Consider the following 72089-nt stretch of genomic DNA (forward strand, 5'->3'; position numbering starts at 1 on the left):
AAATTTACCTTCCCCTTTAACATAATTTTGTTTTAAGAAAATGCAGTTTCTTTTGAGGGACAATCAATTCACTTAATTAACTACTACCTGGTGCTAAGGCTCATTTAGAGACTCACCCACCACCAGCAGTATAATTCAAATAAAAATTCATTACTGTTTAACTAAGGTGGAATCTCCGGGTTATGACTTGGATACTCCTCTGCATGCGGATTGTGGCTAGTTTTCTCTTCCACAATAAGCCTGGAAGAGGAAGAATTACTTGAATATTTTGGCGGTTTTAAGACTGCATGAGGCAGACAATACCTTTCAAGAGGGCTCTGACAGTAAAAATTCCTGTATTTACGAAGTCGAATTCCTTTTTCCCTAACGCAACCGAAGACGACACAGAAACACCATTTCCCAGAAATAACACTGTTTCTTCTTAAAGTATACATGTAAAAAAAGCCAAAAGAAGATTTTGACATGGATTTTAAAACCTTACTTTCTGACAACTTTTCACAGAATATAAACATCCAAATAACATTTGGATCTTTTAAATAAACATTATTGTCACAATCTTAGGAAAACAGGGTGGGATTTTCTTTTTTTTCTGTTACACTTTCTAATCTATTTATAAATTTAAACTACTCTGTATCCAACCAGTACGTTGGCACTACTTAGTGCTTTCAGAAGTTGCACAGCTGTGCAGAAGCTGTCAAATATTTTGATTTTACAGAGGAGAGGTCAGAAATCATCATAAAGCTGATGCAGACAGTAGAGACTGAGCCATCTCATAACACTTGTTGAGGGAAGAAGCTCCTGAAAAGCCCCACGTCCCATCCCCACGGAGCTTCACCAGCTGGTTCCCTGGCTCCACCAGCCCAGCTCCACCGGGGCAAATAACAAGTAGGTGACTTTTCCAGCTTCTCTCTTAGAAAATATCATGGTAGAACTGGCCAAAGACTGATGATTTCACTGTTGCAAAGACTTTTGAAACTTAGGTTTTGTGGCTTCACAGAATAAAGCCTAAACTGTCAGGAAGGTCTCACATATTGCTGAAAAAATACATTTGTGGAGTGAAAAGTCTCTCATTTTAACTGTTGCAGCTCTCCCTCTCTCTCACTGATGTGTACTGTTTTCCTGCCTTTGCTCTTTTTCATTCCCCACTTCCCACGAGTGAACGCTTCCTCCAAATGGCCCAAGGCGACCAAGGAGCTCCGCACCTCAGACATCTTCCCAGAGCATTGCCACAATCAGTATGTTCGTAAAATTCTTTTTGCTCCCAAAAAAAGACCTTGGTCTGGGTCATTTTGAAGTAGGATGGAATGGGAAAAAAGGCATTATTCCAATAAAACCTGCCATGCGGAATTCAAGCTTACAATGACTGAATCCAAAATGTTTGAGTAACATCTCCCCAGACCCCTTCAGAATAGAGACTGCACTATAAATATACACTTAGTGTATAAATAGGTATATTTTATCAGGAATATTTAAAGTATAGATTGAACCAATCTTAAGAAACTTAAAGAAGAGAAGCTCTTCCTTCCTACTCAGTTTTCTTTACAGAATGTAACTTTTTCTGTAAATTTATCCATGGGTTTGATTCTGTTGCCAAGTTTGCCAAAGATCTTACCATTACCTACGTCCCTAACCAGCCTTGAGTCTTAAATACAAATATCTCTCCACTATGACATATACATGCCAGAAATAGAGATGAAGTTGGAGCCCAGTTTTCACCTTCATTTAGAGCAGTAGCTTTGCTTCACGGGGAGCTGCAGGCTACATCCCTCTACAGCTAACAGTGCTCTGTCTTCTCACATCTCTTCCCGTGTGTCTGTAATGCGCAGGGCTGTGTGTTACACAGAACAAAAAGAAATTTGAAAAAGAAAAAAATTCAAGAAAAAAAATAAATTCAGAGAACCACTCATCTGACAGCAGCAGCGTGAAACACAGACCCTGCACCCAAAGTTTTCACAGGGCAGCGTAACATCAGGGCACAGACAGTGGCTTAGGCATGACACGAAGCGTGTCCAGCAGGTCAAGGGAGGTGATGCTACCCCTCTGCTCCACTCTCGTGAGACCCTTCCTGGAGTACTGTGCCCAGCTCTGGAGTCCTCAGCACAGCAAGGACACGGAGCTGTTGGAGTGGGGCCAGAGGAGGCCCCGGAGATGCTGGGAGGGCTGGAGCCCCTCTGCTGTGGGGACAGGCTGAGAGAGCTGGGGGGGTTCAGCCTGGAGAAGAGAAGGCTCCGGGGAGACCTTCCAGCCCCTTCCAGTCCCTCAAGGGGCTCCAGGAAAGCTGGGGAGGGACTCTGGAGCAGGGAGGGGAGCCGTGGGACGAGGGGAAGGGTTTTACACTGACAGAGGGGAGATTGAGATGAGATCTGAGGAAGAGATTTTTCACTCTGAAGGTGGTGAGCCCCTGGCCCAGGGTGCCCAGAGAAGCTGTGGCTGCCCCATCCCTGGAGGGGTTCAAGGCCAGGTTGGACGGGGCTTGGAGCAACCTGGGCTGGTGGGAGGTGTCCCTGCCCAGGGCAGGGGGTGGCACTGGGTGGGCTTTAAGGTCCCTTCCCACCCAAACCATTCTATGATTCTATGACTTTGGCATCTGGTTCATCCCAATGGACTGAGATAATCCAGGTTCTGAGCTAGAAGTGCCAATCACCTGGATTAATTTTATACTCCTAAAATTTTGCATATGACACTGCCTCAGCCCACGTGCAAACATTGTCTCAGACAAAAAGATTTTCATTGGTGAACACACGCGGCTAAGAGCCCTCAGTTGTTTGTTAACTGGTTACTTCTTCTCCTCGCTCTTTTTGCCTTAACTGTACAGCAGTAGCCCAACAACAAATGTTTTAAAATCTAGCCCTGAAAAGATCTGATTTTGCACTCCCATTCTTGGCTGCGTCAGCCGACGCAGAAATAGTAATGGTCTTCCACACAGCTTCAGGATGGAAAGCACAATTATTGACCAAAACACTCTTCTCTTCTTGCTATCTAGTTGAAAGTCTTCTTTTTCAACAGATGCACCAAAACATACTCTACGTTGTTACAACTTCATTATTTTACAATGAATCTCATCATTAAAAGTGCCAGATATAGACTATGATGCCTCACACAATAAAATAAGGCAAGAGGAAAGCTTGTAGAACTTGTGAAAAAAATTAGGTGGTGATGGAAGAGCCAACACATTAAAGATTAAATATTAATTGGTGCTGCTCAGAAGATGCACAACATGACATAAAGGGCTCTATAGCAGGGAACACAAATATATCAAATGATTGTTTTTTAAGAAAAAGTATAATAACAATTACAATTAAGTTAATAATATAACTCTGTGTTTTACAACTGTATTCTTGGCTCCTAAAGTCAGAGTTCTTTGTGGTTACGTTCCTTAGAACAATGTGATTTGTGATCCACCATTAGGCTCTGGTTTTAGGTTAAAGGTGCAACAAAACTCCCAAGGGATCTTGGACCTAGAAACAAGAATCCTGCACACCGAAGACGTCATTCTCAACACAGTGAAGTAGAATAAAATAAAAAAAGGTAATTCATAAAGATGCTGGTTTGAATATGCCGCCTGGCAGGTTTTATCTCGCTACTGAAGTGGGACTAGCTCATCATCAAGTAACTATAGAAACACCAAAAGATTGTGCGTTGCCGCTGGCAACATTACTAAAGCAATATTTTGCAAATGCAGGTGGTCATTCTTGGGAACCAAAACAGTAAGAGGGAAGAGCAAAAGAAATGATCACAATCTGATAAAGAAAATATTTCTACGCTAAGCAAAATAACAGAAGGACGTTTTCTATGTTGCGAAGTACTTAGGCTGTGAAACTGTTAATGTATTACCTGAAAGTATGACTGTTAAAAAGTAATGAATTAGCAAGACTCAGCCCTGGGTGTAGTCCTGACTATAAGAGCATTGGTGAATGTTGTGCGAAATAAATAAAACAGGCATCAAAAAATACATCAGTGGGACGATCCACTGGCTGAAATAAAAGGTAGAGAATAAAGGAGAAAGTGACAGGTCAGCAATAAGATATCTGAAAAAGAAAATAATTGAAACTTCCTACTGTCATATCACAGAAGTTGAGTAGAGCTGAAGCTGTTGAGATGATCAGCAAAACTGAAGAAAAACGGAGCATCAGCAGTATTTGGAAACGATCTTTGGATACTTTTCAGCCCATTTGATAAAGACAACTAAGAATGCGGCAACTAATTTTTTTAAGGTAATAAAGTAGAAGTAGAACTTCTATAGTGCTTCAGGAAGTGAACGGGAAAGAGGGAATGCTCATTAGAATGAACGCAGGAAAGGAGACAATGGAAGCTAAAAGCTTAAAACCCAGAAATTATTTGGGTATGATCTGAAAGAACTTTCTGAGACTCATCAGTGAGAATAATGAAATTATGAGAATAACGGTTAAGGGTTGTCAGAGAATGGGAAACGGTGAAGAATTATTTTGTAGCGACAAAGATGCATTGAAGAAAGTGAAAAAACTTTCACGTATGTTGGGTAGATGATACAAAGCTATATATTAGTTGTCATGAGTAAATTTGAAGAGTGCCTGAAATTATAAAGATTTACAGAATGTTTGTGGTATTTATATGTAATTGCTAACATATACCTTTGCTTTGAGTACAATGGTAAAATGACAGATAAAGGAAGATAAAAGCATAGAATTTCCTAAGCTGATTCCTTCTCATTCTGGTTCTTTGTTGCCTCTCTTTTTCAGGTGTATACAATGTTGAGGCACTCAAAGGAAAGCTGCCTAACAACTGTTAATGGGAAGCTTATATCACGCTTTTTGTGTAGACAGACAGAAATCATGATGTTACAATGAAATTTATATTAATTCAATGGTCAATTTTTTTATCCATTTTTGAAAGAGAAAGGAGTAACCTTCAGGTTGAACCATGTACGTATCTTACGATGCTCAAAGGAACTGTACTGTTACAGCAGCAGAAGCACAAAAAGGGGTACTAGAACATCGATTTGGGAACTGAAAGCCTTTAAGAGTTCTTGAGAGAAGGAAAAGGTTCATAATGAGGGAGGCAAAGACTCCAGAAAGAACGCTTTAGGGGTTATAGAGTCTGTTGAAAGCAAAGTTGAACTAGCAAAATGTGTTTCAGTCAATTGATGTATGTTTGAACCATGTATGTTTGAACCCCGGTTCCCACCATCCCATCCAATTCTGGTGTTTACAGTAAGATATACAGACAGCGGGTTAGAAACAGGCGTTGTATAAAGAAGTGGCTGATAACTATCAAGTATATTGTGGAACAAAAGTATATGAGATAAGAGATCTTGGATCCGGTTCCAAAACTAAATGAGGAACATAGTCCTACTGAGAACAAGTCATTAGACAGATAGCAAGAAGATATACATGGACTTAAACTGATGGAAAAAGAACTACATGGGGTTTTGGAAAAAATCTCGAAGAGATTGTGCCTAATTAGAAGTGGGCTGTCAGAGGAGGACTGAGAAGAGAAACTGAGAGTTTTATGGCTGTGCAGAAAAAGGATACTCTCCCAGAACGTGTTATAACAAAGACAGATGGTGGCAAAGTTGTCAGTCCAGAGTGCAGGATATGTGGCCAAGCCCCAGGGACTATTAGTTTTATTGTAATTGGATTTACTGAATTGGCCGGAAGTGAGTATAAATTAGTGCATGTCAAAACCGGCTGTAGCGTGTCCTGGTTGCTCTGCAAGAAGTGTAGAGTGTAAGAGAACCCAAAAAAACCCTGTAATGAATGATAACGTAAAAATACTGGAGGGTCTTTCGTTGTCACTGAAAAACACGCTAACATGCGCAGTAATGCGATTAGGAAAGAGAAAGGAAACTGCTGTCCCAGCCACTTCATAAGAATGCAGAAAATGTCGTCAGAAATAAATATGACACTATGACTAGTTTAGTTGACCCTGTAGAGCTTCTGGGGAATTGAAAGTTAACCAAAGTCCAGTTATTTTTAAAGCTTTGAGAGCTAATTAAGCAATATTACAAGATGACAATTACTCTGCACTGAATTCTTCAGGAAGGAAAATCAATGGACACCAAGAATATGCTGAAAAAAAATATAACTCTCCCATGCCACATCAGACACGTCGTTGATGTTAGGGCCACAATAAGCAGTGTATTCTCTTTCCCAAACCCCTCCATTTACACAGAAATCCTAGTTTGGGAACGACCTTAAAAGTTTAAACATGTTTTTCCTAGAAATTTTTAATTGCTATTGACCAGGGGACTGTTCTGTCATGGGAGAGGGATCAGTGGCCACCAACTCCACTGGCTGTAGCCAGAACGAAGCCAAAGTAACAGCTCTTATTAGAAAAATCTTTGATGCTATTTTTAATTTGAACAATACTTTATCTCCTCGTGTCCACTGGCACATTACTGATTTTTCATGGACAGTGTACAAAAGGTGTGTCCTGATTTTCATATAGAAAAACCTTCAACTGTTGCACTTTGTTCAGGATTACCTAAAATATTTTTTTCTTACCAACTGATGTCTAGCATCTGACTGCCGCTTGTTCTCATGCCTGGACACCGTCCAACAATACTTCGTATCCTGCAGGTCCTAAACATCTCCACTATCATTTTCAGCCGACGGGGGTTTCTGTGAGCCGCCTGACACACACTTCCGAATTCCTGGGGTTGCCGCTGGGAGCTGCTGCCTTTAGCGATTGCTAAAGGTAAAGAAAAGCTGGTATTAGGACAGTTTTTCCATTTCTCAAATTACTTGGGAGATAAATCCAAATCCATTTTAATGTATATGTGTCCTATAGAAGAGGGAATGAACCCCAGAATTTTCTCTGCGGATGTGATACTATCAATGACCATATGATATACTTCATGTGGTTAAATTATATGAATTTCTCAGAGGACTATACAAGTTTTGAAATTTTAGCAATGAGTATCACAGAGAAGGGAAAACATGTTCCCAAATTAAAAGCAAACAAACAAACAAAAAATATGGCTATCATTTTTAGAGAGTAATACACAAAAATATCACCCTGGGTTTTACAAACTTCCAGAATTTAACAGAATCCACCACATAACACAGCTGCTGACGAAGAAATACGCTACACAGCCTAAACTGTCATTTTATTAAGATAAAACTCATCTAACCCAAGAATTGGGACTTTCAGAAACACTCCAACAGTGGCATTGACAAGTGGGTTCCTATGACCCTAGAGAAACAGATGTTTAAGTCCAATTGGACAAAACACCCAGAACAATCCTAAAGCCAAGCTGTCAAAGAACGCGTTCTAACAAATTAAGCTTTCTTGCCCAACCTAACCATTCTCGAGTTTTTGAAAATAACTAAGAAACACTCCCATCTCTTTCAGAGCACCTGATCATTCAGGGAGTCAGGATCCAGTCTCTTCTTCTCCCTTCCAAAGGCTTGGTTGTCCCTAAACATGTCATCCCACAGCAGCCGCGGTACAGGCCTGTTGAGTCTTTTCTGTTGAAGCTGTTCCTCTTTGTGTAGGGCAGTCATTGGAGAAAGGACTTGGGATATTTAGGAATACTTAGAAATATTTAGGAATTTAAGATAACCAGTTCAGAACCTTGACTAACAACTAATTAGTCTGCGTTTCAGCATTAGCTCATTTCTTTAGCCAATGAATTGTAGAAGTCTCCCATTGCCCAGCAAAAACATATGCACTTTATACAATATAAAGCAACGACACTAAAAAAGGTTGAAAGAGAGTTATATGGCAGGATACCCACTGTACTTGTAGGGTGTTTTCGAAGGTGGCACATCAAAGCTAAAGCCTTTGTTTCAAAGCAGGGGTTTGGGTCTGGCTCTCCTGTGGCCCAGACAACTCATCTAATTGTGGCCTTTGGAGAGAAGCGTATCCGTCCTCACCCACTCCTTCCTTTTCCCTCACAGCATTTTCCAGCTCTTTCTCTGTTTCTCAGTCATTGCCTTCTAAGGCATGAAATCACAAGTACACGCACAGCACACTCCGATCACACCTCCTGGCTCACGTGGTCCAAGCTAGATAAAATGAGAAAATGCCTTATTTTTACATCCCTCACAGACTAAGGATACAGCAAAACCCAGGTAATTAGAGATTTAGGCAGCTCTATACATGTCCTGGCAGGAAAACCAGTGCTGAGGGACGTTAGGCATCACAAAGGAAACGCAGCAGCTGAAAGGGGATTTTTTGAACGCCAGTAACGCTTAATTTGGACTTTGTAGCCTAATTGCCACTTTAAGAATCTAAGTCTCTGTAGTGAACCTTCCCCAAATATCCTGTTGTACACAATAAAGTCAACAGCCCTGTGGTAAGCCCCATTTTACTTTCATAGGACTATCTTGAATGCTTTAATATATGGGGCTTTAATGGGTTTTCCTGCTGGTCTAACAAGTCGGAGCTGGTATCGCAGCAGTAATAGTTGGGTACAGCAGATACCACAGTTGGCTCCACTGGCTTTTTCTGACACCTGATCTCTCGTCTACCAGCCTTTAACAACATTATGGTTTATGCTATTATTACCCCATGTTACTTATCACGTTCAGCAGCGAGCTTATTATTTAATCAGGAAGTCAGCACTTTTCTAAGCACCAGTGGTACAATTTATTTCTCATGCGAAATCCGCAACCCGTAACTATACCCGTGCCATGTAGAAGAGCAATCCGCAACCCCTAACTATACCCGTGCCATGTAGAAGAGCAATCCGCAACCCCTAACTATACCCGTGCCATGTAGAAGGGCAGTGCTCAAAAATCGAGACGAGGAGAGACAGGAATAAGCTCTGTGTTGTTAATAATGCTCTACACACTTAATATTCAACCGCATACTTTAAAAAAAAAAAAAAAAAAAGGAGCACTTTCAGTTTCCTGTACAGAAGAGCATCTCCAAGGCTTAAATCCCTTATATGAAACTAATTTCAGAAGCAGATGGTTGTATGCAACTTTGATGGCCCTTCAGTTTCTTCATTGCAAATAAAATACTTGCTAGGTTTGGTAAAACAAAAGTAGAGCACAGCTGTCTTATTTGTGTATATTTTGACTAAGCACACATAATCAGTCTATAAATGATGCGACATAGTTAAAATAAAAAAAAACCCCACATTATTTACGCAGTGTTTGTCATTCAAAGTCATTACTGAACATATGCACCCAAATGAGTAGGCACCAGGTACCTGTCCTCTAGGGGCAATTCATCAAGGCAAAATAAAAGTAAACTCCAGTATACTTATTCCTAATAAAAGGACCAATCCTTCTGACATGAAGAAGCCTAAAGCATGGTGGTATAATCAAAATTATAATTAACCGTCACGAGCCTCGAGCAAATGTAAAGCACTATCTGTTTTATGAAACTTTGATCAGACTGTGATTAAATTATTTTGAGAGATATGCAGTATGTGTCAGATCTCAATTATCCAGAGCTATCTCACCTGCAGGGAACTCTGTTTGTTCATTTCACACAACAATTTTTGTACGGAGTGGCTTTACAAAGAGCATTTTTGGTAGGTTTCTTTTACAAAGATTCATTTTTCCCAAGCGGCAAGCGGTCTGATGATCTCATCGTAACTTGTTTATTGTTCCTGGAGATATATGAAAGACAAAACCACTACAACAAATGCTGTCGACTGGTTTTCTGAATTGGGAGAGATAAAAGCGCCTTTTTGAGAGGAAAACAAATGGGGTTTCAACCTGCAAGTCCTGATGGCCTGCCCCGTCCTTGTTACTGAAAGCAGCGAGCGACAGCTGTACCTCGCAGGGACCGAGGGGCTGAAAAGGGAGCCGTGGGGCAGAAAGGTCAGGAGCTACCACCTCAGATTAGTTAATGCCCACCCTGCTCAATGATGGAACGCTGATCTCTTACTCTGTCTGTCGCTGCTGCTTAGACCTGGGACAGTCACAGCGTGTACAGAATGAATAAACGCGTCACCCACCACCTCCGACTCATTTCACCACCCCCCTCCTTCTTCATGACTCGATGTTTCCCGTGGCCATACGCCCGCCTTTCTGACAGCAACAACTTCCCTCTTCCCCCTTTCCCTGCTTCTGGTCTGTGAGCGTGGCAGCTTTGCTCTACTGCTCCATCCGAATTCTTGTGATTTTGTTGAATGGATTTCACACAGTACAGGATTTCACACAAATAGCAGGCCAGGTGGAAAATGGATGGAGAGCAGCTCTGAGGGGAAGGAGTTGGGGGTGTTGGTGGATGAGAAGCTCAACGTGCCCCAGCAATGTGCACTCACAGCCCAGAAACCCCCCACAGCCTGGGCTGCATCCCCAGCAGCGTGGGCAGCAGGGCGAGGGGGGGATTCTGCCCCTCTGCTCCGCTCTGTGAGACCCCCCTGCAGTGCTGCCTCCAGCCCTGGGGCACCAACAGCAGAAGGACACGGAGCTGTTGGAGCGGGGCCAGAGGAGGCCCCGGAGATGCTGGGAGGGCTGGAGCCCCTCTGCTGGGAGGACAGGCTGAGAGAGCTGGGGGCGTTCAGCCTGGAGAAGAGAAGGCTCCGGGGAGACCTTCCAGCCCCTTCCAGTCCCTAAAGGGGCTCCAGGAAAGCTGGGGAGGGACTCTGGAGCAGGGAGGGGAGCCGTGGGACAAGGGGGAAGGGTTTTACACTGACAGAGGGGAGACTGAGATGAGATCTGAGGCAGAAATTCTTGGCTGTGAGGGCGGTGAGCCCCTGGCCCAGGGTGCCCAGAGAAGCTGTGGCTGCCCCATCCCTGGAGGGGTTCAAGGCCAGGTTGGACGGGGCTTGGAGCAATCTGGGCTGGTGGGAGGTGTCCCTGCCCAGGGCAGGGGGTGGCACCGGGTGGGCTTTAAGGTCCCTTCCAACACAAACCAGTCTGTGATTCTGTGATATGATTCCATGGTTTTTGCAAAAATTACTTTCAATGAAAAACACAGAGGAAGATGAACTCATGGGAGAGGTCGCAGATGACCTTGTTGTATCACCAAGGTTCTTCCTGAGGAACTTGTATTTGTTTTCATTTGAAATCATATTTTTTTTAAGTAAAAATATTAATTTTCATGAATATATCATCAACTTTTTAGCTTTAAAAAATAAAATCTTTTTCAAGTACGAATTATGAATGGACTGAATGATGGCACCTCAGAAGTTAGGCTCACGCAGAACAGACATAAAGAAAAAACTGCTACTCCTGTAACGTCCCACCCGTCAGAAAAGAACGTTTACACTTCAGATGAAGAGCACCTACAACATAACACCCTACCACAGGTCAGTATTTCTGCCTTGTTCTATCTGGTAATAAGATTGTAGTGAGGAAAAAAATAATAAGAGAGATGATCTTTCCTCATGGGGAGAAGCAGAGTCAGAGTATCTGAGGGAAGATAACACCACGTATGAGACCTTATTGTGTAGTAGTCACAGTACGTTGAAGTGAATTACGTATCAACCTATCCCAAGAGAACTGACCATTCCTCTTTGAAAAAAAATCCTGTTGCCTATTCAAATATACTAAATACTTAGTTTTTTTGAAACAGAGCCCACAAGGGGAAGCCCAGCTGATGGAGTGCCCACAATTTTTAGATGCTTAGTTGTATTCACAGCACAAAAACAAAGTTTTCTTCTTTGCTCAGAAATTATTTCTCCAGGTCTTTTAGCTTCTAAAGTGAAGTTTACTTTATCTTTTCAGCATATGGCAGACACATTTTTACACGTTTGAGTTTTTACATGGTTGCTTTTTCCATCAGTTCCACTGCTATATGCCATTATAAATACAAGAAATAGCTGCTGAGAAAAAAAACACAACACGCCACACGATAAATAGCATTTGCAACCATCTGTACTACCTTCCTGTTTCTCTTGCATCTTCCCCAAACCCCAGCCCCCTGTCTACTTATTTTTCCTGGTGGATTTTCTCTGCCTACACTTGTTAGCGTTTAAGAGTTTAGTTGATTTAATTTTACTACCATAGCTCTGCCGCTAAAACTGTCCTCATATTGATATAGTTATATTCAAAAAGAAGTGGTTTTGCTGGTATTTCTTATTTCAATGAGCAATATATGCTAAAGTGTCAAGAGCTGGTATATCTACAGCTCTGCTTGGGCTTTGTTGGCCTGACTATGTCATAAAACAGCTGGGAAATAACCAAAGTAGCTGAGACAGCATAAACTACTAGGGTAGACCCAGTATGTCTTCTTTTCTCTTTATCTAGTTATTGGTAACTAATCCTAATCTCCTTCTCCATTATCTTTTCTGAGTTTTCATCTTTTATGAGCAAGTGCGTTCATTGCCAGCTGGGAAAACAACGTAGGAGCCTTTGTTGCTCATTTTTCATAACATCGGTTAGGTTCTCCAGACTTCCAACACAATTTATTTTTGGGAGGCTGGAGATTGCAAGACCGGATTCACATGGGAAAAGGAGAAAGGGGAGATGAGCAGCCTCACAAAGCCATCCACATCATGAGGCCAGGGATGGTGCCAGGATCATAGAATCATAAAATCATCTAGGCTGCAAGAGACCTTTAAGATCATCGAGTCCAACCATCAACCTAACACTGACAAAAACCATCACTACCCCATGTCCGTCACCACCACGTGTACCCGTCTTTTAAATACCTCCAGGGATGGCAATTCCACTGCTTCCCTGGGCAGCCTCTTCCAATGCTTGCCAACCCTTTCAGTGAAGAAATTCTTCCTACTATCCATCCTAAACCTCCCCTGGCGCAACTTGAGGCCATTTCCTCTTGTCCCATCACCTGTTCCTTGGGAGAAGAGACTGGTCCCCACGTCTCTACAACCTCCTCTCAAACACAGTCACTAAGCGGATGCCAGAAGCCAGAGCCTGCCCACATCATTATCCACTTATGTGCACACCCACACTTTGATAATTTTCTTTCTGTTCTTATTGCCTTAACAACAGTAGGTCTTAGAGGCTTTGATGCCACATGTCCTTTCAAAGGCAGTTTCTTTGCTTTCAAAGTGCAGGAATCATTAATTAAGCATAGTGCCCTCTTAGACACCTTTGTCATTAATTATGAATGTGAACACTCAAATATTCTATCCTCATAATAATGCCAAGATTAGATTAATATCAACTCTTAACTCTAGGATGCCCTCCAAAGTTCAGAAACAAAAGAGAAAGTAAGAAACAAGAAGCTTTAATGAAAAGGAGTATCCTCTCTGAGAGCTGGCCTGAGGTGGACGACGACAGGATTGTCACAGCCGCTTCGGAATCAAAAATTGCTCTGGCACTGACCGAGCTGCACCAGTTCATATGGGAGGAGCACTGAGCTAAAACTCTGCCTCTCATCTTCTTCTTTCCAGCCATTGCCCACCTAAACGCAAGAATATCATCTGAATAATTATTAATATAGGATGACAATACTCATTAAATATATATTTGGTGACTTGCTGGCTTTAGTTTTTCTCCCTGTGTTTTCTTTTGCCTACAAAGGATCTGGTCAGAGATCTACAGGACTACACCCAAAAATATGCAACCTTGTTCTTTTGATATATTGTTGTATAAGCAATAGGCTTATCCCTATCATAGAATCATAGAATGGTTTGGGTGTGAAGGGACCTTAAAGATCATCTCGTTCCAACCCCCCTGCCCTGGGCAGGGACACCTCCCACCAGCCCAGGTTGCTCAAAGCCCCATCCAACCTGGCCTTGAACCCCTCCAGGGATGGGGCAATGGACAATGGACAGACTTCCTATGGAACACTCTGGACTTTGATGAAAAGTTATGCAGTTTTCCAAAGTCATTTACAAGTAAAATAAATGAGTATTGAGAATTACAGGAACAGGTTCTATTTCTCAGTCGTAAGCTCTGTCTTGTCCTGGTAGGCCTCACCGTCTTGCCTTGGCCTTACGATCTGCACCAGGTCTGCACTGACAGAGGAGGAGAAACAGCAAGACAGAGAGGGAGAGAAAATCCCAGTGCATGTTTGATGTGCTAACTCTGATCTTTGTAACATTGGCTACATTAATGGCACCAGACGAGTAGTCCTATTAGCTTCAGTTAGAAATCCTAAAATGGTGGTTTTCAGGGTCAACTGACTCACCTTGGACATATTAATAAACTATTTTAATAAATATGAATTATGTATATAAGTCCCGGATAAAATATATATTAAGATGCTACATGCAATAACCTTATCTCAGCTTTATAGTGACATGAGGTAATAACCATATGGTTATGAAAAATACATTTTAAAGTTTGAAACCCCAGATTAGATTTAGCTGGTTTTTAATGGCGTATTTTTTATTATATAGATAAATTTTTCCTCACTAGGTACCACTGCTGGATCAAATTAAGACTGTGAGGTGGCTTTAATCTCACACTTCTGATTTTAAAATGATTAGAATTCTTGTAAGGGTAAATTAACTTTAATTTGGAAGCCTTGAATCCTTACTATGCAATTAATTGCAAAATTTCTGTAAAGTTTTACTTCTTTAAATTATTAATACATATCCTTGCCTTAGTACTCTATTTTTCCTTCCGTAAGGAATTAAAAAGAAATCGAGAATGAATGCTATTATATGCTATCCTTAGCTAAGTGAAAATGCAAATTATTAAAAATAAGTATTTTTTTTATTATTGGTCTGGCCAGTTGTGAACAAGAGGCTGTTCACCTTAGTTCTGCTGTCACGATAGCCCTCTTTAACAATTTGCTGAATACCCGTTGCCTGTACAATTACCGCAAACATAACAATAATTAATAAGTTAATCTGGTTACCATGTGGGCAGAATTTAGATGAGATTTCAACCCATTTTAACTCTATAGATACATACAAAGATTCTCTATTGCTTTGCTATTATCCATAGCGACAAAGAAAGGATGAATACAGATGCTAAATTTCCTAAAGAACCCAGTGTGCAATTAACATAAGTTAATTAATGACTTCAGCTCTTTGCCCAAAGAATAAATTTTGTAATTTTTGTGAAGAATGTGTATTATTGCTCAAATAAAGCAAAGATGTTCAATACCTGATTTAAATGCAAAATCGAATTCTTTAACTCAGGAGTCACGGTAAGACTCTCCATAATAGCAAGGAAGAAATTAAATTGATATATCAGTAGTTAGCATATTGCCATGTAGAAATAAATCACTGTTTATACTATATTGCACTTTACAGTATTAGAAGAGTTGAGAGGAAGTTGATTAATGGAATAAGGCAGCAAGCGCATTGCTCGTGACATTGGTGAAGCACGTCTCACAATTTTTGCTCCATGTCTGTGATTTTTCATAACCCGTGCTTGATGATTCTTGGTTGGTATAAAAGGTTTACAGAACGTCCCAGTCCCTGTCAACCATTGCTAAGTCAACCTTCTCTCACTTTCTGCAAGGTTCTGACACCAAATAATTTGGTGATTATTCTTGTGATCACACTAAGCAATCACAGAATCATAGAGCTGTCGAGGTTGGAAGGGACCTTTCAGATCATCAAGTCTAACAATTACTGTAACACTGACAAAATCATCACTAACCCATGTGCCTCAGCACCACGTCTACCCATCTTTTAAATACCTCCAGGGATGGTGCCTCAACGACTTCCCTGTGCCTGTGCCAACGCTTGACAACCCTTTCGGTGTATCCATCCTAAACCTCCCCTGGCACAACCTGAGGCCATTTCCTCTTGTCCCATCGCCTGTTCCTTGGGAGAAGAGACCGGCCGCCCCGGCTACCCCCTCCTTCCAGGGAGCTGTAGAGAGCGAAAAGGTCTCCTCTCAGCCTCCACTTCTCCAGGCTGAACACCCCCAGCTCCCTCAGCCGCTCCTCACCAGACTTGTGCTCCAGACTCCTCACCAGCTTTAATGTCATCATTATCACCAGAGCACACAGCACATATAGTAAAGCATAAGCCACAAACAAAAAGGCAAAACTACATTTTTGGATGAAAGGAGAGAGAAATCGTGTCACTTTGTTTCTGTACAAAAGACAGCTGTAGTGCAGCCGCTAAGAAAAAATGCATGTCATCCAGTTGCTACCAAGCTTTGACAATGGTTACAAGAACACCTAGACTGAAACCAAATCTGACACAAACCTGAATCCAAATTCCCGACAAAGTGCTGTCTGCGTTATAAGACCATATGGAAATCTCAACCAAGAATTCAGTTCCCCAAAGAGCTTAGAGCCACGAGACTGACCAAGGAGAAGCGGGAGACAGGGAACTGAGGTGCTAAGTGATGGAGTGAGTTGGTCACATTTACGTGGAAAAATTCTGCCAAATACGTCACTGAACAGAGATCTACATCTTGTCCCAAATATCAACAGTCCTATCTTCTACTACTCATTTTCTCTTCAGGCAAAATGGTTTTAAAGACCAAAGAGAGAGGAAAACCCACTTTTCATAAGTTTTTGTAAACTCAAGCTCAGTTGCTAGTCTAGTTCCCATAATCTACTTCCCACTGCCTTTCTGGATAAGAAACATTTTGTAATCTTCTTGCACCTTTCCAGGCTGGTCCAGACTCATAATCAATTTTTAGATATTTATAAATAATTAGTAAGGCGTATTTAGTAAAATTATAGCATAGAAATACTATATTTATGCATGCCTCTAAGAAAACAGATTAAAAATTTGTCTGTTGCAAAGGTCAAGAAACATTTGAAGTTGTAACTAGTCCAGGCTGAGATTTCCAAATTCCAGAATTATCGTTGTGAAATTTATGACAGCCAACAAATCAATACTTTCTCATTATTATCATAATAGCATTTATGACTAAGTTCCCAAAATACAACTATTTCACCTGTGTTTCCTGTAGCAATGATATAAAATAACTTCACATGAAGGACAGAACATCTTTTGTAAAAGAATTACCAAGATTTGGGTGGTTAGAACTGATAGGAGAGCAATAGATTTGAGTTCCGTTCATAGGGTATTTCAACACAGCTTGTACTCTAGAGATAGCTGGCACCTCGACTGAGCTATTGTCTCGAAGTAGAGCATAAATCTAAGCATAAACGCTTTTTTAAACTCCACAAGTATTTATTATACATACTTAACTTAAAACTGATAAGGTTATAAGCCCTTTTAACAGTTGTAGCCTGTGATTTCACATAACTATTTATGCACCACATCGTGTGAACTGCCAATATTATACGCATTTTAAAGACATTAATGGGAAACATTCTAATAATGCATGTATTTATACACATCATATTGAACTGCTAGCCTAGTATGCAGCTTTAAAAATCGTTTCCTAGGGTGTTGTTTTCAATAGTAGACGTATTATCTTCTCTCGTATATCTTCTCGTATATCTTCTCGTATATCTTCTCTCCCTTAAATTTCATGAAAGATTGCCTGGCAATAGTGCCTAATTGAATAATTGACAGGTCTTTAATTTCCCGTGTTTAATTCTTCGAGAGAATGCATTGAAGTGACAAGATTTTATGCAGTGTATGATGTTGTTGTGTTCAGCCGATTTGTTTCTTCCTCAAAATGCAGCATGAAGTTTACAGGCCTACCAAAAATTCACAACTGTGTTGACAGACAAAGCTGTCTCTCCCCTTACTTTTTGAGATTCCATCCTTGCGGATTCCTACCACTCAGTTTAAGTTATTTGCGAGGAGTTTGTGACTTTATGTGTAAGTTATGAGTTTTCATTCACATTCAAATTGCTCCTCTACACCCTACTTATGGTGAGTCCTCAAGGCACTGTATGTAAGGGTAGCAAGATAAATTTCACGTGCCCAGTTGATGCAACATATCTCACACCAGACTTACTGTCTTCAAATCTGCCAGTGCTGGTAGATGTACATCCTTTCGAGGAAGAAGAGACGTGGACCTGCGCTCTCCCACTTCTGACTTAATGCCATAATCACTGAAGTTGCGTAAGAGAAGGGAATCACCTCCGTTTTAAAAGCAAGCACTGGCATTAGTGCAGTCTGTAGAGACCATGTGTCTAAATCAAGTATGCCTTCAGAAAACCTGCTAGCATTTCAGGTCCAAGGGATGATACAACACACTTTTGCATCTTTCCAGATGCAGGGAACTGACTGCCAGAAGGCAAGGTACCTAATGAGCTCAGTTCACAACATGGGAAAACAAGAATGGCTGAACCGGTGTTGACCAAGGGCCTAGTTAGTACCCTTGTCTCCTTCTGTGGCTCTAAGCTGTTGCTCGCAGAGTAAAAAAGGGAAGCACACGTGAGTCTTTCGTCGCCACCACTTCCCAGAGTCCAAATATGTTTAGCTTGAGTGATTTTCTGAGCTTGTTGTGCTTTGCCTGTTCAGCAACCCTTAATGTACTTCTCTTCCAAGTCCTTTTTCATGCTTCTTTTGATACTGCCTGCATGCACAATCTCTTGCAGCAAGAAGTCCTACAGGTCTCCTGCCCACTGAGTGAAAAATACCTACTTTATATATATTTAAACTGTCCTTCAGAGGCCCCTTATTCTCGCGTTGGAAGGGAGAATGGATCATAGAATCACAGAATGGATGGGGTTGGAAGGGACCTTCAAAGGACGTTGTCCTGGTTTGGGCTGAACTTTCTGTTCAGTGAGAGACCCATGCTCACACCTGTGTCTGTGGCAACCAGGGCCAGCTGAGGTGGTTGTTTACCCTGTGGAGGGGTCACACCTGTGGGGAGGACCCAAACTGACCAAACGGGCGTTCCACCCCATCTGCCATGCTCGGTATAAAAGCTGAGGGACCAAAGGGGCCAGGCTGGCTCTTTGTCTTTGGCTCCTTTACAATGGCCTGCTTCTTCAATGGCTGATGTCTTTGGAGGAACCCATCAGCTCATCTGCCTTTTGATCCTGGTCAGTGCATTCCAGTTCCCATTTGCCACTGAGTCCACTCTGGAACTTCCCCAGTGCCTGCCAGTGACATCCCCCTGGGAGCCTGATGCAGTTTTGTGTATGTTTGTATATACTGTATCTATTTCATTATTTCCTTTTTATCTTATTATTAATATTTTGATTAAAGTAGTTGAATTTTTTTCTAAACTTGTAAATCTCTCTACCTCTCTTCTTCCTCTCCTTTGAGTGAGAGGTGGGGGAGAGCATCTGTCATCTTGTCATTGGCCAACCCAGCCCAAACCATGACAGCCACCTAGTTCAACCCCCCTGCCATGGGCAGGGACATCCTCAACTAGATGAGGTTGCTCAAAGCCCCATCCAACCTGACCTTGACTATTTCCAGGGATGGGGCATCTACCACCTCTCTGGGCAACTTCATTGTTCCTTCACTGTAAAAAATTTCTTCTTTATATCTGGTCTGAATTCACTCTCTTTTAGTTTAAAACCATTACCCCTTGTCCTAACATGGAATGAATCATCCATGTTCACTTTTTCCTTGTCACTCAAAATTTGATATATTTCTAACATGTCCCCTCTAAACTACCATTTTTTTCCCTAAATGAAGGGTCCTAGCCTACTTAGTTGTTCTCCAAAGGGAAGACATTCTATACTTTTTGTTACTCTTGTCCTGTCCTTGTTTTCCTGACTTTCAAATTGCAAAATAATCTATCTCAGAAGAGGGGACCATTATGGACTGCAGTATTCACAGTGTGGTCAGCAGGATAATAAGGTTCTTTGATTGATTTTCTATTTCTTTTTCAGTAATTAATAGTAGTTGGTATGGGGTTTTGACTGCTATTGAGCACAGAGCTGATACTGTCCTGAGACAATCTAGTATTGTTGCCACAAGATCTCAATCTGGAGTGGTAATAGTCACCTCAGAGTTCATTAAATCTTATGAGGAGCGATTGAAGGAGCTGGGACTGTTTAGTTTGAGGAAGAGGAGGCTGAGGGGAGACCTCATCGCTCTCTACAACTACTTGAAAGGCCATTGTAGAGAGGTTGGTGCTGGTCTCTTCTCACAGGTCATTAGCAATAGAACAAGAGGGAATGGGTTCAAGCTGCAGCAGGGTAGGTTTAGGCTGGACATTAGGAAAAAATTCTTCCCAGAAAGAGTGGTCAGACACTGGAATAAGCTGCCCAGGGAGGTGGTGGAGTCCCCGTCCCTGGATGTGTTTACGACTCGTTTAGATGTGGTGTTAAGGGATATGGTGTAAGGGAGAACTTTGTAGAGTGGAGTTGATGGTTGGACTCAATGATCCCAAGGGTCTTTTCCAACCTAAATGATTTTATGATTATTTCATATGTGAAATTAAGATGTTTTCTCCCATGTGCATCACTTGATATTTACCTGCAATGGATTTTATATACCATTTTGTTAGTCAGTCATTCAGCTTCATCATGTTCTTCTGTAATTACTCAGTGTTCTCTCACCGTCACTGCTGTGAATAACTTTGTATCATCAGCAAATATTCCCATCTCATGGCTCATCGTCTTTCCCTAGGTCATTTATGGCTGTTTTGAACAGCACAGGTTCCAGTATACACCCCTTGCAACACTGCACTGTGATCTCCCTCCTTGCAAGAAAGGTGTATTCCTGTCATTTAGTCACTTTAAAAAATAATTACTAGTCAATTTAAATAATGATTAACCTGGGGGGGAATCTTCCAAAATGACTGCCTAAGTTCCTTAAAAGTTTTTGGTGAGGGATGTTCCTAGAAGTACAGAAGAAATCCCGTACGCTTTATCAACAAGATCACTTTTAAACACATTTGACCTCTTCAAAATCTGCAAGAAGCAAATTTTCCCTTTACAGAAGTCACATCGACTCCCTTCAAGCAGGTCTTATTTATTTATATAATTTTTATATATACATATCCACTAAATTTGTTCTTTTTTTTTAATGGATTCTACTGATTTTCTTGGAGTTATTCAGGGACCTTTCAGTGTTGAGTGTGCATGTCAACTCAGTCTTACTTTACACATTAAAGACATTTTGTTCACCCGTATCTCTGCAGTTGATGAAACCTAAAATGCGTGGATCAGTCTAATTTAATGTGTCAGATGATTCCTTTTACATACTTAAAATCCTCTTCTGAAAACCACCGACTAAAGTAGCACTAAGTAATTCACATTGCATTTATCTACCCGTAATTATCAGTATTAGTCACATAACCATAACAGTGCCAATTTTGCAAAATTAAGTTTTAAAAATGCGCAGTTGTAGCTGAGCAATTTGGGTCCAGAAGATAGAAGGGCTCTGAAACACAAGCACGGAAAGGTTATCAGCATGCTCAATTCACAAGAAAAATCCACCTCCAAAATTGAAGAATAAGCAGCCCTTGGTTCGTACTCATTGCTCCTCTCTAATCCACATCTAGCTCATACATATTCTGGCCAGCAACAACATATGCAGTCTACCCCTTTATCCTGGCAGACATCAAACACAGCATTTAAAGTAAGTGTTTAGCCTACAAGCAATTATTTTTAGGCAGCTCCTTAAAAGCTCCTAAATTTCACAGAACGCCATTGATAAGCTTCCCATATGTTTAGCGATGCTTTTGCCATGGCTTCTGATACCACTGTGTAGGGATATTAAGACATTGGGAAACAACAGTTGGCGGGGGGGTGATTTTTCTGATAGGATATCTAATTAATTAATATTCCCCTTCACGAGAGGAAACTACTTGTACTGCAGAGGCAGGCTGAGTGGGATTCCGCACAGGTTGGATGGTTCACCTGACTCATGGCCCATGTCTGTTCTGGTCCCGGGGTCAAAGACTGACAAACCGTGCGCTGAAGAGTGCTGCAAATATCTCTGATAGCTGAAATTAAGCTCCAGCTACAATGCTCATTGTACGTCGTTGTGACTAAAAATAGACTGTGGGTAAGACCGTTTTTTACGAGGACAAGCAATCTCAGACAAGCCTGACCTTATACCTCTGTGGTAGTGTTAATAACGGACAACGTGTATGACTTAAGTAAATCATGTACATATATAAAAATAATTACTGCTCAAACTCAGATTATTAAAGCTAGGATAAAAGAAAATACTAAAAATGAAGGTTGCAGCTTTGATGTTTTACACAGGAAAGGTGCCAGTCAAGGGTGTGTAATGTCATAAAATATCCTCATCATAGCTGAATCAAGATATATTGTAAACCTGAGTGAGCCGAAGTCTTGTGAGAATTCTAATCATGATTTATGGATGAAATTGGCCCGGATGCATTAGGATGAATGTACAATTTTTCATGCTTTATCCTGTGAAGCTCAACTTCAAAATATTTTTAAGTTAACCCATCTCTAACTGGGAAACAAAAAAGTGATCTCCTTTCTTGAGACAAATGGGAAGCACTCCCAAACAAGACAGAAGTAGTTTGAATCCATCTTCCAGAATTGTCTATATTGCATGTTCCATTAAAATAAATACTCATGTTATAAAGGTTTGTACCTTCCATAGGTTGTTTTTACTGTATTTCAAAATATTGTTGTCAGGATGACGGAATGACTATCTTTCACCTTCTCTTTACCTTTGTTAAAAACTCCATGATGAAGCTTTGGAAAAAACACGCAGGATTTGGCATCGGGGATCTGCCTGAGGAGTAATGGCAAGATACCCTTGTAACCGCACAGACAGGCTCAGCGAGTCCTGTAACGTTCGCTTAGCATGAAAAGAATTCCTTCCTCGACTACTGGGTAATTGCATCGCTGATGACTCCCACTTACGAAAGGCACTTAAATGCATCCGCAGTGCTGGTGTTGACATCCGCCAAGGTCATTTGGATGCAGTCTGCTATAATTACTCATTTTCACGAAAGATGCATAGACTCAAACGAAGCGTCTGCCTTACTTTCCTGAGAGATAGCAATAATGGAAACCTAACGGCATTTTGAAATGCTTACATTGTCATGATGGAAGTTGTTCTGGGATTAATATGGGCATCGAGGGAAAGGGACAGGATGCTCCACCTGAATTTCAACCACGCTATGACTCCCTGGACTTCTGTGCATATAGGCTGAGCTGTGCATGCTATTTAACTGTCTCCTAAATGCGCAAATGATGCATTTCCCAGATAACCACATCCATCTTAAAAATGGAGGCTCGGAATGGATCTCTAGACATCTTAGGAAGATCAAATGATTGAAGAGGTGAATAAAGACACGAAGAAAAAGATAATTAATCTTAAAGTTCAGTATGTACTGCTTGAACAGTGAGCTCCAAAATGCTTCTGAGACAAATGAGCAAGGATACAACTGACTTCTTCGGAATTTGCTAAAGCAGATCTGGAACTTGACCAAACAGATGCTGAAGCCTTGCTTAAAATATTTGAGAACCACCGACTACTGACCAGATTGATCTTTTCCACCTGTCAGCTACTCATCTACTTCTATTAGACCTCGATGATTTACTTGAGGATGCATGAAAAAAGAAAAAGGCAAAAATATCACTATTCCTAAACGAACCATCCTGAGAGTGAGACTACCTTTCGAAAATTCTATGGCCATTTATTGTATCAGAAACTAAAATTGTTTTTAGATATCAACTCAAAGAAGACGGAAAGTGAGGGAAGAGAAGAGGAAGGGCAGGTAAATATCTCTGGAAGAGAAGCCATAGCCTGCCAAACAGAATTTTGATGATGTAGAGAATTGTGTCCAACCACTTCAACGGAGAGTAAAGCTGAAGAATTTAATGTTCTTAGAAAACTGTGCATTTTTTCCTCTGAGTCACAGAAACCAGCTCAGCTTTACAGTTTCTTACCTGTATCATACAGAATTTTGGGCAATGCTGAAGTGCTAGAGTGGAAAAATAGAGTAATCACAATATGGGAGGTGGTTGTCACCAAGAACATGGCCGTTGTCATGAAGCTGCTAGTCAGCAGCAGTTATCCTGCCTAGTCAAAGGATACAGGCAGATACAATCATTTAAAAAAAGTATTGTTATAATCTGCTACTTTGAGTGGTACAAACAGCTGAAATTTCAGAGACTAATATTCAGGGTACATTTTCATCTGGTTTGTATTGTAAAAGGCGAACACACCGTAGGGATAAAAGTATAAGAAAGTAAAAGAAGATCATTATTCGCCTTTCGGTTCGTGCTGTACGGATGTCTGTTAACAGACTGGTGACCACTCTGTCTTTCCCAGGACAAAGCCATGGCCAGAAGACGCCCGCTTTGGCCCCTTCATTCAGCATGAGCCCGAGGGCAACCCTCTCCAAATGGCAGCACTGAATCTGAAGCCAAAGATCCGTGAAAATATGCCAGTTTTTTTGCTTACCTGTGGCTAAGAACATATCTTTCTTCTTACACAGAAAAAAGCATAAGACAAGAGCATAAACTAAATTACATTCCATTGCTCCGCGCGGAGGCACGTTTTATAAGAGTAACGGCGGATGACACCATTGGCTGTGATAGCCAATCTGAAGTGTTGTTTTTCTCGCGTCAGTAGAACCATGAAAGAAAAATAATGTTACGCTTTTATAACTTGTGCAGTTTGTGTGTGTATAAATTGTCCTGTTTTACAATATGTGGGCACCCACAAACACACACAACCTGAATGTCAACTTCACAGTGTTATCCAACGCTTCAAAATACTTATTGCCTCTGAATCCCTCTCTATTTGATTTAGCTCCTGCACATTTCCTTTTATGATTAGCCGTAACAAAAATAAATCTGGAGTACTTAAGAAAACACTTTGCTGCAGCATAGTAATTGTTTCTGACATCTTCTGTCTGAAGCAGATGGCTGATCTCAAAGGAAGCAACTGAAGAAAGAGCTTATAGGACAGACCCTCCTCTGGCGTAAACTGAAGACACTCCACTGACTTCGGAAAATATAGACGCAGTGATTCATTAGCAGTATAGTGAAAAGAAAGGCTACTTTATTCCTGGTATCAAACTCTCATCCATGTTTACTGACAATAAGTTCTAGTCAAAATGTTACCAAATATAGCCAAAATATGTACCATCATCACATGCACATGCTAATGATTATCCCATTGTTTTGAAAATGTTAGAATGCAAATCAACAGCATTGGCCTACTTAATTGATTACACGCTGTTGAAAAAGGGGAGCAAAGTGTTGTCCACAAAGCCACAGGCTAAGATGTATTTACACAAATCATCTGGTAAATGCTTAGCTAATAATTATTTACACTCAGAGCTACCGTGATTGTTTCCTCAATTTGTGGAAAGTAGTAGAGAATTAGTTGGGTAATGTGTTTGCAATTACTACATCGACCCAGACTGCGCAGCAGTGCTGCCAGCTGCCCCACGGACTCTGGGAATTTAGCAATGGTGACTGTGTAAAAGCAAAGAAAAAAATGTTTGTTCGAACAACTACAGTTGAATCTGCACGACTGATAGGTAGAAGGAGATTTTGAACATCAAGCTTAGCCGGTGAGCCAAGTCCCGCTATGGAGCTGCTGGAGCAGGGCCAGAGGAGGCCACAGAGATGGTCCGACGGCCGGAGCCCCTCTGCTGTGAGGACAGGCTGAGAGAGCTGGGGGGGTTCAGCCTGGAGAAGAGAAGGCGCCGGGGAGACCTTCCAGCCCCTTCCAGTCCCTAAGGGGGCTCCAGGAAAGCTGGGGAGGGACTCTGGAGCAGGGAGGGGAGCCGTGGGACGAGGGGGAAGGGTTTTACACTGACAGAGGGGAGACTGAGATGAGATCTGAGGCAGAAATTTTTCACTCTGCAGGTGGTGAGCCCCTGGCCCAGGGTGCCCAGAGAAGCTGTGGCTGCCCCATCCCTGGAGGGGTTCAAGGCCAGGTTGGACGGGGCTTGGAGCAACCTGGGCTGGTGGGAGATGTCCCTGCCCAGGGCAGGGGGTGGCACTGGATGATGTTTAAGGTCCCTTCCCACCCAAACCATTCTATGTTCTATGATTCTGGACTCGGAGAAGTGCAGGCGAAGGTCTGGCTCTTGGCTTGTCCAGCAGCTGCGAGAAGAGTCTGCAGTGGGGCAGGGCCATGTCAGCTATAGGTGGCAGTTCGTCATGGTGGAAAATGTGTTTCCCAGAACTGCCATTTCAACTCTTTTAAAACACACACCCGCTTGCACAAATCCAGATTACCCTCCCAATCACACGGAACACAGCCTGCACAGCAGCTCTTCAAGCGTACCGCATTAATCCCACAGATTAGAAATGGATAGGAAAGGAAGAGCAGATGTTCCGTAGCAGTGCTGTGCTGGAGATGACTGAAATAGTGCCAAAAGTACTAAGATATCCACATGATATCCTATAGTGCCAAGCCTGGGTCCTCAATTACCTTACACATGACATAATGTTTCCAGCTCTGAAACCATCTCGTTCCGAGCTCTGGGATTTCTTCGCAGCAGTGCGTTGCACTTTATGGATGTACTCTAGTGTCTCTTGAGATTATGAGCTGTTTCCCTCATCCCACCGTCTGCACGGTGCACGGTCTGCTACACCAGGAAACATTTCAGCAAGCAAGGTTAGTTCTACCATTACAAACTCAACCAACGCCACAAAGCCCACCTTGCAAATAGCTGTTAACATTTTAAAAGGCGCTTTCAGTTCACTGCAACAAAGGGCACATAAAATCTGCGGAGTAATGGAACCGACGATCCTAATGTTTAAAGACTAGTAAATACGCCCAAAAGAAAATAAGGATAAAAAAAGACGTTAGACAACCTTTCCGTCTATTAAAAGTAAAATAGGATACACTGGGCAGCCAGAGAGCACATAAAAAGGGAATTAAAATCTTCAACTATGTTTAAATCTGATGGTCAAACCATGGCACAACACTGATGTGCTTAAGAGAAACATTATTTCTCACAGAGTGTTAAAAACAGGATTGTCAGCACAGTAAGATCACCTTTTTTTTTTTCCAAAAAGGGAGAGAAAAAGAGAGATGGAGAGAGGGAGGGAGGGAGGGAAGCGCTGCTGCTAGGAATATATGAGAGACATAAATAAATGATGTGTGAACAGTGATCCATAGCAATGATCCATACCAAAGACAGCGTCAAATAAGTTTAAGGAGAGCAATGAACTTACGTAGACTTTGAAACGGGTGAAATGGAAACAGGAGAGTTTCAGGGACAAAATACGGAGTGTTTGTCTCTAAAGTGCCAAGAGTTTTATGCTCCATTTGGAAAACAGCAAGTGACAATTGCTGGAGTTGGTTACTCTAAGAAGCAACGCTGGAGAGAGAAAATAAACAACCAGCCATTGTCTAAGGCACATTCCTACACCGACTGGGAAAATATCTCTGCGTCGCCTGCACTTTGTGAAAAACGAGGCTGGTGAAAATACTTCTAACATCCAACATTTTTCTTACTTTGTTTTCCAGAAAGCAGAATTTTACGTGTGCACGAAAATATGGTTTATTTTTATACCGGTTTCACATTTCATCACAACTTCACTTGCAGAAAAGAAAACGCTGCTGAAGTTCAATTTTTTTTGAATTTTCAGCAGAAAGCGTTTTGAAATAATACTGCAGAAAGCCTTACAATCTAGAAATCCGTAAATCTTATGGCAGAACATTTTTTGCAGCAAAGGTAACACAAAAACTCGATGGAATACATCTCCCAGAGATCGTAGAAAATAAATTCAGCAGAAATAGGAAACAGAGTAGTTTTTCAGCAGCATTACTGAACATGTATTGGAATTAATAACAGTGCTCACATGAGAGACTCATACAGCGATCTCAAACTTCAGCTGTGTAATACGGAAGAGTGATACTGAACAGCTATAATAGGTCTTTCATGCTCTTTGAAATACCACGGTCTTTCTGACACAAGACTGCTGCTTCTTTAGACAGTTCTTCTCATTGGATGGATCTCCATACCAAATGTTTTTACCCCTTTTAAAGGGATTAGAACAGCATTTTCCGAAGAATAATGGGGAGCAAGTCAGTACCCATCTCCTTGGCATCGGGATGCGTTGCAATACGAGAATCGTCAGGTTCCGGTGCGTTGCGAAGCAAGTTTATCTAAGGTTACCATAGCCATTTGTACGGCCAAGTATCATCGGGCATAAATGCGTAATGCAAACAGTAGAAAACATGTAATTTGCTAACTGTATGTGTCTTTATTAGATCTACTTACCACTATTGGTTATCAGGATCAGGTGAAACCTCCATCAGCTTAAGTCTTTATGGACTGAGATTGCAGATGTTTCCAAGTGCAAACTGTTGTAGCTACAGAAACCTATTATAATTCCTCAACAAAGAAAGGGCAAGTAGACTATAAACTGACTGAGCAAATAAAAGAATAGTATAAAAAGGCCAAAGTACTAATAAGAAAAGGGAGATTTTTATTACCTAGGTAAAGCCCGGAGTACATTAGGTGCAGTAATGAGACTGGAAGAACGGGTAGATGCACACATATAATTCCAAACAGCGCTCACATTCAACTCTGCAAATAAATAACAACACAGTGGTTTTCTTGGTATGAAGTAACACAGAGGATATGTTTGAAGACATAAAGGTAAAAGTGAATCCATGAAAGAAGGTAATACTGCTGCGCTTGTAATCACAGTGAAAACAGAGTAAAAATAAAGCTTCCTTAAGCCAACCTGATGGGTACAAGATAGATACACTTAGTAAAGACAAACGATGCATGCACAATAACGCTACTTAGTAAAAATACATCAGGTATCAAGCGGAGCGTGGGCATAAATAACACAAATCAAAGAGTGCTAAGAGAAAAAGATACGCTTTATCGAATACCTGAAGGCCCAGGGAAAGAAAATAGTGATCAGTGTATAGGAAAACATTAAAGGCTGTAGAAAATTAATAAGGACAGTTGTGGCAAAGCCGTTAATAAAATGAAGATAATAGGATAGATCAAAATATACAGTAAAAAGTTCTTCTACTTACACAGTTACAGAAAGCAAACAGAGAAAGGGAAGGAATGGGATATTCTGGTATTGGAGGCTGAGGTGGTTAACATGACTACAAAAAAAGAAGAAAAAAAAGAGTAAAAAAGGGACAGAAACCAACATCCAAATGGAAGAAGGAAAATGTTAAAATTCTTCCCCATTGTGCACTGAACAGGTAATTAGGCAATTAGAGCTGTACAAAGCAGAGAGAGCTCCAGGCTCCGAGGAATTACGTTTTAGAGTTCCGCAGAAGGCATGGAGAGAAATGGGAAAACTCTGGGCCAAATCTACTAGCACACTAAGGGCAAGGAGGACCGGAGGGCTGGAGGGCACAGAACGCCACGCCAGGGTTGAGGAATGGAATGAAAACGACACGTAAAAATCTTAATACCCACAGGAGGTCTGCCGGAGACATGAAGAGACCTGAACGAGCCAGGCTTAAAAAAGCACTAGCTAGCCAGAGTGGTTTCGTATACCAAAGTTCGTAGCTGTATTCATAAAGAAGGGTAAAATGGTAAATATGGAGACTTCATATTAAATAAAAAAACATTTCTGTGCCTTAGAAGAGCTTGAATTACAGATGTGCTTCAGACTGTGATTTCAGTCTCTCTAGGATCCTTTTGTGGGATTGATTTTCTTGCAATATTTCTTTTCAATACAAAATGAGAGAATTTTCACATGTGAATTTCCCTCGTTCGTGTAGTTCTCGCATACGTAAATTCATCGTTAGAGAGGGGGTTATGGTAAAGGCTGGATTAGCAATCACCGAAATGAAATTCAGCCCACGGCTCAAGGATGGATCATAAACAAACCGTTTGGGCCCGGCAGTGCAGTTGTAAGTATACGTTAAGCTCATGAATATTTCTTTTTGTATATAGAAGGGTTTACTACTGAAAAGAACAGGATTCTGAAAAGCATTAAAGCTTGTGAATTACTTCATTCCTTTAGATGTTGAGAACGTATTTGTATAAGCTTCCTGAATAGGAATTAGATCAAGTGTTTACTTAAAAGCAACTACGTGCCTAACTTAGCACTTTATTGAGATAGAGTGAAATTTTCTCTGCTTAAGTTCCATCACTATAACCACAAATAATAATCCCATTTTTTTCCCTAACCGGTTTTCTACGCAGCATGGGTAAACCCATGGGGCAAGCACTTGGCTTGGGATTGCAAATTTTGAGAAACAGCAGTTGTGTGAATAAAGCACCTGCATCACGGGGCCCTTGTCCAATTCCGGGCCCGGAGATCCGACTACAATATACGCAGGAGTTTCCAAACATTCCAGGTTGCAGATATAACTTTGCACGACCAGTGGCTGAATGGAGGACACCAGCTTGAAAAGCAGGAGACGCTGGATTCAGGGCACTTACAGAAAATAACGTATCTGGAAAATACAATTTGTTCGGAAGGAGAAAGTTCAGGATGCTGATACAAAACTGCCTCCTGGTTTGATCAAACGGATTGAAGAAATGCGACAATCACTCGTTGCTTTTGTACACTTTGTAAATTTAAGCACGGGCTCTCTGGTGGTTCAAAAGCTGTGTAAAATTAATGGCAATACTGTTGAGAAAATACTGAGAAGCAGAGCAAATTAATTAATTTTTAATAGTTTTGGTTTATGGACTTGTGCGATTTATTGCCCAGAGTACATGGTAATGACGAGACTGGAGACAGAATATTATCACAAAGCCTTGGCTAAAAGCAGTCACAAAGCCGAACGCCGACCAACCAAAAGATGTCAGGACACTATGGGTAGTACTTTAAAAGATGGAAAGTGCCTATGTGATCTTACACACCGTTTTGCTTAGTTCATGTGGATACATGCTACAGGATACTGCCAGGCACAAACTACAACTCACTGGTGGACAGACCAATATATGCAATAAATATACTTTTGCATATATGCAGTTTTTAAAAATTAACCACAGCTGACAGCATTTCTGCCAGGGTTAACTGCTCTGGTAGTCCGGTTAAAAAGAACTTGTAGCAGAACATTCAGTGATGAAGCCATCTGGCTGCAGCACAGGAGTTTCTACAAGCCTGTGCAGTCATCAGGAATGTAGACATATAATTAAAAAAAAATAAAAATCATGCTTTCCTTCCACAGATTCGAGAGTGAAAAGACAGCTCTGGAGTTGTAGGAAAAGGAAAATGATGAAGTCTCTATAAGAATTTCCTTCCTCTTCTTCCTAACTCTTCAGGAGAGCTTCGTCTACGCATCGCTTTGGGAGGATGGTGAAATTGAGTTCTTCATTTCATCGAGTGAAGGCTTCATTGGGAGTTTCCCGCTTTTAGCAGGCCCAGGGGTGGCACGTCACCCCTTTTCCCTACGTGACACGCTTCGTGCAAGCAGCCGTGGCTGGCGGCTCCTCCGCCACTGCGGCTTAACGGCACCTGTTTGCACACCTTGTCACGCACAGGGTTACGTTTTAGGAGAAGGAAAGGTTTTTCCCCCTCCCCCTTAGAACAGCCTGAACTGAGCAGGGAGATTTCAGCCTCCTTAGGGAACCTAATAAATCTAGGAGGATGCAAGAGAATCAGGTCACCAGAACTCATGAGATTCCCGGTGCTGGCATTTTTCCCTTTTCCTCAACCCTCATGAAGTAAGGGCACTGGAGATACACCTATACACACGCATATGTCATTTTTGCAGTCTCTTTCCAGGTTTAGGGACAGCCACCGCTGAGTTCAGCCCACCCGCGAAGGTCATCCACACAACCACGAGAGCTAAAGGCTTTTCTTACGAATGCAAGTTCTAATTACGAAACAGAAATGCCATTCAAAAACCGTGTATTGCTCGATATGCACAGGAACGTTTAAGCTCTGGACACGTATCAGGGTATGCTTGAGCTGTAGAAGGCTTCTGACTTTGAGCAAATTTGTGCAAAAAGGAAAATATTATGGTTAGAGAGACAGCAATAAAAGAGTCAAGTTGTTCCTCCCCTGAGGGAAGCAATACAAATAAAAGACTTGTCACTTGCAACTACAGAACCTGTGCACAGACACTAGACAGAATGATATATACTGATAAAAATAAAATAAGAAGCGTAATGGCCAAGATGTGAAACCTTGGGGGAAAATTTTAACAAAGACACAGAAGGTTTAAATTGGGCATCAATAAAAGAAGTTTAGAAAAGGGTGGACAAACTGGAGTTGGCCGATGCAGGTATGTGCACGCACTCAAGCACGACTTGGTCACATCAGAGTCCTTCATCGCTTGCTGACTGGGTATCACTCCTCGAAAATACAAACTGCTCTTAACAACACTTGATGCACTGGTCTTTGAGTTCCCTTCTTGCCTAAATATATGCCATATTGCACGAACGAGCTGCTCGCTGGTAAACCGAGCAGCAGGGACTTATCACAACTTTTACACTAATGTCTCTCATTAGTTCAGACTAATTCTGCCCCTGAGGAAGAATGAGTTTCTCCGGGAAACAAGGCTTGTGTGAAGATATTACCCGCACGTATATGTGTGTATGTCTGTCTTTGTGTTACACTGCAGTCATTTTTCAGCCCACGGACTGATTTCAGGCGAGTGTGAGAAAGGGAGAGGGCTACAGGGCTATATGATCAGTAAGTTGCATATAACGACATCATTTTTCCACACTGGCTTCTGTGGAAAAAGTACCCCTTGATGAGGGATCCCTTACTGAGGGGTAAGTCTGGATCTTGTCCATCGCTGGTTTCCTTTCACAAGAAAACCTCCAGACAGGGGTAGGACTCAGCTACAAGGCACAAACCCCCGTGAAACCACGGTCCCTTAGTTGCAGCCCTCATGTACTGCCGCTGGTCACTCATTTCACCTCCCGTGTTCCTTGACATTGCGATGTTAGAAGCAGCATGTGAGTAAAAGGACAATGAAAGAGAAAAATAATATCATTTTTAAAGTACTTTTATGCTCTCCTTTGGAGTTAAATGCCCTACTACACCGCACTTGAGACATGAAAGTTCTCTTCTGAGCTGTTTCACACGATGCCATGTCAATTTAGAGCAACACGTTTTCACATCTGTCTGTCTGTCGGTTTATCCAGCTGTCACGGATAATTCTACGCCTACACGAAATGTGATATTTGGGTTTCAATTACCAAATCAGCCACCGTAACAGCCACCCACTCTTGGTAATCTCAACGGAGAGTCCAAAAAAGTCAAAAAGTGACAACTACCCCTGCAATGGGCTCTCACAGGGCGTGATGTTTTAGGTTGAGAAATCAGATAAAATCACGGTGGTCCGTTCCGTAGAGAGAACTCCCACCAGTTCCCCAATTTTCATGGACGCAGTACAATTTGTATATGCCTTTCTGTAGTCATAATCCCAGAAGTGGGTATTTTCAGCTTGTTTCCTGCAATTCTTCGCATTTCTCCAAAGCACACCAGACTAATACTGAAGATAATAGATTTAGCTACCCCACGCACTACAGCGCAGTGTAGATATGCCCATGCTAGAACTTAATGCTTCCACCAGTGTTGTACCTAAACGCATTAGACTTTAATGTGGCATTACGCTTTAAAAATTTTATGTGGATATATCAAATTTGCCCTGCTACTCGAAGATCTCTGCATTGTGCCATGCACACGCGCTGTTATTCTCAAAGTCTGGTATTGAGCAAGAAGGAAACACACCTTGAATGTAGTGCCAAGAACTGATTGTTAAAATTACAGAAAACTTAATAAAAGAATAATTCGTTCTGATCAAATTACAGAAAAAAAAATCACTATTAGAGAAAAAGTCTTAATAATCAATAATTCAACTAAATTTGTTATACAGTGACTCTCCGACGATACGCCGACTCTCCTGGGAGGAGTATGTTTGTGGTTTCCTCCTTCTCACTCTAGAACCCACCTGGGTTTTTTCCACATCTGCTAACATAATCTACCTCTGTTCTTTCTTCTCTGATCCTGCATCCAGAATTACTGTATGTCATGTAGTTTATATGTGTTAGATACTTGCCCATCTTCCTTTCCTACATCTGACTCCCGCTCACCGCACCCCACAGTGCACCCCATCGCCCCACTTTCGGGGCCTCTGCTGCCATCCCCCTCTTCCTCTACACTCTAGCATGACGTCGCAGCTCTAAATAATTCATTCTCCACAACACAGGTAGCCATGGCTGCTACCAATATAAAATCAGAATTATACCGTAAAATAATCAAAAGTAAAACAAATCAGGCATAGCCACCAGGCCATTAGAAAAATGACAGTTAAAACCAAAAAAAACCCAAAACTCCGAGCAGGGCAAGGGAAATTTAGACTAAGTAAGCCTGACAAAGCTCATCTGTGAGTTCTTGCAAAGGCGGTACCAAGACCGAGACCTCTTACTAGCAATAACACAATTGTGCTTACGCGGTACAGTACCCTCTGCGGCAAAATCCCAAGAGAAAGCACAAACTTCTTGAAAACTTGGCAGGACCTTTCCAAATGCGTTGAGAGTGATCTGCAGTGATGGACAGAGCTGAAACATTTGATCTGGTTACCCATCGTCGCCTGATGGGGATGGATGAGAGAAGGGCGCCCAGTTTCTGGGGTTCAGTACCCTCCACTTACCTGAGTCCCCCTCTTCGTGCCGGGGACCCTCCCACCAGCTGTTTGATTGGCACGTGCTAATTTCAAAACGAATGCCTGAATGGAACATGCTTCAAAGCCTCTTTCTCCAGTATTTTTAATCTGCCCTACTTGGAAGCTTATCAATAATAGTATTTTTTTTTTTTAAAAACATGTTTTATCACACAAAAAAAAGATCTTAAAAAAGTCAAGTTAACTGAAAGGAGCAGATGTTTACGTTGGTGCCCAAGGGTGCCGTACCACTTCAGTATTATGTTGTTATTGCCTACAACCTACTTCAGACACTTATACACTACCGAGGAACTCCCTGATGGTTGTAACAGTCAGCATCACGGTTTGATAACACAACCAAGCGCAGTCACGGTTCTGATCCACCGCTCTGAAACACGCCGCACTCCTATTTAATTTTGTTACAATAGTTCTGAATCGTCAAGCCTAATATAAAAGGGGATCGAATTAACAGAGATGGGAGCTGACATCATCATTACACATGGGTTCTGGTTGTCGGTAAAGATGATAAAAATCTATGATACATTCTTTTGAATCATAATCAGTTCTTTTTCTGAGTTTTCCCTCACTACATGTTTTATTTAACCATACAAATATAAATGTCAGTTTTCAGTGAGGAAGCTTATGGCAAGGTCATCAGCTGATTAGACTGTTGCAGTCAGTACGTAACGTAAGCCTTCAGGAAAGGAGTAAACCTCCCATGTATCTGAGCAAGGAAACTTCACCTTGGGCAAATCGCTTCTTACATAAAGATTTCTCTAAGTAAAACCGCCGGCTGCCAAAGCGGATACAGCCCCAGCAGAAATACGCTTTCTTAAGTTCAAGTTCTTCAGATATATTTCTTTGCTATTAGTTTAAATGTGACTTGAAATATTTTCTTTTAAATGCCGTCTAGAAATGAATCCATTTTTAGATGCTGTAATAATTGCTTTGTTATAAAGTGAAGTCACGGTATCTCAGAGACTGATTGAAAGGAAACTGTGGCTTCCTTAAGGGAGTACATGGTCATTTAATTTAATTATCTTATTCCAACTGGTGATAATATCCAAAGGGAAACTATTTCTAAATTTACTTTTTATTAAAACTTAATTCAAGCACAGCTAGCCAAATTTATATATACTGCAAATGTATTTTAGCTTCAGTGCCACTGTCAGACTGATTACCCGTCACTTCAGAAACCGAATGAGGCGAAAGTCCTGTTGTTCCAAAATTCCAGAAAATAGAGAAATACAAAATACTGTGACCGTAAAAAGGAAATTATTTAACACAGTGAATCAGCAACTATATGAGCAATACTTTTATTTTCTACTTTTCTTAGTACTTAGACATTTCTGTGAAGTCTCAGAAGAGGAAGAAACTCACGGGGGGATCTTCCGATGAGTCTTTTCCATTCTAACCATTTCCAGTGCCATGTTTAGTTACCAGTTCCCTAACTTTTATCCCCATTTTAGTCCTAGCTGTGCACAACTGGTACCCAGCAGTGATTTTCTAACAGACGTGAATACATACCTCTGAAGGGAAAAAACCACCCTTCTGAGGGCTGTAAGCACATATTGCAGGGCAAGAAGAGATCGTTACCTATAGCATTGTATTGCTTCGCCGCTGCCGCTCTTGAGCTTGACCCTGTACGATAATCACCGCTGGTCGCAAACGCTAACCGCTTGGGAACGGAGTTTGGCAAACCATTAAAAATAAAAGTGAACAAGGCCGCTAGGAATCGTTGGCAGCAAAACTACTCAAAGCCCTTATATCCTAACTACGCTTGCTTAATTGGGAAATGCCCACTTCGCACCGCTGCGGCAAAGACTTATTTCCCGCTCTTCTAGAAAGTAAATAGCTGTTTTCTTCCTACCTTCAAGGTGACATCTCCCATGCTACAGAGCAATTCAAAGATAAGAGGTATTTTTAGCTCTCCTTGTAGCTCTTAATACAGTTATGGCCATTACACAGCACATTAGTTTTTCACAGGGATGTTCTTAGCGATAAAGTAGGCTTGGGGCCTATCACACTCTATGATTTTATTCTTCCAGCACATCCCTTTTTTTTTCGTACTTCAGATAACTGTGATCTTGTGCTGACTTTTCAGTGCGTTTTCTCTGATTTTTATTCCATGACTTTTTTGAAACCTCTTCCAAGTATTTTTTTTTCCGATATTTTTTCTGTTGCTTAATTATTATACAAATTTTTTGAAGTTGAGGGTCAGTATTTTGAAGTTAAAGGACATTTCTGCCAGAATAGCAATGTTGGAAAACTGATGCCTATGGCATTCAAAAATCCCTATAAAAATGGGGCAGTTGGCACATTCAACAGTTGGAAGCGGGAATAAACCTGTGCTCTGACTTCTTCGAGTTGGAGGCCATTTAATCCGTCGGTTAAACCAGCATTCAGTCTGCGTCTTGTTTGGGTGAGATATCTTTTCAGGAGAGGCATACCGTCTTGTTCCCTTGGCACACCAAAATATGTAATCCATCAATTTTGTTCCAGGGGCGAGCTGTTATCTCTATTAAAAATATTTCTCTAATTTTCGTTTGTACTCTTGTTCACCTTTCAGCCTGGTTTTTGCTCTGTCTTTCTTTGCTACAGTCTGGCAGCTTTTGAGACTCTTTTCTCCCCCTGTAAAGTTCTTGCAGCTTCTCTTTTCGTCTTCATTATGCTCTTCAAGGCATCTTTTGTAGCTTTCGATTTATTATTTAGCTTCTTTGTATATTTTTTCCAATTTTCCAACGTTCTTTTAAAAGCGAGAACATCACAGGATAGGGTACTCTGCAATCCCATATATACTCGTAACTTTTCCCCTCATTTCTATTCCCTCCTATTCTTCCAAGTCATGACACCACACAGGGAGCTCATATTAAAATGTTTGTATATTGCCCTGCCAAAATCCTTTCAGAGTTGCTATTTCATCCATCATTCCACAGATAGGGCCTTCCTTCCTTCCTTTTTTTTTTTTTTCCTATGGATACATTTTTGCATTCGGATGCTACCAGATCCATACTGATCCTGCTCTTGGCAGCACTGCCGAGTACCTTTCTGTCTTCAAATTTTAACAAAAATGATTTAATATTTTCCTCCAGATTATCCCTGAAGGTATTTTGTACCTTTAAACCCCACTGCAGACTCATCAGTGCAATGCCGACTCCTCGCTGGCATCACCGTGCCAGGTTACGTCTCAGTCTCCTTCAAGTTTTGCATTTAATTTGTATCACCCAATTCTTAACCAGTTATTCAGCAGTGTCGAACGTGCAACAGGAATTCTCAGAGTATCTACAGCTAATTTTATCAACGAAGCACACAAATCTGTAAAATATATAAGCAGATACATTTGATAGGTTTGGACTTCCATAAAACCGCATCCCTTCCCACTGACCGTATAAGCATTCTCCCGTCCTTCCATTTAAAAATCAAACTTTTCCGTGTCAGTACCATCAAACTGGGCAGCCCAGTTTTCCACCTGCCTTCTTTGAGCACGAGCAGAGTATTCTCGTTCTTTTGGCACCCTACACCACAGCCGGTATTCAATTTACGTTATTAATTATCACCAGCGGGGCACAGATGTACCTGCCACACTATTTTAGGACTCTTGACTGCGAGTTATGGGGACCTGTAGATTTTAAAAGGTTGGCCTGTAGTTCATTTCATTCTTCCCAGTTACTAATGGACCAGAAAGTACTTTATGTGAGTGTATTATCCCCATTCTTCCAAGTAAAGAAAGGAATATTTATTCAGCACTTCTGCATTTTCTACATCATTGCTAACAATTTTACCATCTCCACCTATTATATTGCTCCTATCAAGCCTAAGATTCATTTTGTGTCTAATATACTATAAAAACAGATTCGTATTATCCTTAGCAACACCAGCTACAGATTTTTCCCTGACATCTTCAGGTATTTTTTCCTTACGAATCTTCCCATTTATAACAGTTGTTAACTTATTTCATTTTACCTTAAAACCCTCGAGGGTTTTCTTTATTTCTAATTGCTGTCATTATTGGTCCCTGAAACAAGCACAGGCTTTTAACAAAAGCCGTCCTCCTTTTCGCTGCAGTTGTAGAAGTGGACGATATATCAACTTTTCTTAAAGAATTCCCCCTTTTTATGCCCATTCCCTCTGTCTCCTTTTTTGCCATAGTCATTCACACTCTTCTTATTTTGGATTAACTTATTTTTAGACTTAAATATGTAATATATGTATGCATATACACATGTTCACTGATGGACGCTTTCCCTCGCTTGTTTGCACTGAAAGTAATCAGGTCATAAAAATTAGTCTCCGGGCAATCACTAAACTCCAGGTGATTTATTTACCTCCAGATTTATCTCATGTCGAGTGCAATACCTTCTGCATATCAAAGTATTTAAGTATCTTCCCGATAGTGAATCAATGCAGAACTATTGCATAGGAAGGGTACAGGTTTAAACGTGCACGCAGACTTGCGAGACTAACACTTTTGCTCCTTAGATGTTTTCTTGCCGCTGCGTTTTCATTTAAGATGTGTTTTTCCTGTTAAAGCCTTATAGATGTTGTTTCATTAGCAATAGTCGTCGTCTTTCTTCTTTTTTTCTGCATTCCCACTACTCACTTAGCTTTATAATTTACATTCTTGATACTTCGCTATTAGGTGATACAGGCTTTTAAATGATTGCTACAGCTTTGTTAATAATGGAATTTAGAAAACCTGACATCTGGAGAGAGTTTTATTTAATGTAAACCCTGGTTTAGTTATTTATTTGCTCTCAGTCCCTGTTGTTGAAATATTATTACCACCATTTCAAGTTCGTCTCCTGCTAACCAATTATTTCTGACAGAGGTGGCTGTGAACCAAAACTCCTACAGTCCAAATCACAGATTATAGCTTTTCAAAATTCACATCCTATGCTCTAAGCGCAAAACCTGGTTTACTACACAGAAAAAAAATTGAATAAAAATTTCATAAAAATGCTGTTGCAGGGAAGAGGGAGCTAGAGCCTTCCTCTCCTGTGCAAGCAAGGGATTGAGGATCAGGGCTCCCAAATTGTGTCTTGAGTGCAGCAGAGTAACAATAGCCTGCATCCCGGTGTTGTGCGAACGCTGCCACTGAGCATTATTTCATGGTCAAAGGGACTGGGATGCCCTCTGTAGGGACTTTCCCATAAAGTCTTCCTTCCTGGGCAAAAAAATAAATGGTTCCTTTCCTTTTTCTTCTTTTTTTTTTTTTTTTTTTTTTTTTTCCCCCAGGACTTGAGTGTCTTACTCGGAGCACGCAGGAAAGAAATCCTTGGCTTAACGTTACTACAGTGCCGAACCAGGAGAGCTGCTCGACGTCTTCTGGAGTGCTGTGTGCATTCCAAAACACAACGCAGCAGCCAGAAGGACTCTCACAGGTCCGAAGTTTTGGCTACAGCAAAACCATGCTGATTGACAGGCACGGTTTTTCTCTCCTGCAGTAACTTTGATAGCTGGATTGACTAATAATTGTAGATATTTCCACAGGAAAGGTCAATCTTGACAAATGGCTCCTTGAAAAACGCTGAACGTACTTCTGCCTTGTCATCTCGCATCTTTGTTATAAATTATCTTCTAGGAAAAAACACAATCCGATGGCAGTCAGTGTAAATCTGCCTTTGGAAAATACTTAACTTATTCATCCAGTCTGCCAAGTTTTTATCTGCATTAAATCTGGATTGTTGGTTTTCACCAGCTGAGAATCTGACGTGCTGTTTTTAATAGCAGAGATGTGGGCAACTAATTAGAGCTCTGTTTGAAGAAAAATGGGAATTAGTAGCCTTTCAAAGCTTGTGTGTCTTCCCCAAAATACTTGCCTAAACACGCAACAAGTACTTCTGTACTCTCAGTAGCTCAGACATAAATCCATTATGTTATCCTGGAAAATCCCACGGAAAACAGATTACCAGAGAAGCTTAAAATCACTGCTGGTATTTTGAAGACTCGCGGTATATGGGGAATCTATGTGTGAAAAAAGAGAAAGCCCATAGTAACCAAGGCAGATTGCCAAAGATGAACTTCTGCTGGGCCCAGGCTGTGGAAGGAGAAAGTCAGGAATGCGTAAGTTCTCCTGCAGCTATGGATCCAATCTCTTTCTCAGAGAATTCAACCAGACATGATTTTATTCAGTTGCCCGGCAGTCAGGCTTACTGCTCTGTATAGACAAGGGATAAAGGAAGAACAACCCAATGGTTCTAATCCGTTGCTCTTGGCGTCTTATATCCTCTATTAATTTCAGCTAAAGCTAGAAATGCTAAGACATAACTTCATTTTCTTGTTTGCTTGCTACGTCTGTCTCATGTTTTTCGCCCAAAGTTCAATCGTTTTTACAAGGAATGTGTCTCCAAAAGAAAAATCAAGAGATTTCCCCCTACTAAAACACGGTTTTCTGGCAAGTTCCCTCTGTTGAGTTTCTTTAGACACACGACGTAAGCAAAATCAAGTCTCTCCCGTCTTCGACCACAACCCTATTTGCTCTGACTGGTGCAGTACACGCTGGGGAAGAAGGATGTGTCTTGATCAAGAGGCAAGGGGAAAAAAAAAAAATCACTTCCTTTACTTGCACTTTTTCATACCCCACCACAGTAAACATGCTCCAAGCGTGCCTACATGACTGGAACTCAAACACAAAATGGGCACAAGAAATGTCTACACTGATTCCCAACAGGGTTTAGGCTTGAGCTCAAAGCTCGCAAAATGTATGTGCTTGCAGGTGTGCCCAGAGGCCAACATTTATGGGCCCCGGAGAACTCTTGGGAGAAATCAAAGCACCAGGAAACTTTTGGTGTCAAGGGTCTTAATATTGAGTGTAGCTTCCTAGAATGATACACAAGGAGGCAAAAAAGTGTTGTTTTACAAAGGGTTTCTTCTGAAACAGAATTTCACGTTAAACTAACAAAATTAAGATGACTTCTGAGAGCCCTGCTAACACCAATACTCAGAGATGATGTGTCTTTCAACCTCTAAATAAACGTTTTCCCCTAGAAACAATGAACCAACATCGTATGCCTAGGCATTGTTTTCATTTGTTTTTAACAAGCTGCACTGTCCTGTTCTGGACTTGCCCGTCTTACCCAGACACTTTTAAAGCATTTCAGACCAAGGCAGTTATGATGTCCCTGCTCACTGCAGCGGGGTTGGACTAGATGACCTTCAAAGGTCCCTTCCAACCCAACACATTCTATGATTCCATGATGAGGGCACAATCGATGACGGAACAGTTCTTTGGCCTCCCTATAAGTATTTCTGGAAACATGAAGAACCCGAGGCTGAAGAGGGTAAATTCAGGAAATAAATCCTATGCTACAAATCCTTAAATGAATCTGAGTCATTGCCTTACTGTCATAAACCACATGTGAGGTTCGTCGGCATTATATGAAATGCATAATAGGAAGGATTTTCTTTTCCAAGATCCATCTGGAATCCTGTCTACCTCCTCCTACTCTATTAAGGCCTTAAAGGTAGTATTCTCATTGCACTTTCAAAGCAAAATCAGAACATTTTATTTGAAATCCGTAGAAAAGAACCCTACCTCCCCTTTACTTCAGATTTCTATTATAATCCTCAACCAATATAATTAATACTAAAGACCACCGATTCCCCAGTAAGATTCTCCACAGATTTCAGCTACAACCTGTTTTTTATTTTGAAAGAAACCATCACCTTCAAATTATGTCTTTGTAAAAACGTCTTTGTCTGTGTAATCGATATCACCTACTGCTGTAAAAACTCAAGCATTTTATAAGTCCATTTGCTTTCCCTTTGTTAATTCACCGCTTTTATCTCAACTTCAAAATAAAAAAGAATGAAATCACTTCTGTGTGCATAAAGATTCCATTTTGCCCTCAAGCAGTCAATGTTGCGATATTCAGCCTGCACAGGGAATGAGGAATTAAAGATAAACACACAAACAAAAGCAATTGCCAGTGTTGGAGATTTTTTAATAAGGGAAATATTTTCACTCATTGTCAGCTTCGTAATTGCCTCTGGATTTTCTCTGGCTGTTAAGATTTTTCACCTCAATGAACTGACCACGAGATTTTATTTCTGACATACACCTGCGGATTAGCTGTATCATGACTGAGTGCTGTTCACCTAATATAACTGCTGTTATTATAAAAAAAAAAAAATGCAATGAGCTTGTTGATGGACTGGGCACATATTCTACGTATATGTCCCTTCTATCATTCTGATTCCAAAACAATTGACTGTTTTCTTACACATCTTTATTTTATAATGCAACTAATTCAAATCATTCTTTCTCCATAAACGGTGATAGCATCAACCACATTTTACGGTCTTTCTGAGACTGTGCTTTCTGAGACCGTCACGCTTTGATCACGTGAATCACCAACCCATATGCTCCCAACCCACGGGCTGTCTGAGGCTACGTGCTCATCCTGACCTGCCCGGTGCAGGTGCCTTGAGGTCTAAAATATTCTCAGGTTATGACATTCCTTCTGCAAATATCAGTGGTACAAAGGCTGACCTGCACTCTCATCAGATCTTTCAGGACTCCAGACCGACTTCCTTACCTGCCCATGGTCAAGTGGTATCCCTACCAAGAGAGATGAAGTACATGGAAGATGTTACGACAGCTGGAGCCCATCCTCAGGACAAGCGTACACCGGATTATCCGAGGACGCAAGAGCAGTCAGAGCAGGCCAGGCCAGAGATCCACCTTGCCCCGTTTCCAGCAGATAGGTCCCTACCAACACCCTGGAGCTGCAGAGCTCCTTGTCAGACTCTGCCACACAGGTCTCCTCCACCGCCCCCAACACCTGAGGTGTGCAAGCTCCAGCCAGCCTACCTCTAAACCAAACCACAGGAACCTCCTCGTGGTCCTCCCCTCCCATTTTCTTGCCTGTACCCCACCGCACCTTTGCCCAAGGAAAAAGGGCAAGGAACCCCAGCAAGACGCCCTGTGCTCAGAGCTGATTCCATGGCACACGAGGGGTATAAGGTAGACTCTTCATGGAGCAGTGGCATGAGCATGGTTCACAGGGTGTTTTAGAAGGTGGCTCTACCACGTGTGTGTTGAATAGGCTGCAGACCTTCTGTAGGATCCACCAGAACTTTTTATGAAGTCTGGCTGTTTTGCCATCAATCTTTTTAATCACATCCCCAAGGAATACCTGGTAGTAACTGAAGTTTTCTGTTATTGTCCCTAAATACCTGTCAGATCTTTGTAAACATATCACAGCCAGCATCAGCCTTCTAACATAACAGAAGGTCAATAACTAGCTCATTTCAGAGCTCAAATTCCATTCTTTACAGATTTTATGTTATCTTTGAGACAGTCAATCAGTTAATTTGGTTAGACTGTAGGTTCTCTATTTGCCAAAGCCTTCATCAACATTGCAGTTTATTCCATTTTTCTTGTGTGTGTCTTATCCCCACCAATTGTCTTCTCGCCACACATTTCCACTAGGCCAGCTTACTGATTTTTCTTTTTGGGACAGACATCCTAGTTCACCCATCATATTTCTTAGAATCACACCATTCATGCATAAGCATATATGTTGAAAGGGCTGTCAAGTACTGGAACAGGCTGCCCAGGGAAGTGGTGGAGTCACCACCCCTGGAGGTATTTAAAAGGCATGTAGACGTGGTGGTGAGGGACATGGTTTAGTGGTGGTTTTGGCAGTGCTACGTCGATGGTTGAACTCAATGATCTGAAAGGTCCCTTCCAACTGAGATGATTCTATGATTCCAGCTAGATTCTTTTTTTGATAACCTATTTATGACAATCTGTCCTCCATTCTCGATTTTGGTATTTCCATGCTCTTCTCTTGAGGATACAGGGCTTCACCCACAACAGAAACATCATCCTGAAGAATGGTTTCTGCTGAACTAGTTGCCTCCTTGACTTTTCCATTTGAACACTCAAAGTGGTGGCAGCTTTGCTCCCTCACATCTCTGCTGAAGCCTATCCTTCCTAAACAGGTTCTGATTATCTGAAAAGTATTTCCAGTTCCTGATGAATCTGAGCCCTCGTTCCTCACATAAAGATTTCAGTACCCAACAGGTGTAATAAAAATAATTGGTACCAGCACATGGAAATGCTGAAGCCTGGACCCAATCAGACATTTCATTACAACCAAGGGATGTGCCAAGAACTGCTTGAAAGGAGTAAAAAAAGCCATAATTTTCTGGATAAGCAAATAATGGCCTTTAGTTGCACTTCAGGGCATGCTCTAGTGACAGAGATCGTAGGGGTTTTTTTTGTGTGTGGTTGGACTCAATGATCTCAAAGGTCCTTTCCAACCACGAAGATTCTATGATTCTATGATAATGTGAGCGGCCAAAGAAATTAAGGTTAGAGCAAGACTGAAGTTTCCTGCTTAACCAAAGGTGATAAAGGCAGTCGTGACAAGACTTTAAAAAAGAATTCAGGAAACATCAAACGTCTTCTGCATGGGGTGGCTGGAAGTTTAAGATAACAAAACAAGGGCTGCTTTCTCCCCCGCCCCTACACATTCAGGGAAGCAGGATTTTGTAAGCAGTTTCAGCAAATAAACACGATTATATCAAAAATATGCCTGGTTCAGGCCCCCAAGCTCTTATTTAAAGAAAAGCTTTTGGTTCCCCATTTGAATCAATGGAACAACAACACACAGTTGAAGTTCACAAAACTTAATTGGGTCTAAAATCAAAACACATCTAAAATGCAGTCTTGCTGACCATTAACATTTCTCACCTTCATTTTCTTTTTTTTTTTTAGTGCAATTAGCACAAATAATAACCTGCCATGTTAAACTATGTGACCAGAGCCTTCTCCTCTCTTTTTTTTTTTGAGGCAATAATGATGTTAACTGAAATCTACACAATCTTACTGCAATCGTCGTTACAATACCTCTCTGACAGGCTGTCATATTAAGGTACCCCCCATGAAGAGGAAACCATCTATTCTTGAATAAATATTTGACAATTCCTAGTGAATATGACTCCTACACTACCTAATACAAAGGATTTACAAAGGTTTCGTATCTTTTCTGTCAAAACTGTAATGGAATGAAATTATCGCACATTTTCAGAGAGAGTACAAGAAATGTTTCTCTTGTCAAAATTCTTTTAATCATTATCTACTGCGTGCTATACGAGTGGATGTGTGGGCCTTGCATAAAATGTCTGTGAAGATTACTGTATTTGGATATTGAAAAAGAACATAAACCAACTCACATTCACTGAGCTCCTGAACTGTTTGCTGTTCAGTCTCATTGTGAATATTGTTACTAAATTTGTCGCGTAAGTGCATGCAGCTGCTGAATTTATATCGCGGATATTTATAGATATTCGATAGTCAGGTTATGAGAGCAAGGTAGTTAAAAAAAAAAATTCTAATTTATGTGTGAAAGCCTGTGTCACCCGGATTTTATTTCTGAATTTTTTATTTCACCAACCACATGAACTTAAATAATATATCCAGTCAGAATCATAAATAAATTCCAAGTGTGCAGATTTTTTTAATTTAAACCATATAACATGGTTAACGTTGTCGATACTGTAAATTAATTCTGTTTTCCAGGCTCATACTATTGATTAATGGTAGTTTTTAATTAACCGCATTGATAATTGTTTTATTAATTTCCGATTAGTTTGGATTTCATTAGTGTAAATACATTGTGATATATACTATAAACCTAGATTAAGCTATCATGGCCTTATTTTATATTATAATAGAGATTTATATTATATTAGATACTAAGTAACAGCCTTATTTTCAGGGGAAGGGAAGTAATTTCTTAAATATTCTTTTGAAATAAAGATGAATAGAAAAAATTAAAAGGCTAGCCAAAAGCTAACATTCAACCTGTTTGGTCTTATTGCTAAGCAAAGTGCCCGAAGTCATTATAATCACGGATTTCTAAAAAGGGCCATTTGAGTAGAAGAGTTCACAAGAGTTGTGATAAAAGTTTATTTTTTAACATTTAAGTAAAGAAATCCATGTGAGGACTGGCACCTCATCTGGATAATCCAGCAAATATTTCATTTTTAGAGTTTCGGAATTTTCTCTGAAGTTTTCAGTAGAGCAAGGACGTTCTCTTTGTCTTCTTCATCGTTAACCTTAATACAAATCCTTGGGTTTTTAAGTCTTTTTCCTGACTCCTTGACTTACCGGAGTATCAATTTGATCAATAAGAGGATCAATTTGAATCTACAGCATTTGTTTCTTCTCTGCATTTTCTTTGGATTTAAATAGCTATTTTGTTAATTATCTCAAGGATAGGTACCATTTGTCTCTATTAGTGCTGCCTTTGGGGTTTTTTTTCCCCTCCTACGTAACAGCCCTGCTTTTTCCCCTTCTCTCTTTTAAGCTTGGGAAAACACAACCCAGGAAACCATTCTGTTCACCTGACCCCCTTTATACCTTTGCCACGAGACCCCCAAGATCCCGTCCTTTGGCACGGGGAGGGAAGCTGTGAGCTGGGATCGCTCAGCTCCCTGCCCTAAGTTATATTCTCTGTAGCTGGAAACCTTCCCATTTGGCCATGCAGGAGGCACAGAAGCTCTGTGACACCTATTCGTTACCCATCTTGATCACAATTTCATGGAGTAATTGGTCCATTTGTATTTATTATTTAACATTGTATTTCTTTAGCACTTGACACTTGGCCAGAATTCAGAGTAAATCTGTGGAGAGAGTAAGAAGTTCGTACCCCAGTGATAATACAGGTTAAAGGGTTTGGTTGGTTGTTTTGTTTTTTTTTTTAATTAAGTGGACTATACCCACCACAGGTGATTTATTATGCTGCACCCGAAACACATCGTTGTGCCTCTGCTTTCTAAAGGCAAAGCACATGGGTCACCATGAGACACACAGAGGGTGGTGTGTCTCCTTCTCAAACCGGCAACCGCTCACAAGTGGGGTCCCCCAGGGATCAATACTGGCCCCAACACTGCTTAATATCTTCCTAAGTGACCTGGATGATGGGATCGAGCGTACCCTAACAAAGTTTGCTGGGGGAAGTGGAAACTTGGGAAGGCAGAGCCACCCTGCAGGAAGACCCAGATAGGCTGGAAGAGTGGGCTAACAAGAACCTCATGAAGTTCAACAAGGACAAGTGTAAGGTCTTGCACCTGGGGAAACATAATCCAGGAGTGCAGCACAGGCTGGGATGTACCCAGCTGGTGAGCAGCTCTGCAGAAAGGGACCTGGGCGTCCTGGTGGACAACAAGCTCAATGTGAGTGAACAGTGTGCTGGTGGGGCAAAGAAAGCCAACGGGGTGCTGGGTTGCATCAACAAGGGCATCACCAGCAGAGATAAAGAAGTCATTATCCCACCGCTCAGCGCTGGTCGGGCCACACCTGGAATGCTGTGCTCAGTTTTGGTCCCTACTATACAAGAAGGATGTGGAGAGTCTGGAGAGGATCCAGGGAAGTGTCACCAAGATGATCCAAGGACTGGGAAGCCTGCCGTATGAGGAAAGGCTGAGAGAACTGGGTTTACTCAGCCTTAAGAAGGCTTAGGGGAGACCTTATCGCCATGTTCCAGCATTTAAAGGGTGGCTACAAAGAAAGTGGAGACTCCCTTTTTACAAGGGCCACATGGAAAAGATGAGGGGTGATGGGTACAAGTTACTCCTGGGGAGATTCCGACTGGACATAAGAGGAAAATGTTTCACAATGAGAACAGTCAGCCCGTGGAATAATCTCCCCAGGGGAGTGGTGGATTCCCCAACATCGGGTATTTTTAATATTCAGCTGGGCAGGGTGCTGGGCCATCTTGTCTAGACCGTGCTTTTGCCAAGAAAGGTTGGACCAGACGATCCTTGAGGTCCCTTCCAACGTGGGATACTGTGATTCATACAGGCAATCAGGCGGCTGCTGAGGAGTTGCCTTTGTGCAAACAGATTTGGGGGTTTTATTTCTTTTTAATCATAGGAACAGCAATTGATGGGATGCAGCGTGAAGTGCTGCCTCCTCTCCTTTCTCAGCTCCTCTATAATAACTTCGGCTTGCGGCAGGGCAGGGTATAGATCAACATTAAATTAAAAGGTTCAGCCAGAATCATTTCCAGAGTCAAATGTTATACCCATGAAAACAAAGAGGTGGCAGTGGAAGCGCTGGCATAATTACAGCAAAGTAAGCAAACACTTCCATATTCAGAAGTATGTAAACTGATACTTTTAAAGCTGCTTGTCTCCCTCGGGGAGGCCAAGGTGGCAGGGGTTCATACGAAACACAGAAACCAGGACTTTGGAGGCTCAGCCGTCATTACTTTTGTGCAGAATCCTGAGTTTCTCTTACTTTAGTTTCATATTTACAGCACTGCAGGGTATGGAGTGACACTCAAACCCAAAATAAATATATATGTATTTTTTAATCCCAAGCTGACTGGGAAAACAGCGTGTATAGAAAGTAATAAGGTGTAGCTCAAGTCTAGTGTGAAAATGAACAAATCGCAGGCGAGCATTTTCTTCAAGCTTAGTTTCTGATGTGTTTGTGTTTTCTGATGAAAGCTGACAGGTAGAACAGTTTGCTTTTTAAGAGACTGATGGAGTCCCAGGAAGACAGGTGACAGGAGTAAATGAAAACAATAGAAACATCAGCTCTACCTGCCCTACTTTAAAGAAATTTTGTCAGAGGGCATCATTCTTTTCTATTTATTTTGGGTTTTTTTAGCTTATGAGACAGTGATGGAGGAAAAAAGTCCCGCGTTCATTTTCTGATTCGAATCGTGCGTTTCTTTAGTTGCATTTCTTAATTAAGGAGGAAAATCTAATGGGGTGTTTTGTGAGTGTGGTGGGACAGAGAGATGCATAGTATAGCCACATATCAGCGTGACTGTGAGTCGAAAATCCCGGCACTGAGAAAGCAGAAAGGATTTCAATGTAGGCCTAACGAATGAGGGGAAATGAACAAGCTGCCTTTTGTTCTGACACACTTATAAGATGCTTCGGTAATAACTCTTCTTTAGAAAGGCTTCACTTTCATCCCACGGAGACTTTGACACAAGGGAGAAAGATGCTATTCCTGAAAGCTCGATGTGACTTACTTGAAAATAGATAGAGGAGAGAACAAAGCTTTCTCCTTTACACTCATCGAGGAATGTTAAGTAGCTTATTAGAGATACGCAGAGCAGAGGGAGAAGCGTGCCTGAAAAGGGCTCTTTACCTGGCCCCGAAGGGTCAGACCCATGGCTTGAGAACTTGAGAACTCTTTCTGCCCTCCCTAAGTCACAAAATTAGTTTAAGATATCACGAGAATATTGTTTTAACTAAAAAAGAAAAAAAAAAAAAGTGGTAGGAAGAGAGAAATAGTTTCTCGAGATGCCTCTGAGCCATCCTCAGGCTTTCCTTTGCAGCATAAAAGGCACCCATATGCTTATAAAAGGTTGAAGTTCTCAACCTTTTTGTGCAATAACAACACTTCTAAAAGGAAAACTTAAAACATATGCAACCATCTGACATTACAAGGACTGATAGTTTTGGATGTAAGCAGGGAATTTTATTTATGAGTATTCATTTTGCACCATACAAATGGGTCCTCAGAACAACAGATCATCTGGACAGGTACCTGCTAGAGCAAATAAGAAAATTACAAAAAGATTTACTAGTCAATCGCCTGTATCAATAACAATCCCCACATTTGGAGGATTATGTGGTCTGTCATCTCAGAGCTCCTACGGGAATTAAATAGTACTTCAAAGCAAGGAGGGAGAATTTGGAGAGAAAGGGAAAGATGGGGAAAGGAAAACCAATAACTCATTAAAGAGGGTGTTCAAGAAGGCATAGATCAGTCCACAAATACAAATGTGAGACAAAGAGTTAGGGCAAGACTTGCTTTAGGCCAAATACCAGGAGATTTATAGCTCATGTTATTACTCTTGGCCCCAAATGGTTTCGATATAAAGCCCTAGACCTAGACGGGAGAGGACACGCGTCCTCAGTGTCAGAGACTACCCACATACAAATGCAATAGCACTTACTAACAAATCTTGTTCATGTCTTACTGCCATTTAACAGACTCTAACGTGTCGCATTCATTTAGTCATTCTTTACTTTTAAAACTTTTAAATCCTTTTACATCCCTATTCAGGTCATGGCATCTACACTAAAGTACTGTAAGTCCCACAAAAATTATATTCCGAAACGAATTCCTTGTGCACTAGATGCCCACGAAGTTTTCATATTGGTAACATCTGCAGCCTCTGTCTCCACGTATTAAGTTTTAAATTCCTTTTCAGGGAACAAAAGGGTTCAGCCCTGCTCCTTTGCATCTCGCGTATGTGCAGCGCCAGGGCCTCCTGTGCAAAATGTGCGACCAGAACCTGCGCTGCTGCGTCTAAACGTATTCCAGGACAGAACCAAGTCATTGTGGCTGCTGAATTACAAGCAGCTTGTGTCCAGCGACCCTACAGTTGGTATGCTACGTGGATTAATTATTGAAATTCATTATATTGATCCACTTGGCCTCCCTGATCTCTCTTTCCAAAACAAAAACAAAAAAATATATACTCCTACTGAATTTGATCTAATTTTAGAAGGATATAATTTATATCATTATCTAAATTTTCTTAGTTCATTTCAAATAGCATTCTAAAAAGAAAGGGGATAACTTTTCTTTAACGTGAAAATGTCTTTCTTTAAAATGTGAATTAATGTGATGAAAGAACTTTGACTTTTCAGATCAGGATACATTGTATACTTGCGGTCTATAGCCCAACAGGATTGTCACTGATAACCAGTCTCTTACCCAGCTTCTAGTCTGAAATCCTTCTACCACCCTGTCCTGGTTTCAGCTGGGAAAGAGATATTTTTCTTCCTAGTGATTGTTGTCAAGGAATGTCACTAATGCATATTGTTTTCGTTGCTGCTAAGCGCTGTTTATACTTTTCAAGGACTCTTTTCCCATGGAAGCTGAGAAGGAGCATAGACAGAACAATGGGATGGCCAATGGAATATTCTGTCCCATAGAAGTCATACTCAGTACATAAATGGGAGTTCACCGGAGGGAGGGGAAACCACGACCCGCTTTGGATAGTGTCAATTCACCAGGCGGTGAGAGTGACTTGTGTCATTATTATTATTGTGATTATCACTGTTATTTTCATTTTCTGTTATCGTTTCCATTAAACTGTCTTTATCTCAACCCACAAGTTTTGTTTTTCCTTTCCTTTTCCCCTCCTTTTCTCCCTCCTCTCCCTGCCCTTCTGGGGCAGGGGAGAACTGTGTGAGCGGCTGCGTGGTGCTGGCTGTTGGCTGGAGCTAAACCACAACACACCCTCACACAAAACCTTTATGAACATGTTACATGGCTTTTCAACCTCGGATGTCTCAAAGGTTTGTATGGATCATGCCAAGTTTTGCTTTAAGGCAGTTTTCAAACCATTTGTTTTAGAGGGGAAATACAGCTGGGACCAAAATATTAAATTTATTTTCCTTTCCAGTGTCATTCCACAATTGCCCAGGTTTCTGTTTTCTGTTTGTAGCGCTTATTCTCTGAGCTCCAACGCCCTGGAGGCCACCCGTGGGTTCACAGACCGCTGGTTAATCATTCCGTTCAGCCAGCTCAATTGCGATGGTCCTCGCCTCGCCGTACATCGGGCTCTGCCTCAGTGCGCCGACACCTCGCCGAAGGATCCCAGCCACGTTGGCACGCCAGTTCAGCAAACACGACTGCGGGAAATGCACTCTTCAGTGGGGTTTAAATGGACAGCCACACAGAGAAAAGAGGGTTTTAAAAACCTCAGGATGCCTGTACAGCAGCAAGCCCTGGCACGCTTCGCCTCCATCCCTTCTTCAGTGAGGACTTCAAACCCATGCTGGCCCCAGCCTTCTACTGGGGGCTACTTGTTGTGCACGGCAGCATCTCTAGCAGGGTTAGTCAGATGTTTTGCACAACAGGCAGAAAGTACAGCATCAAAGGGGAAGCCCATTTTTAAAAAAAAAATGGGTAGAGGAAGGACACAACCCCTGGGACAGAACACCCTGCTGAAACAGCCCCTGCACTGGGACAAGGAGCTTGACGGCCTCAGAGAGAAACCCGTAGCAAAATCAAACCAACAACTGAGATTGGAGCTCGGTAAGGAGCCCGACGCCACCACATCATTTCCATAAGGTACACAGGGGGAGAACATGACAGGTGGGAAAACAAAGAAACTCAAGGCAACTGATGAGAACACGCTCTAAAGAGCCCGCCCTATAGCTTTACTTCATTCCTCACCAAGCTGAATCTCCTCTCCATGCACGGATAACATTCCTCCCCGTGCCGCAAGATTTCACCCTTTTTCTGCTGAGGGTTAGTTGCTGAGGATTTGTCCCTGATGTTATGCCAGCCCCTAAAATAATGTCCCTGGTTTCAGCTCGTTTCCCCCACCCTTGCAGTCAAGCTGACTGGTTTTGACCTAATGAAATCTGAAATTCCTCCTGAAGCGCATGCAGGCCAGCAGCCTCACTAGGAGCAACTCGGAAAAAGCCAATGCTTAGAAATGAAATACGGATATAATAGAGAGCAAACATTTATCCTGCCTAGCAAAACATACTATGAATTTTAAAAAAGGACAGCAAATACTCTGCTCTGTTTTCTGCCAGAAATAGGCCCACTGGCCTCCTGGAAAAAAGTATTCAGCAGGGAAAGAAAACCAAAGACCAATAACCACAATTAGTCTTTAAAGAAGCAACAGTAAACTAACGAACGTGTACAGTAAAACAGCTCATGACATCGCATTCCCTCAGGCATACCTGGAAAGCAAGAAAACATCCACACAAGGCACTTCTCATTTTCCTCGCGCACTGAGGATGACAAGAACGTCTCAGAATGACTCGTACAAGGGCAGAAAATCCTCTGTGCTTTAATGTCATAATTGGAAAAAAAAATAATCTCATTCTCACGGATCCTGTGAAGCCACACTCTTGATAGCATCGCTGTCCCTACACCCATGCGCTCACGTAGGCAGTGCCATCTCTCAGGCTGTCAAGAACACAGGCTACGACCACCCTGCAGAACTGCCGTTTCTTCCACCAGGAATTCTGATGCCGGTATACGGACGGCTACCTCAGCCTACGTTAGACGGCCTCCCTCGTTTGAATGCTGTGTAACTACGGGATGTGAGCACACATCACGGATCTGTTTCCAGCAGAAGACATTCTGGTCATGCTAGAATTCAATACGTAACGTCAAAATGTACACCGCAGATGCCATGCCCACAGTAACCGGCACCACCCAACAACCGTCTTTATTTTCACTGCGCCCAGTTTCCTTCCTGATGTCCTATTCTGCCTTCAGGAATCATTGATGAAATACCCTCCTTACCATCTCTTATGGCCTTGAGCAACCTACTCACCACCTGTGCTGGTCCAGCTACCGACCAGTTGATATGGGGGAGAAGGAGCAGAAGCACAGTGTGTTCAGAAAACACAAAATATCTTATGGTGTCTTTAGCAGCCCACGAGTATTTGCACATGGAAAGTTTTCTCGCAGGCTGATGAATAAATCAGTGTCCACAGAAATAAGAGTGCAGAAGCCAACCAACGACAGGGACGGAGCGTCCCGTGCAAGCTCTTTGCAAGCATGAAGGTGCACGTACAGACCCGGGTGGGCTCTGGAATACAGACATACTCTCTCGTCTTTCAGAAGAGCTGCTATAGATGACAGAAGCAGTAGTTAGAATGACACAGAGTGGAGAAAAACACAGCTTTTTAGCACTTTTGTATGCATTGTGATGATAATATACTCAATTACATGCCTTTCCATTACCTGACAGAATGGCTGTTTTTATTTTTCTAAAGCTCATAAAACCTCTCATTTCTCTCTGGATACAGTGCAGTGATAAACAGCTATTTTAGCTGCCATTTCTACAAAACCAGTGCTTAGAAACTATCACGAAAGAGGTGTTTTCCAGCACGTGTCCGATGCCTCCTGGATTTTTTCCTCTCCCTTCCTTCTGCTTTCGCTTTGATTTTTCGTGTGTGATGTGGCTTTAAAGAAGTCAGTGGTGAAGCCAGGGATGGACTGTATCAGCAGATATAGAATCATCCAGCCATGACTACCCAGCATGACTGGGTAAAAAATTATTTATGGTCAGAAAAACATAAGCAAAGCCCTCATCGTTTTGCGCAGGCTTAAGGCCACAGTAGGTACCTTTCTTTTACTTTTTACTTCCCTCCATATGCCTTTTCTATCCTGAATAACTCCTTAGATTTCTCTCTCATCGAACGTGATTTTAACTGAAGGACTGAAGCTTTAATAATGTCATGGAATCATCGAATGGTTTGGGTTGGAAGGGACCTTGAAGACCATCCAGTGACACCCCCTGCCCTGGGCAGGGACACCTCCCGCCAGCCCAGGTTGCCCCAAGCCCCATCCAACCTGGCCTTGGATGTCATTATAATATATATATATAAAATGTTGTTATACTGGCTTTAATTTCTCTGCTCTTCTTCTCCCTTAGAGGTGTCCCAGTGCACTCAGCAGAGAAGATGGATAGTGCAACACGGGCTGGTAAGAGTCTTTAGCACTCGGACAAACACGTCGTTGGTACTGGGGTATTTCTGACGATGGTGTGACTGGCATGGTGACCATGAGCATGTCCAAGACAAACCTCTTCCTGCCTTCACGCATACCCATTTTGGCATAATTCTTTTTTATATTAATTTGTTATTAATCCTGATTTTGAGTTGGAACCTTGTTCTGTACTCAGATTCACCTAGGTGTATACAGACCAAAGCTCCATTTATTGAAATTAGGCCCAATTTTACGTTCATAGGAATACAGTTCCAGCAATTATTCTATGGGTGGAATTCCCTTAATGGCAGTGAATCCGTTAGGAGGTGCATATTAGCTGTGCCACTTTGCAGAAATGCCAGGGAAATCTCAGAGTTAAAACTTTGGTAATTGTAACCATGTTTTCAATGCTTCTTCTCTGTCTGGTAGCAAGCAGAGGTCAAGGAAATCTTCTGTGTGCAGTAAATACCAGCTTCTCACATGAGGAAAGAAATGGTCAATAACTTCTCCCTTGTCAGGTGATCCCCACTCAACCCCAACATTATCTTTGGAGTGTCTTCCCAGTCCTAGTTCACACTCCATTTTTCCTCTCTCGGAGAATAATAACTGAGAACACAAAATGAGGGAAAAAATGCACTGAAAATTGCCAGAGTAGGAGCCTTCTTTGACATCAATCACTGTTTACCGGGGGACAATATTGTTGTTGCTTGGATCTGATCTATTATGAATTGAAGTTGTTACTTCGAACACTTGATCTGCAGAATGAATGCAGCAGACAGAGGCAGCGGATGCTAGCTCCGCGATCTGTGCTCTGCTTTCGAGTACGCAGGTGACTGCAGATCACCATCAAGAGAAATCAGAGCAAGCCTGGGCTGCTCAAGAGAAAATGTCTCAGAAGCTGACATTTTACTTGGAGTAAGGCTAATTCTGTGACTGACCCCTCTGGAACAGCACACTGGAACCTCTTTTGCCTGACAGCTCTGCTATTTGCAATTTTTATGTTTTAGCACCCTGGTACCGTGTATCGGCGCCTCTTTCCATGCAAAATAAACCCTGCTTTGAGTTAGCAGGAATGAAGTCTGAGGTGAAAACGTATTACTTATTTTCAGATACAGCATCAAATACCCGGGCACACAACCTGCCAAATGCCAACGTGGCAACTGTGTGAAAGACCGGAATGTTGTTGCAATATATCGTGATCAGCGAGGCGATGGACTCGCTGCTACAGGAGGTCTCGATTAGGCGAGTAAAATGCTACAAAATAAACATGGAATTCATGCCTCAGAATGTCAGTAAGAGCAGGAGAGTTTTGTTAAGCGGCTTTATTTTCAGTTGTGTTTCTAGAGATCCTTTCTTGGTGTGTATTCTTTGTTCTCTGCTATTTAACATCATTATCGGTCTCCTGGAAGGCAGGGACCTGGATCCGATGGTATTCTGGAGGCACGAACATCTCATTTCAACTTTCAGTTCATTTCAACAAGGCCAAACATAAAGTCAGACGTGGTAACAGCAAAAATCCTCCACGCCACTACAGTCTTTTCTACCAGATAGTGACTCTCAAAGATTAAAGAGTTACAGCGACTAATAGGCTGCATGTGAGCTTTTAATATGATGCTCGGTCCAATAGAATAGCACAACCCTTTAGATGTAAAAGTAGGTGAATACCAAATAAGAGCACACCTACCTAAGACTAGTTTGATTGCCGTCATGTCTACTCTTATATCCCCAGATCAAGAAAAATGTTGAAAAGGAGTTACCAAAGGAGCAGAGAATGACTGGAGGATGAAAAAAACACGTACAGACCAAAAGTCTCCAAGCGCTAAGTGTATTTATCTCAGAGAAGCAAAGAGGTAAGTTGATCCCAACCTGTGCGTGGATACACAGAGAACAGAGCACCTCAGTCTCGCAGATGTAGGTTAACGCGCTTCAATGGCTAGAAGCTGAAACCAGACAATTCCAACCTAGAAAGCGGGTAACATCTGAAAGTAATTAATGATTAGGTTTCTAAGAATCGTGGAAAGGCTTTCATTCAATATGGGATTTTATTATTTTTTTTTTTTCAAAAGGTGGGCTCCAGTTCAAATGCGGCTATTTGGGTTCCATCGGGAATGAATACCGCCACGTCCTACGGCTTTGTTATGAAAAAAGTCAGATTAGATAATCACAGTGGGTTTTGGAAGCCTTTAAACACATTAAACCTGCCACGAGGAGTTTGAGATTATTTATGACAGGGTAGCATGGACAGCACGGAATAGGATGAACAATGCAGAAACTTTTCTTTAGGAAACAGAAATGACTTGAGTGAACTGCAGAAAGAGTTTGTGTCAGAATTAATACTTAGAACAGATACAGGGCAGATAACCCCCTTCATTAAGGACACATCTCTATGAAATATTCCTGCAAGGGGATTATTCTTATTAAAATAGTTGCCTAATGGACTCCCACAATGAGGTTCAACGTCTTACCACGCAGCAGGTGTGTTATCACGTTCTGCTCGCTGAAAAAAGCTGGTGGGCACAGTCCTGGCAACAGGTCACCGAGCGTGATCCAGGCGTCGCCCTCACCCATCTCAGTAAAGGAATCCGCACAGACGGCTCTGACCCACCAGGGTTCTCTGCTTCCCAATGTATGTCGGCCTTTCAGCGTAACGAGACGTTAATCGTTTGAAGGCATCTATACAATTTCTGACATTTCGAATACAAAACCTGAATCCTGGAACAGAGAGTCAGGACCGTAGCGTTTGCAACCCGCTCCCCTCCAAGTCAGCCTTTACACAACTCACGTAAGGGCAACGGCATCGCCCATGGTCTGCGTCAGTCCCAGCCAAATTCCAAGTCACGGCAACAGAAGGTAAGTGATACCAAACTACACAGTATCAAAAGCATAAATTCATGCAAAGCCATCAATTAAGAAATACGAGGAACAACAGAGGTGAATTCCTACAGAACCCTAGGAGCCGAGTCCCCACAGGATTAAATACAGCCTCCTTAACATCTTCCATTCTGACTGGTCAAGAGGAGCCTGATGATAGAGAATTTTTTAATCAAAAAACCTCTTCTCTTTCTCCTCCTCAGCTCCTCTTTCTCCCTCCCTCAAAATATCGACAATTTTCATTTATGTTTTGAAATCGAGTCAAAACAAGCCGTTTCCCTCTGGAAAGTGGAAATTATGTATTTTATTTCTGGAATGAGTTGAAATGTTCTCATTTTTTATTAAATAAATGTGGAAAAAAAATATGTACACTGTCTTATGGGAGCTGCCGTCTCTGTGTCCGTTCCCTCCTACCGTCCAAACTTTATCAAAGGCTGTAAGCAAGCAAAGAAAGAAACTCGGGGAAAAAAAAGAACTGACCAGCACCCCCTGGATCAATTTAACAGCAGCTACCTTAGAATACATTGAAGACAGTCTCCTCGTTGAGAGTTTCTCTAGATGTACCATTCTTACATTTTTTGCCTTTCCCAGAAAGTAGACAAAAAAGCTGATAATTTGGCTTGACTTTTAGGTCTACTTTTTGGCGGTCCCTCCAGCAGTTAATGAGAAGAACCTAGTCCACAAAAGTTATAAATAATGGAAACAAGAGCTCATTCCTATTTGTTACCTTATCTGTGCCGGGATTAGGAGCATTTTCCATCACTATTAGCAGCTACTGTTTACAGAGAGATTTGCCTGCATTCAGCACAAGTTAAACAAGCTCTAATTTTTCTCTCTACTTAGTCTGTGGCCAACCTACTTCAAAGGCACTTTGCTAAACTAGAGACAAAGCTATAAACCCTCTCTTGCATGCCCATGTCCTCTAGACAGATATCTAGCCTTAAGTTAAGCACCACAGGCGTGTAATTTAAGCTTGTCATAGAGATCTGAACAAGCGAATAAGTTTCAATCTTTCTCTTTTTGCATACTCGTCTTCCTGAATGAACGGTCCATGCTCAAGTACGGAGAAAAGCAAGAAAATATATGAAGGAAAATCTAAAAGTGACATTTAGGAGATTCATGAGATGCTTAGGCTTCACATAGGCAAGAGATAAAACATCTGCCAAAATCTTTGCATCTGCAGTAACACACACACATGGACTCCGCAATACCATAAATCTTTTTCTTAGTAGCTGTGGCCACTTACATGGGATTCACTCCCCAGCTTCACTCCTGGAAAGCCATTCCCACCAGCACAGTAACTGTACAATCTGTAAACCCTTCTGTGAACAGACTTTAAGAAACCTGCTCTTATTTTTCCTGCAAGAGTATTTTTAACCTAGGTCACTCCCTGCATTCTGGTCACAGCACGGTCCCATGAACACTTTTGATACAGCTGCGGGGAAAGAGTGGGGAAAGGAAAAAAAGACCAGAGATAAAGGAGATCGGGATCTGTTTAAGCTGCCATTGCCACTGGGAAAAAAAAATAAAACAAAATTTAAAAAAAGAAAAAAGGTACCTGGAACCACCATCTAGTTAGGAAACCCTTTTCCCACTGAAATGTTCTTACAAACCCTTTTTTTGTCCTTTCTCTTCCAAGACAAGCAGGAAAAGTAGGATTCTACTGCTTTTTACCAGCTCAAAAATCTCAGAGAATCAGCGAGGAAGGATTTCCAGGCTGGAATACTAATTGCATAGTATTTTGCTCTAACAACATTCAGGAAGACCGCGTACCACGATCAGTTTTATTTAAGGAGAGCCCAGATTTGGAGGCAGTGTTATCTGTGGAAAATATCCTGAAGAAAATTACCTTTCTTCTTCAGGGGAAGAGAATCTACGTTTGCACCTTCTCACCCGCAGTTAGCCAGCGATCAGCGGTGGGGTGGACGCAGAATCGGTGGCGAGTCCTCTCCATGTCTTCACATGTGGGTACCTGACCAGAGAGGGACTGGAATTTTGCCTACGGGAATGCTCTTTGCATTCTTCCTTCTCTGAGTCTTCTCAGGGCAGCCAGAAGGAGCCTGGACTTCATTCTTCACGCCTTAATTACAGTCACTACTAAGACACGACACAGGTATTTCCACAGACTGTCATGCTGTTGAAAAGAAATGAATTATTTGAGCTCTGGTACAAAACTCTACTGTATACTCTAGGTTTGAATAGCATTCCTAAAAAAAAGTACTGACTAAAACCACTTTCTCAGTAAGTAGTGATGTGGAACATAATGTTAATTAAAATGCATTTGCAAGAAGTTTAAATGCAAATTAAACTACAAGATTTTTGCAGAATCACCATTTTTCATTCCATCTAACAATAATCAGGATGATGCAAACAGTATGCTTTGAATGTATAACATTAAATTTAAAAATCTGCTGAGAGTTAAAACTGCAAAGTTTGGATTTTTACCAAATGACTCGGTAGAGCTTGCTACAAGAGACTGGCTTTCTGGAATTCCTAGAGCGACCGCACTTGGCTTTGTGATAAGCAGATAAGAAATCATTTGTCTCAAAATGGTTATTTACTCCAGAAGGAGGTGCTGCACACTTTTGCAAGAAATTTTGTATTTACGATGACAAAAACGTCACCCGCCACAAATAATCTCTTTGAGCCTCTTTCAATTCTTTTGTTAAAATTTAACCTCACGTAACAAAGGGCGATAAGGACAAAGATGCCACCTGATCCTTTTCCTTAATAATTCCCACAATCGATTTCCAAAAGAATCGCAAGACTCTGTAGACACGCAGAGGGAACACAAGCACTTTGAATTCGGCGTTTTCAGCTCAGACTTCACCCGGGTGAAACAGGAAAGAGCGAGCACGCCACGTTGCTCTCAGAGAGGTGCTAACGCGTCTCCCGTAAGGAGCACGGGGCGTTCGACTCGGTTCCCGAAGGCCAAACACACGCAGGCTCAGAAACACCCCTGCCACCCGGGATACTAATTGGGTATCAGCTGGGCCTCGCTCGCGACAGGGAGCTAAGGAAATGATAAGTCAAGGAGACAGAACAAACCTGTCACTATTGGAGATAAAGGCGTAAGCATGGCACCTTGGTGACACAAGCGATGTCACTGCCCCGGGTATGCAGCTCTGTAGACAAAAAAGGTTTTCACAGTTGTCAATATAGGACCATTCAGAAACGCCGTATTCATTAAAACTAAACAAAAAGATCACTTTTCAAGCAAAACCACAGATTTTTCACAGGGACCAATTAAGGAGGAAACGATGCTTTTACATTACAGGAAAAAGTGATTTGTCATGACTTTTGCATTCTTACTCAAGCAGTTTTGCGACGCAGAAGCCAGACACACTTATTGAAAGTACTCGCTGGTAGGTCTGTAGTTTGTGTTGATCTTTTTTATTCCCTATCTCTTCTCTCTTAACAGGCAAAGGAAAATGCTTGCATCGTAACTTTCTACTCCTTTTTTGAACTAGACTTCTAACTTGCCAGTTACGCATCTTCTTTTGGAATGCTTTCATTAAAAATCACTGCACAGAGACGTTTTCAGAAACGGCAAAATACAACTTGATCCATGTATTTCTGCAACACCTAGAATAATTTAGGGGATTAATTTCATTTTTTTGCCCGTTTCACCTTTCCTATAACTCGACATGAGGATCTCTCAGCAGCGTCCAGCTGTGGAACTGCGTAGCCTTTCATGAGATCTGTTGAGTCCGTACGCACGGTAATGCCTGGTTACGAATTTGAAGCAACAGTATCTTCTGAAACGAAGAAACTCGCTTCCTCCTATTACCAGAATGCATTTGATTCAAACGTAAATAAAATCTATTCATTTAAAAGTTCCTGTAAGTTAATATTTTCCAGAGCATATTAACAGTAAAGGTATTTCACAATAAGAAATTACCTCCAACATAATTAATAACAGATGTGTACGAGTTAAATTCAACCTGCTTTGCCGATAGAGAAATACAATGGAGCTGCATGAGCTCAGCTACGTCCTGGAAATGACGCGGAGCTACCGCTTTTAGCCACAGGAACCTCTCCTCCATTTGGGACACCAGAAAGTTACGCAGATATTTGGATTTTTCAGAAGAAGCAGTAAACCGAGAGCCTAGGAAACTGGGTAACCATTAGCTCGTAGTGCCCGATATCTATTTGCCCTCATAAATTAATATGCAGAAGTAAGGTTTTTCTCCTCCGTTTGCAACTCCGTAGACTGCTGTGCAGGAAGCAGAGTTTCGCTCTGTTAGGGCTCCCGGGAGTATGGCGGTGAGCGGGACGCTAAATCATTTCGCACTGATTGTTTCAGGGTAACCGGCCACCTGGCCGTTTTCTCTCTTGCAGAAAAATGTATTTGTTCTTTATTGGTTTGTTTCTGCATAAAAATTTACAAAGTCATCATCCAGACCGGAAAATAAATGCTTTGCATCGTACACCGAAGGAAACACAAACAAGTTCAAGTGACATTTCTAATTAAGCAAAGGTGACTTTTTAGGTGATTGCACAAGGATGGAAAAGAGATCTATGGAGGTGAGAGAGAAGGACGGGGGAAAAGGAGGCTATATCTGAAGAAGTTTCACTAACATATTAAGGAAAATAAGTTTAATTTAGTTTCATATCAAAGCTGAATACCAGTAAAAGCAAATATCCCATTATATTTTTGCACCTCCTTTAATGTGCTGAGTCTTCTAACATTTTGCGGCTTAGAACTAGGTTAACTACTTTAAGTTCCTTAAATGCTACTGAATATTTCCGTTACGTTTTCATATAATTAACATAAACTTGATATATGTTAGTAATTAAAAAAAAAAAAAAAAAAAAAGATTTTAAAAAGCACCAAAAAAAACCCCAGGCCCCACAACAGACAATCTTAGGCAGCGTGAAAACTGCTGATTTGCAGTTTGCTCCTAAGGATACACAAGCTTATTCTTACATACCCCTGGAGGAGCAAGTGTCGGATGATTCAATAAATCCACCATTTAGAATCTGTAAAAGGAAACCATTAGCAATTAATGTTAATGTCTAAATGGAGTTAGATGTACTGTACTGTCTCATAAGTGACATGCAAAAAAACTTTACTCTCTAGGGAAAAGAGACTAGCGTTATTCAAATAACTCATTTCAATCCTTCACGTTCCTGCTAATACCAGTTTAAAAACTGAGCTACTATTTTGACATCCAATTGAAATACCACAGTCTTCAGCCCTGTCTACACGATGACAGAATCGTATTCTAAAATCGTAACGTTCACATAAAAAAAGGATTTCCCTCCTTGCATTTCTATATTTGTACTCAGCCAAGGGCCTTAGAAGATTTGGTTTCCAGCCTTCCTTCTGCTTGATCTAAAACCTGTCATCTTTTTGTATGAGCCCAGCCTACCACTTGTGAAGACATAGAATGCTATTTGGGCTTGGGACACTGCCTACACCATTTTCAAAGTTATACCTAGTTGCAGATGTCCCTGCTGACTGCAGGGGGGTTGGACTGGATGGCCTTTAAAGGTCCCTTCCAACCCAACACAGTCTATGATTCTGTGATTCTATGATCTTTTTGCACATCAGTGTGGCTATTTTGGTTCAAGTCTAAAGATATTCGTAAGCTTCAACATGGTCTTTCTGTCTGGGCAAGTCAAAAGATTTAAGTTCTTTGTCATTTCCACAAAATACACTCTAATCTCCTATTTCACATAATCCGGACTCCTAGAGAAAGCTAGACAAATTAAAGAGACCTTTTGCAGAGAAAACAGCACATCACAACAGATTGTTTCCGTTGTAAAGGGTATGGACCTGTTGGAGCAGGTCCAGAGGAAGCCACGAAGATGATCAAAGGGCTGGAGCCCCTCTGCTGTGAGGACAGGCTGAGGGAGTTGGGGGGGTTCAGCCTGGAGAAGAGAAGGCTCCGGGGAGACCTTATAGCGGCCTTCCAGTCCCTGAAGGGGGCCTACAAGAAAGCCGGGGAGGGGCTGTTTGCAAGGGCATGTTGCGATAGGGTGAGGGGCAATGGTTTAAACTAGAGCAGGGCAGGTTTAGATGAGACATTAGGAAGAAGTTCTTTACACTGAGGGTGGTGAGACACTGGCCCAGGTTGCCCAGAGAGGGGGTGGAGGCCCCATCCCCGGAGACATTCAAGGCCAGGCTGGATGAGGCTCTGAGCAACCTGATCTAGTTGCAGATGTCCCTGCTGACTGCAGGGGGTTGGACTAGATGGCCTTTAGAGGTCCCTTCCAACCCAACACATCCTATGGTTCTATACAAGTTGAAGTGCTGCCCTAGAGTGGATGTAAATAGGCCCCGCGACTTCAGTAAAAGCTGCACGTACACTTAGTCAGACATGTGACTAATAAACACTTTTTTAAAAAGTACTAATATCGTTCATACTCTTTTAAACCTGTACTATACACTCACAGAGACATACACGTGTCTAACATACATTAGAAATAATGCAAAAACATATATATGCATGTTTATCTAGGTCACAGAGTAAAATATTAATATTTTTCCCTCATAACACCTTTTTTCAATTTTCTTCTCTCTGTGCCATTATAATATTAATCATTCAGAAATACTGGTATTACCGCTCATAGTCAAAAAACTATTTGCAAATCCCAGGAGCCTCATATTTGTATTAGAGTTCCACTCCTTCTTATTTATTCATCATTATTTATGCTCAAATTAATAATTTTGGGCTGTCCATTCCACGAGAAGAAAGTGTGATACGCATCCAACAACGCAGTATGACTGAGCAATAGATAAAATGAACACTGAATATTGTGGAAACAACTGAGGAATGCAAATTATCTGCACGTGCTACTAGGTAAGCATTAATAAATGTTTAATCAATTTTCAGAACGTATGACTGGACAACATATGGTTCTTGTATTCATTATCTTACAAGGGTCTCCTACAAAGCTGCCATCAACAGCAATGTCTTCAGTGACTTTAGACAAGCTTTAGATCAATTTCTGAGATGACGCAAGGGCTGCCTAAAATCAGTGGTTTCCACCGATCCTTCTGGAAGCACAGCACAGGCCTTAGCGGTCCCAGTAAGGGGTTGGTGGGTTGGGTTGGTTGGGGTTTTTTTCCAGCAAATGGGTGCTCTGCCTTGGTGACTGTAACACTTACTGACTGCACTTACTTGAGACAGGCAGATTAGAAACTAGTTACGTGGTTCCAGAAAGTCCCCTTTAGAAAGCAATTCAACTCAACCGAGATGTGAAACACCTTCTGGAGGTGCCTCTCTCTGCCCATGGACGTTGGAGACAGCCAGGAGCAATTAGGTCCTTAAGCATCTTCACTGAATGATGAAGTTCAGGTGGGATGTATTTATGCAATAATTACATTTGTGCAATTTATGCAACAATTACAGTTTATGCCATAAATACATTTGTCATTACCACAGCAGTGCCAAATAAGAGAGTACGTAACTCTCTAAAACTAACACATCTTTCCTTCACAAATATAACGTTCCCAAGGCTTGATAATTCTTTAATTAAATACCTGTAATGATCGTTAGAGAGAGAAGCTGGAAAATGCGTCGCAAAAGAGAAGAGAGAAAATATAGTTTCTCTAAGAGTCAATATAAGGAAAAATGAAAATTTAATTTTATTGTTTCATTCTTTTCCGTGAAATCGTCAATGACCCATATGAAGACTAGATCGTAAATTAGCAACATCAGCGCAGCAGAACTGACAACAGGGCACACGAGGACTCGGCTCTGCGTGCCACAGTGTGGCACAGCAAACCAACGGTTAGGATGCATACAGAACGGCAAAAATTCTGCTGCAGAAAACGTGCTGATGCCATCGCGTACATGGCAGAGCCATAGCTTTGTCTTCGCTTCATCCCCTGCGTGACCAAAGGAACTGCATGTGGTGGTGAGAAGAATGATTAGGGTCTCGGTGAAATTCCAATCTGAAGGGGGAACAGGAAGAGCGGAACACGTTAATTCAGTGAGAAGAAAAAAGAAACACAGGGAAATAAGGAAAATATATAGAAAATAGAATCATACAATCATAGAATGCTTTAGGTTGGAAGTAACCTTGAAGATCATCCAGTGCCACCCCCTGCCCTGGGCAGGGACACCTCCCACCAGCCCAGATTGCTCCAAGCCCCGTCCAACCTGGCCTTGAACCCCTCCAGGGATGGGGCAGCCACAGCTTCTCTGGGCAACCTGGGCCAGGGGCTCACCGCCCTCACAGCCAAGAATTTCTGCCTCAGATCTCATCTCAATCTCCCCCCTGTCAGTGTAAAACTGTCCCCCCTTGTCCTGTCACTCTGCCCCCTGATAAAGAGTACCTCCCCAGCTTTCCTGTAGGCCTGAACAAAAGTTGGGTAGGGGTATTTTTTTCTCTGTAGAAAAAGAAACTCATGATGGTAAAAGGTGGTAAACAATAGAAGAAAACTTTTCTACACAAAAAAAAACCCAAACAACCATCCCATGAGATTTATAGCCACAAAATACACTTGAAGCCATGAATTTAGAAAGATTTAGGAACAGGCAGATAAAAATCATAAGACAGAAAGTACTTTAAAATAAGCGAGAGAGAGGTAAACGCTTCTATTTCAGCCATACAATGACTTCTCCCTTTTGGGAACTTTTAAAAAAATGTTGCCAGCAAGCAGATTATCCTGCCTTTCTCTGAAGCAGCTGTTGCTTGTTGCTCACGGAGAGAGTGAGCGGAATACATCTGTTCCTTTATATCTTTTTTTTTCAAACATCTTCTGGGAACCTGGATGAAGGATGCTTTTGCTTAAAAATACTGAGTGTCAGCGTAAAGCTCTAGGCGAAGCTAGCTCTGCATCAGACTTTTGTCTAATTTTCTTCTCCAGACCATCAGCATCAAGTTGCCATGCGCGCTACCTTTAATCTAGAATGTACGTATGGAAGAAGAGGGCGAGCCGTTACCGTGTCTCCTACTGAAGAGGAACGTGAAGGCTGCTCTCTCAGTAGCTTCAAAAACTTTATCTTCTGAGGTCCGGCCTTCTAGACCTTCTCCTTAGATGTATTACGAGAGGTGTTTTATTCACACCCTGGCTTTTGCTTTGTTCCCCCAGGTCCACAGGAGCTTGTGTTGGCCTCACACCAATTCAGCAGAAGCTCAGGGGTGCGGAGGGGATGTAGCTTCAGGCACCTTCTGACCTCGGCACATGAAGTGGCAACTCTAAACATTTCAGATACAAAAGCCGCGTGCTACAAAGGCATATGTTTGGAGAAGAGAGCAGTTCGTTCATTTCTGGTCTGGAAAAAGGGAAAAAGAAGAGGAATACCGCAGTACACATGCACAAAAAAATGAGGCCAAGGAACAAGCAAAGCTCCCAAGTTCTGGGAGACCATCAGTGATGGAGCCGTTTCTTGACAAGGTCATACAGACACCAGCAGCACTCTTAGTTCATCTTCTACATAAGGATGAGCCAGATTGAATTTTTTAGCAATAGCATTTGTATACTATAGGCTTTGGACAACAATTTAGTAGTTAACAGGAAGGCTTCGGTTTCAATCCCAGCTAAGCTGTTGCAAAAAATAGCCAGGGCAGAGGTCAAAGCTCACCGTCCTGGGAGAAAACGCTTCGCATGAGGACAAGCGAGAAGCTCACAAACCCCGCAGTTACTAGTCAGGTTTACGCAGAATTAAAGTACAACTGAATATATCCAGAAGGATGAAATGCTACCTCAAATATCCTAGTAGAGGAAGATAATTAGTCCTTAAAAGTTATCCAAATTAATCAAGAATAATAGGAGAGAGGCCACATCAGATCCTCCTTCCTCCCTCCTTCTTTAATTGCCTTCATTTTATATGCAGATACAAATTAGCCTTAGATCATACTTGTAAAATATTAAAATTCCAGCGGGATTGCCATTGGGCTAACTCGGAGTCTGAAATGGATTGTACATTGGATGCCTCTTTTTAAATATAGAAAGCAAAAAAAGTGAAATTTGCTTATTTTATGTGAGGTTTTAAAGAGATATTTGTATTCAGTGCCCACTGCTTGGAGCAAATTTGCACAATTTGAACACCTTTCTGGGAATCTGAAGACAAAGGTCTATTTTTCCACAAAAAACAAAGACCTGGATAACCTCCCTCCACTACCATATAAAAGATTGTTGTTATTTAATATTTCTTTTGTCATTATAAGCAGGAACACTGTCAGGGACCCACTGTACAAGTAACGCTGTGATATTTACCTGCCTGGCGGGATCACACTCTCTGGGATTTAAAACACAGGAAAATACCGAGGATGCGATAACGATAGAGACAGGAATAATTGGAAATGTTAGAAATGGTGGTGGGCGCAGTAATCATGAGTGACTGCCAGGATAACTATTTTTCTATTTGCTTCTGCTTAGCACTTCTACATACGTTCAGCCTTGAAAACCCCGTCTCTGGAGCGCGCGTAGTGCCCCGCGAGGGTGAATTAAATAGTGCTCTTGTAATTCACACTTCCAGGAGGGCTTTTTTTTCCCTCAGTGCAAGCCACAGCGTTAATGCCACCTCTTTGTACTTGGATTTCAATGCAGAAAACACCTTGGTTTCGACTACTTCACGTTGGCTGTGATTCAACAAAGCACTTAAATACGAGTTTAACTTTAAAGCGCGAGGAGTCTCTCTGATTATAATGAGACTACTCATGTGTTTAAGGTTAAGTATGTGCTTAAGTGTTTTGCTGGATTAGGACCTCAGATATTATTAGCACTGATTTATTGGGGAACACGGGGGTGGGGGTGAAAGAGGGAAAACGCGTGTTTCCAGCTGTAATGTCTGACTCTTTATATATTAATCCTGCCTGAGATGAAATATATACCTGAAATACAGGTTCTGCGTCTCGGAAGTCCCAACAAACGCGTGATTGGGAAGACTGATTTTACATTTGATTTTTACAGTATCTTCCTGTTGCGTTAGAAAGCCACAAACACTGCATTTTTTCAAAAGAATTATTATTTCTGTTTGATTTATCAATAACGCTCTTGCTGTAATTATGGCAGGAGTAATGAATGGATCTTCTGTCTGCCATGAATTATGCTGCCTCGCGCACAGCTAGCCTGGTGGGCTTTAACGATGGCTCAGACAAATGAAACATATTAAAGTTTGTTATGCGCAGCCACTCTCGGCACAACAGAACGACAGGTCCATTTCTGAGCCAAATCCTATCACTTAAAAAAGATTAAAAAAAGGCATTTCTAATTCTTCCCTTTAAAAGAAGAGTGATGGACACAGGTTTGAAGAAGGACTGGTGCTTGCCATCGAGTCTCATTGCTCTACAGGCGGTGGCCACCCTCTCCCCCTCTGCCCAGCGTCTTAGAATCACAGAGTCCTAGAATTGCCTCGGTTGGAAGGGACCTTTCAGATCATCGAGTCCGACCATCAACCTGACTCTGACAAAAACCACCACTACCCCATGTCCCCCAGCCCCACGTCTGCCCGGCTTTTAAATCCCTCCAGGGATGGTGACTCCACCACTGCCCTGGGCAGCCTCTTCCAATGCTTGACAACCCTTTCAGTGTAAAAATTTTTCCTGATATCCATCCTAAACCTCCCCTGGCGCAATTTGAGGCCATTTCCTCTTGTCCCATGGCCTGTTCCTTGGGAGAAGAGCCCGATCCCCCCTGGCTACCCCCTCCTTCCAGGGAGCTGTAGAGAGCGAGAAGGTCTCCCCTCAGCCTCCTCTTCTCCAGGCTGAACACCCCCAGCTCCCTCTTGTGGTCCAGGAGGCCAAGCTGACATCCCGCCACCATTGGTGGGGACATTACGCAGTGAGAATGGAGGCAGCAGAACCCGGCCCTCCGTGCACCATCAGCTGCATCCTTCTTTGGGTGGAAGCAACATGCCACAACTTCTATGAGGCAAGAGGTAACCTTCAAAGGACCTTATGGTGAATTTCAAAGCCGTTTTCCTTCTAAAAAATTCATGATGAAGAAATAACTTGGCTCTACTGATGGCTTTAAACCAGAGGATTTCCCAGTCTCACTTCGCATTTTGCCCGGCCATTTGGAGCGGTTACGCCTGTCACCCCATCACTAAATCCAGTAATGAAAATGGACCTTTTAATGAGTTACATACAATGCATAATTGCTGTAAAACTCCAACATCTTTTATGCAAATGATTCTTTGGAGATCATTAATTAGTTTTTGAGGAATATTAATTTCTGCAAACCAAAAAAAAAATATATATTACTACAGGGAAATGGGCTTGAATTAGTTTTAACTATGATAAAATTACACTCTGTGACAATTAATCAAGTGGAGCACAAGAGAGCCTGGTTTAAAATGAAAAGTATACTGTTAATACTGCTTCCCATGGTTACAACTAATTAGTATGCATGGATAGTATTCTAAGAAGAATATAAGTTATCTGTGCTTCAGAATATTTCCTGCTTGCACCTTGATGTGAAAAATAGCACAGATACCAGTAGTTCAGAGGTACCCTTGTGCCAACATGATTATAGGAACATATTTCTAAAACATACAAATTTTAATCAGCGCCCCAAGAGTGCATCTACTTGTATCATAGGGCAGCTACAAAACAGCTTGAGTTCAGGCTATTAAAAAAAAAAAAAAAGGAAAATAAAGCCAAGTGATTCTGCCCTAACCAAACTGTGATCGAGATACTTTAGTACAAACAGAGCTGCCCTTGGGGCATCATATAAACTTATTATAAAGCATTGAAAATAACACTAGAAAGTTAATTTTATTAAAATTAACAGTGCCTTCCTCTCCATCATTCTCACATTAAACGGAGCGCCGAGGAAGAGAACAGTTGATCCAGTTTGCAAGGTTATAAATAGCCCCAGATTGTTTTCTGAATACTTAAAGGATACAGTTCAATGAAAGAAAAACAAAACAAAACAAAGCACAACAACAAAAAAACCCCAGTTGTGTTACATTGCCACTAAGTGAAGACTTTATTTCTGGAAAGTTGAGGCAAACAATGAGTGTGCGTACAAATATGGAGGCAAATACTGCCCCCAGATACACTCACGTAAATCCATAAATAAACTGTGAGTTCCGTGGAGTTGCTCCACCTTGCAGCTAGCGTAACTGAGATCAGAATTTGAGAATTAATGACTCCCCAATTCCCGTTGATTCCAAGCATTGAATTCTGCAGCTGAAGGACCCAACCCCTGCCGTGCAGGTGCCGTGCAGGAGGGAGGCCAAGGCTCTCCCATCTTTCTTTCTCCTGGTTCACACAACTATGCAGCCAGCAGGTCTCTGTGGACACGACGCTACAGCCGTGGAAGTATAAAACACTCTCCAGGAAACTGAAATATACTCCAAAAATTGAAATTCTCTTTTCTACGTGCAAGGCAAAGGGGTAGTGGTAGTAGCAGTGGCAGTGGCTGTGTCCGAGAGGCAACATCCCCAGCTCCAGGACTGGTCCTGACTTTGACAACATTCAACGATCGTGTTTTCTTCCTCTCACCCGCCGTGTTTTCTTCCTCTCACCCGCAGCATGGGCAGGTCTTCCCACCCCTGAGGCGAGGTGCAATTTGTCCAGCAGACGTGCTCTGCGGTACGTCCTGAGCTCTGCAGAGGCAGGAGGGCGATGGGCAGCCCTGGGAAGCAAGACGTGCTCCCAGCTCTTGCAGATGAGACACAGCGCGGGCGTCTCACAGCTTCTTGTGAGAGTTCTCCAGGCTGGAATTCCAGCCCTCTGGACGCTTCTCCATCCCTGACACTTCCTTACTTATCCATAAACGTATACCCGCCTTGATTTTGCTGAATAACAGTTGTGAATTATAATGAATCATAGAATCATAGAATCATAGAAGCTTCATGGTTGGAAAGGACCTTTGAGATCTTCGAGTCCAACCACACACACACAAGAAAAACCCCAAACCCCTACAATCTCTGCCACTAGAGCATGCCCTGAAGTGCCACATCTGGACGTTTCTTAAACACCTCTAGGGATGGTGACTCAACCCCCTCCCTGGGCAGGCTGTTCCAGTGCCTGACCACTCTTTCAGTAAAGTAATTCTTCCTAATATCTAACCTAAACCTCCCCTGCCGCAACTTCACACCATTTCCTCTGGTCCTGTCATTATTCCCCTGGGAGAAGAGGCCAACACCCACCTCTCTGCACCCTCCTTTCAAGTAGTTGTAGAGGGCAATGAGGTCTCCCCTCAGCCTCCTTGGGTTTTTCTCAGAGGGCAGCCTGAGACATCTGATTACTCAACATCACCCTTTATGCAATGGGATTTAAGATCTGAGCAACCTGTCTGTGATACCGAGGTGGAATGCTGTGGCCTTGGGCAATCACGACTTTTTTCTACTAAGAATATTTATCCCTATGTTAAACTTTTAATATTCATGAAGACTCCCAGAGACAGGATAGATCTTTCTGAATAGTTCACAATAAATAAGGAAATAAATAAATGGGGTTTGTGCATTGTTTGCTACTAACTCTAATCCCTTCCCTTTTAAACAAATGCTTTTAGCGCTCTAAGCAAGTACAATATACTATAAATGGGAGCAGGCGCTGCTTTTCCATAGACAGGTGTAATATGTTTATACCATGTTTCAGACTTCCCACAGGAATGAAAAAAGCTTTTCTCTTCTAATATTTTTTTTTGGTACATTAAAATAAAAATACTAAAAAAGCACAGGAATGACAAAATCTAAATGAATATACCCCTGGATCTGTTGGCATGCTCAGGAA

Source organism: Larus michahellis, chromosome 5 (assembly GCF_964199755.1).
Source record: "Larus michahellis chromosome 5, bLarMic1.1, whole genome shotgun sequence".
Lineage (NCBI taxonomy): Eukaryota > Metazoa > Chordata > Aves > Charadriiformes > Laridae > Larus > Larus michahellis.